Below are 72,089 nucleotides of genomic sequence, written 5' to 3' on the forward strand. Positions count from 1 at the left end.
TTGAAGGGATAATTTGTGCTGCTGGACCTGCTCGCATGTGCAGGCATTACACTAAACAGAAAATCTGTTCTCAAACTGTGGAGCATAAAACTGAGCTGATGTGTTCCTCTTGCTGACTGTGTTGTTATGCCAGATGCTTAAGTACCTGATTCTTACTACTGTCCATGTTTCTGTATCCCTCCTGCAACCCTCCAGCAATCCTCTGGGGCTTTTCCTGTGTCTGCTGTATCACCTTCGGTGCTCCCCCAGGCGTTGGTTGCCTCTGTCTAGGTCAATAAACTACGACAACACATTACAGATGCCTCACCTGCCCAGGGTCACTACTGGTGGTGGTGATTTTATGTGTCATTTCCATTAACACAATATGTATCTACTGGAGTCACATGCTTAATTTCATGCAGTAACAGCTATGCGTTCATCTATTTTATACTAATTTGTAATTTTGTAATTGTGCTTGAATTTACTGGAAAGATACGCTAAACTAACTCACTTATTTGTTTCCTTACATTCTTAAAATAATCCTCTCTTGTGGGTATGAATCATTTCTTATTTTTGGTGTTGGCTTGGCCTCTGTCTTCTACATGTGGCAGGATCTGCTAGGTCCAGATGTAGCAAAACCTGGATTAACGACAGGCCCAGATAACATGAAATATGGACTTAAGAAATGAAAGCAGTGAAAAGTCACCAGCTGCCACCTATACTTATACTTTGGTCCTGTCTGCTTATCCATGTGGTTGTTTAATCTAGCAAGTCTTTTAAACTATCTGATACTTTTTTATGGTAGATTCAAATGTTTACAGAGCGTATTGTGGGAGTTTGGACAACCATTTTTGACCTACATGTCACGTCACACTTCAACTCTTGAGTAAAATGCACTAATTGCCGTATTTTTTGCACAATAAATACCTTTATTTGGCTTTAAACCCTTCACCACACCAAACAGAAGTAAAATAAACATAAAGCGGCCCAACGGGGTTCTAATCGCGTTCTTTGATTGTCTTTAAAGTCTTTTGAAAGGCCCGTCAGTCCTCTGCTCACCAGCGAAGTCTCTCTCGAGTGTGAGCTGAGGCTGCGTATACCTGTCCCAGCTGGCTGCTTATTCAGTCCGGATGCCTATCATTTTCATGCATAAGGCGCATCAGATTATATGGCACATTATAAGAGACTATTAGGAACTTCCAATTCAGAAGGGCTCGCCGCTGGGTGGTGGTGGGCGGCAGTGGTGGTGGGTGGGGGTTTGCTAACTAAGTAAACAAACTAAGTAAACAAAACTGTATTAAAAAACTTTCTTATAGTCAAACAAACACTGGGTGTATGTCTCTCCTGAAATCTGTTTATTTCGGTGTGTGAAGTGCTTTTGTTAATTTACGGTAAGCTTAGATTCCTGAATTTCTCCAGCACTAAGGCTGGAGCATTAGCGACTAACTGCTAAAAATAAGATGCACTGGATTAAAAGAAGCACTGACGATTTTTGGGAAAATTAAAGGATTTTAAGTGCGCCTGATACAAATACAAGACGGCAAGCTTCTTTAACATATTTGCATTGCACTAAAATGCATTTTTTAATGGGCACATATGCAGCTGAAACAGGTAAAATAGTACATCCCAAATTTTGAACAATAAGGGTCCTATTTTTTTCTTACATTGCTTCTATACTTTAAGTAGTTTTAAAACTAGTGCTTTTACTCTTACTTGAGGAAAAGCTTGAGTTGATATTTCAGCTTATACAGAAGTATTTTAAACTGTAGTATCTGTACTTCTACCTGAGTAATGAATGTCAATACCTTAGACACGTCTGTTTATTTAGTCTTAAGATATGGCGTTCCATGATCATCTATTTTAGCTCAATTAGCCAATTGCCAATATGGCAATTCAGTGCTAAAAGTGCTTATCCAGTAAATGAGGTCTACACAGTGTTATTTTTATGGTTGGTGGTGTTGTTGGCTATGCTGTGTTAGCTGTGCTAATAGTTTCTCACTCTATGGGCTGAAAGATGCACTCTTGAGAGGGGAGTCCAGTCAGTGATGTAAAAAGCCTTTAATTCTTATTCCTTGATGAGATGTGCTACTTTGACACATTCCTCAAACATATGTGTTTAAGTCAGAATCAGCAAAAAAAGCAGTCAAACAAGGAACCTTCTGTGACAGAAGATCCTGTATCTGTATATAGATCTTTTTAGCTTGCAGGATGGGCTTGAATTAGAGAAACATTACGCAATAAGCGATCACATATTTTGGCTGAAAATCTACTGATACCAAAAACGAAGTCAATCAATATTTCTATCTCTAGTGGGAACATTCTAAACACTTTTCCACAGTCATCCCTTCTCCTCCTTCACTTACTTTAAGTGTTTTATAAAATCACCAACAGACACAAGTAGAATTGTCTTTTATTTAGAAGCTGAAGAGAATGACATGGTTTTGAGCACTTTCAGAAACATGATTTCATAATTCATACTGTCATCTCCTCATGTATATAACCCGACTGCATGAACAATCTCTGATGCAGGGCTAAATAAGTGGTACATAATAATAATAATAATAATAATAATAATAATAATAATAATAATAATAATAATAATAATAATAATAATAATAATAATAATAGGCACCTCAGATAATATGATAAGCAGATAGGAAAGTTAAGAAAAAATAAAGACAGGGTCAGAAAAAGAGGGAAAATGAAAGAGAACAAAGAATACAAAATGGAAAAGAGTATGACATAAAAAAGAGCATTTGATTTCTCCAACAGCAAATCTGAAAGCATAAGCTATGCATTATACCATCACGTACAGAGCAGACTGTCAGATAAAAATGAGCACAAAACCAAACAAGTATATATTATAGTAGCTCTATAAGAATATCAAACAGTTCAGTTAATAATATGCAACACTTCTCTCTCTCAGTAACTCTCTGCAAATATATTTTATGAATACATATAGTTAACTACGCTACTACCTATCCTATTATCATTTTTATTCTGTGTAATTATATTATATACTTTCCAGCAGGAGCCAGTCCTGGTCTTGATTAATAATCATTCATATTCTTGCTCTGTAATTTACACTATGAACTACTACAGTCATGAAAATAATATTCATATTACCTATAAATGCTTCTGAAATTTCAAACAAGTGCATCTGATCTGAAACACTATTCACTTATTTCTTAGTTTGTTCATAGAAGTACAGTGAATACAATGCAGTGAATTTAGAACTTATTACATACAACAGGGTCTAAAGGTCTGAACTCACTGAGCTATTTTTTTTTTAAATATTAATTAGGATTTAAAAAATAAAGAAATAAAGAAAGACAAATTTACAATGATGTACTTATTATTATTAGATACTATAACTTGTAGATTCCAACTTGAGCATGCTGCTGTTTAAGCAAAAGGTGTAAATATTAAATAGTAAGAAATTTGATTAAAGTCAACATTTTAAATTGTTGTACTGATAATACAATTATAAAAATGGTATATTAAATCAGAAAGAAATGCTAAATTGAAACATCTGTATCTAGTGCTCAGACTTTTGGATCCCTCTGTAGGTTAACTCCCTATATGGACAAAATTGCTGGTAGTAACCACGTATTGGCCACCAGGGGGCAATCATTGAGCCATGTATAATATTTTCTCTGTGTTTAACAGCAGAGGAATCACAAACGAGAGCAGATGTTATTGTTATTGCATTGTGCATTTTTAAAAATCCTCTTTTCTGTGATGTTCCTCCAGATGTTCCTATCATCCTATGTGCCCAGCTCCATATTCATATCTATGTAATCATACAGTATCTAACAGTTGTACTACTTACAACTATTAGATGTACTTTTATCATAATAAGACACAATAATATGTTCAGTTTATTAATACTGGTGGTAGTAGAATAGCACTATAAGTCACAGTAATATGAGTAAGAAATGGGACGTATATTAATAGCAGAACAGCAAAAGTCATTGCATTACTAAATACTGCACGTGAATTTGTGCAAACTCAGCCACAACTGAAAGGAGAGCCTCTGCTACAGTTAAAAGGAAACGTTTTGAGGCATATCCTTCTCGGATAATTCAGCACTGAACGGCCGTTTAATAGAAAGGTGACGGCACAAGAAAACACCAAGCATACCGAACGCTGCAACACCAAGGAGCCGAGCACGATGAATCCAAATGGAGCGATTATCAGCCAGATTTTCTCAACGCACTCTTATTTACAGGCCTTTGTAGACCTGTTGCAAATTATAGCTAAAAGAATATGAATAGGAGCGAACTGGTGGATTCAGTGTGTGCGAAGACACAAAGAATAAAATAGAGGAGACCCGCATATGGCATTTAAATAGTTCTCCCCAACAGAAAGGGTCTGCTATTATACATTATTTACACTTTCAAAGGGCAGTTCAGTTAATTTATGTCCAAACTCTCTGCAGAATTAAATGGATAAGATGTAAACAAAGGCATTCAGAGTAATTCAATTAAAGTCAGAATTGTCTGGGTCAGTATCAATGTAATGTGTCTTGTGTGTCTGCAAAATAGTTTTGAAATTTCATGCAATTTTCACATTTTTCAATAGTATAGATTAAACATTATTATTATTATTATTATTACAAATATGTAGGAATTATTAGCCTTATCTTAACTTTAAAACTTAAAACTATATATATATATGTATATATATATATATATATATATATATATATATATATATATATATATATATATATATATACATATATATATATATATATATATATATATATACATATATATATACACATATTTTCTTGAACTTTAAAAATTTGTTTCTTGAATAATTTAGGCATTTCAATTATTTACCTATTAACTATTTCCATAAAAATATTATGCTATATAAACGTGTCCAAGAATTCCCTGTCCATACTGTCTTTACTTTTAAGAAAGTAAGCGTTAAAAACAGTGACAGCAGTGATATCACAACCTTTTTATTATTTTTTAAGGGACTGAAGACACTTTCTGCATGCTTAGCATTTAGATGTCCTTGAAACCGAACAAAGTCACCTTGAACAATTTAAAATGTGTGTTTCCATTTATCAAGTGCAAACTTTCCCTACATTTTAGTTTTGAATGGATATGAATAAACTTTGCAGTGGTTTTTATTAGTTTGTTTGTCAGACTAGTTTTTACTAGATTAGTTTTTCTTGTTAAAACTGTCTAATAAGTTGGAAAATAAAAAGTGATTTAGCAGGGACATTATGATTACTGTGTAGACTGAAGTCTAATCAACATTAAACAATAGTCAAAAGAACAATCTTTATTCTATACGAAGTTCGTAGACAGACCAAAAACCCATTATTCTGATACTGACCCACACATACTGTATCCAGGCGTTGGACAGGTTTATAATGTTTATGTGAATTATTTACAGATACACTGGCTGATCGCAGAGATGTTTTCTTTTTCTCTTTCTTTATGATAGATTTAAGATAAATTAGGCCTAAAATTGACACAAAAACTCAGAGGACATGTGTAGGTTCACTAGTGGTTTTATAAAGTGAGATATTTGGTGTTGTAGACCTCACTAATCACTGGATACTATTACTATTTAATTTCTATGATTGCACATTTAAAAGCCAACCACTCTGAATGACATTATACACATCCTTACTAAATCGGACTATACAGAAATTATTATTTTTTTGCTAAATCAGTGAAAATTTGAGACTTGAATGGATCTGAATGAGCTTTTCAGTAGGTTTAATCCGTGAGTTTGTTTGTCACTGTTTTTCTTTACATTGCTACATTCATCTACCAGCTTTCATTCAGTATAAACAAGAAATTAGTGCTATAAATAGTAATTCCTCATGAAACAATGACATAGATGGAAAAGTCTATTTCCCCAAAGATTCCAGGGAGGAGAGAAGGATGTTGCCAAAGAGTCTGACAAGAATTCCATTAGGTTTCATACATTTATGCAGAAGTCTAAATTCATACAGTGGTTTCTGATTTTTTTATTTTGTTTGTTTGTTTGTTTACAATGTTTCATTTGCTTTGCCCTTTATCTTGTCTCTCCCCCTGCAGTGTCATCGTCACTCTAACCTTGGCTCGTCTCCTCTGCCCCTTTGTCTAGCTTGGATAATGTGTTGAAATGTCAGCTGCAGTCAATCTGAGGCACAAAGTTAAAAATGAATCCCCCCTTCCATCTATGTCTCACTTCTTTTTTTGGTCTAACCCTCCTTGGTCATTCTTCATCGCTCCTTTAGCTTGTTTCATTAGCCTCTGCCTTTCTTGCTCATATTTGACACCCCCCTGAGCCCTTTAAGCTCTTGGCCTGCCTTTGCCCTTTCCCTAACCTCCCACCTCCTTTTTTTTCTGTGTACTTTGTACGGCGTGTGTGTGTGTCTGTGTGTAGATAAATGTGTGTGTGTGTTAGTGTGTGCATACGTATGTGTGCTGTGCTTCACTCCCTCTAGCATGGTGAGGCGCTCATCCTCATGTGTGTGTGGTAGTGAGGAGGTGGCACAGCCGAAGGGGGCGTGGCCATGGGGAGTGACTGAGGGGCGGGGCCTCCGGAGTGTGAGGAGTGCAGGGTATGGGGGTAAGAGGAGGAGGAGGAGGAGCTTGCAGGCTGCAGATGATAGCTGGCAGCGGAGGACGGCCCCGACGATGATGGAGCGTTGGACGGCAGGCTGCTTTTGGGCCCCGACAGTGGAGGCGTCTGGTTGAGCTGGATGGAGATGTCGCTGGACACTTCCGATACGCTGCGGCCGCGCTGAGGAGGAGGCCAAGACTCAGGGTGCAGGTACTGACCGCTGTAATCGCTGCACTCAGACAGACGGGGGCGATAGAGAGCTGGATGGGGCCGGTACATCTCCTCTTCAGCATAGCGCTTCATGAAGAGGTAGACCGACATAACGCCAGCACCCTGATGGAGAATAAATGGAGAAGAACAACATGGGTTTTGATATATAAAGCCAATAATGTCACCAAAATGTAACTAAATATGCACAGTTTTCTTCCTTTTGCATGCATGAGTGACATCACATTCTTAATACATATGGCAGGGGTCAGTAACAGGCGGCCAGCGAGCCAGATGTGGCCCACAAGCATGAAACATCTGGCCCGTAAGGTTGTTTGAACTAGTATGAACGATAATAAAAAAAAATTTTGTTTCCACTCGTTTTCGTTTTTCTGTCCTTTTGGGGCCCCTATCTCCTTATTAGGGGGTGTCCCAATTCACTAGCCAGGGTAGCAATAGTGTATTGGACCACGACCCTGACGACACTGGTTCGATCCCATGTGAGGAGCGGTGTGCTTATTTATTTATTTATTCTTGGGTTTATTTACTTTGAATTCAAATGTTCTGCAATTGGGTTCAACATCCCTCTGGGCTGGAGAGCAACTAGTCTGTAGCACCCTATCCCATTACACATTCTTTTTCAAAACATCATTTTTTTTGTGGCCTGCCACGTAATGGCTTGGAAAATATCTGTCTCGCAGCCAAACTTAATTGCCGACCCCTGACATATGGTTTAATATGGTTTTAGCCCACCCTTTGCACCTATAGGAGCTTTAACTCTTCTATGAATGCTTTCCACAAGTTTTAGGAATGTGTTTATGGGACTTTTTGGGGCCATACCCAAACTGTTCCTAAAAATTGGGAGCATGAAATTCTTGGTATGCTCAAGCATTAGGAATTTCTTTCACTGGGTTTATTAAGGGGCTGAGCCCAACTCCTGAAAAACAACTTCAGCCCATAACCACCCCTCCACCAAACTTTACACTTGGCACAATGCAGTCAAATAAGTACTGTTCTCCTGGCAACCACCAAACCTAGACTAATCCATCGGACTGACAGATGAAGAAGCGTGATTTGTTTAATTTCTTGTGGGAATGTCCAGTTGTTGTAAGGTTTTGGACTTTGTAATAGAGTTTGTTTCTGAACTGTTAGATATTAAACTACGATTATGTCCAGCTCTTTTGTGATTATGTGAGGATTTTGGATTTAATTTGAAGCTAATACAAAAGAAGATGCTGATGGCAGGCTCAACATCCCCTATAAAGCCTATTTTAAAGCAATACTATGAGTTTAATGTACTGTGGAGGAACATATGGCTACAGTATATTCTGAACATTTTGATTCTAGAACGGTCTATAGCCAAGCTTCGTAAGGCTACTTCAAAAACTGTTAGTAACTGGGCAGATTCTATTTGATTGTTGGTGAAGGATCATATTTGAATAGATGGATAAGGGATAGGTCTTTTGTTTTTCTCCAGTTGTCCTGTGATTTTGTATATGTACATGTTTGTAAGTAGTGAATATGTGTGTATTGCTTTGTGATTGTTTTAATTACTGTAAATCCAGTAAATTGCTATTCTCAAAAATGAAGCATGATTTGTTCAGTTTTTTGGTGAATGCAATAAAATCATTAGAGCAGTGCTCCTAGTCGAATCTAGTAGAAAGCACTGCACAGTAGAGACAATTACTCTTAATAAAAGCATTTTATTGTAGGGGAAATCATTAATTATCTCTGATAATTAATATGTTTTAAACATAAATACTTTCAAAAGCAGGCTATATAGTGGCTATATAGTATGTAAACTCAAGAATAATATATACAAAGGATCTCTACTTAACTTAAGCATAGAAGTTGTTAAGTTTAGTCCATATCTATTGTCCAGGATAATTAGTTTTAGAGAGACTATATGTCTATTTTTACAGGATGTATTGTCTTTTTAAGATGTCTAAAAATATTATGATTCTTGTGATGAGCGAATCTGAAAAAGGTGAAATGCAGATAAATGTGTACACTTTACTCAGCATCTCCTCCAGCTCCAAAGCTTGTGGCATGCACAAGATATCACCCTTAATACAATATTAATGGGGGATGAAACTGTCTATGAATGCTTATGCAGGTGCAAGTGGTCAGCTGGAGTTACCAACAGCTAATATAAAGCTGCAATGCGTCATTTTGGAGAGTTTTTCTGCTTCTCTTAACGTGTGCATTAATAAATGTAGCTCTTCTGTCTTTAATAATATGGTATTTTTTGTATATATATATATATATATATATATATATATATATATATATATATATATATATATATATATATATGACCTGACTCTTAATAAACTTGAAATATTAAAGGTGTAACTCATGAATCTGAATTCTAACAACTTGTATATGTTTTAAACTTGTGGGGTGGTGAAATGTTTTTGTTATGTTATGATTTTCTAATTTTAAAAACAGATTCATAAATTTGGTGGATTTCACCTCTGGTCTAAAGTTGTATTTCTTCATTTTAAATCAAAAAGTTTTAAATTACCTCACAAGGTCAAAATGCAAAATTTCCATTTATGAATCACACCATTAAATAATTTACCATATTCTTTACACTATTAGGTGGACCGGATTATAAGGCGCACTATCAATAAACGTCTTTTTTTCTGGTCTATTTTCATACATAAGGTGCACTGGAATATAGGGGTGTTCCTTACTAGAGGTTACCTAAGCTATGTTAAGTGAACAAAACTGTAATTCTTAAAAAAAAAAATTCTTTCAAAGTCAAATGAGTGCTAGATGTTAATCTACAGAGATTTCTCTCCTGAAAACCATTTATTTGGGTGAATAAAACGCTTTTGTTTTATTAACAGTGTTGTAGAAATGAAAGTGAAAGATGGGTCCACACCCACCCCTCATCCGGGGTACAACTCCCCTACGTGTTCGTTTGATAGAGAGTCACAGACAGGTGGAGTGAAGTTGAAAGCAAACCAAGTATTTATTACAAAGTACTGAAGTTCAGGAGAACCGATACATGAAAGACAGTCTAAGAGCCGTCCCAGCATAAGTTCTGACCCCCCTCTGATCTGACTCCATGTTTATACCCCAAATGACGTGAAACCTGCTGATGAGGCGTTGCTAAAATCATCTCATGTTAGCATGCGTAATTTCACGTGTTAGTGTTCAAGTTTCACAGGTCTGACCGGACCACTAGTATTTGGCCTTGATTGTGTCCAGCCGGACAGTGTGGTATTGTTTCAAGAATTGACTGGGTCCAGTCAGACAGTGTGATATTGTTCCAGTAATTAGACAGTGCCGCCCTCCCTATGTGCGCGCGTCCTCCTCCCGCTTTGGTAGGTGAAGGACTTTGCACGCACAGAGAGAGAAAGGCCGCACTGTTCGTCCCGAAGTCTCCTTTGTATCAATTCAGTTCGTACAGAGTGCACCAGCCGATGATTGATGGCCGTTAGTCAGAGACATGCAGTGAACGAAATGTTTCAAGCACGAGCTACGCAAGTCACACAATAGATTTCATATGTTATATGTTAATGTGTTAGTGGCGCGTGGTTAGTCCGCCATACAATAGATCCTATGTGTTAGTAAATGCCTTATGTATCATGTGGGTTAATTTGTCATAATAAAGTCTGTGTTAGTCACATGCCTGATCAAACAGTGTTTATCTATATGTGTAAATAATATGTATTGTGAGTATTGGTTAATCTTCTATATAAATGTGTATAAAATACACTGTGAGTAATAAAAATGATCAAATACAATGTGAGTATTGGTTAATGCATATAAAATACAAGGTTTCACACAATGATTATGTAATTATAGATACTAAGATAAGTAATCATAATTGAAAGATATTTGTCAATACACCCAAGGTAAAATAAACAGTAACTCTTCAACAGTAAGCTTAGTTTTTCAATATTTTGTCTAAGGGTGAGTTTTCAGTGAAGCTTCTCCAGGCTGGGTGCAGCAGCATTAGCATTAGCTGCTAACCACAGCGCTAGAGGGGCGTAAATGTTGCCCAATAGCGCTAGACTGAGGAACCCTAAGTTTTCTGGTAACCCAGGGCACTATCAGCTGGCAGTTTGTCACAAGTAGCTTGTTTTAACACGGCAAACATGCAAACAACATTCGAATATACTCGTCTCTAAATGGCTAAAAAGCTAGTGCTTCGGTTAGTGGCTAATGCTAATACTGCTGCAGCCAGCCTTAGTGCTGAAGAAACTTCACTGAAAACTTACACTTATTGTGCTGTACTTCAGTGTAGTGGCTTTACTGCTCCTTAATATCTGACTGGTAGAATTCATACATAAGGTGCTGGATTACAAGGTCAAGTTTTGGGATTTTTTTTTTTTTTTCCTGCTAATGTAACCAAATGTTTGGCTATGGTAACTAAACATATTATTTTTCTCAAAAGATACATGAATGTTATATGCAAAAAATACTTAAATTCATGAATACATGAAATTTAAATACATTTTGATAAGGCTGAACTGTGCAAGTTCAAAACTTGTGGCAGATACCGCCATCATTAAAATATGGATAAAGTGAACCCCGTGAATATGCATACGTTCAGTGGTAGTGTAGCACTTAGCCTTTTTTTTGCGGAGGAAATTAAGGCCAACTTTAATGCATATTGATGAAAGAGGTCCTGTGAGTTTAGCAGCTAGCGGCAAATGCAGGGAGCGTTGCTGCATTTTAATAAGGAGAGGCCAGTGATAAGAATGCATAGCGGTCCAGGATGAATGGTGTGAAGTTCACTGGAGTGTGGAGTTTACTCGGTGTGGTAAGTGTGGCTAACCTCTTTGAGCAGGAACGAGCTGGCAGCGAATGCGAAGGACCAGCCGTAGTGGTAGTGGAAAAACTGCTCCGGCTCCCTCGGCCTGTTCATCACCTCATCGTTTATACTGGAAATGTACAGCACCAGACCCACCACCAGGCTCAAACCTGGAAAAACAGAAGAGTAAGTACATAGTGAACAAACATGACCTGAAAACCGGATGCACTCTGTAGATTTAACTGTATACCCTAGCATGCTGACATGCACATGTCATGGGATAGGAACTACGTAGTGTGTCCCATGACTTTTGTCATAAGTAGTTGCTTTTATGTTTGCACATAGAATTCTATCCAGGTGCTGCTGGTCACGATCATTACAACATACTGCACTGTCCACTGTGTGTGCTAATACCTTCTATGATGTATTTCCCTATTTCCCTGAGGAAAGACTCAGTCCCTATCTTACACCCTATGCAAGGTGCATCATGATGCTCATTACTATCTTACACCCATAAACAGTCTATTTTCATGCTCTGCACCTTCAACGTTTAAATTGCGAAGACACTTATAAATATATTAACGCAGATGGGCGTGGTGGTCTGAAAGAAAGTTGTGTTCAGGTCAATTTCTGCCGTATTGCTATCTTGGCAATGGAAAACACAGGTGCGCCACTGACTGATTTGAACCCTGACAACAGTAAACCCTCAAACATTCATTTCTATTTTGGCAATGCAGGTGTGCTGCCTAAACAGGATCCATGCTTACCATTTAGGTGTCCCAATCACAAATGATTTTAATACCATTTTGATTTTGATTAGGGGTAATGCAAAAATATTGACAATGCAATATCTTATTGTTTTTCTTTGTGATACATTATTGACATGTGGCATCAAAAATCTACATTTTTATTGCAATGTAAACTCCCTAAACTCCCTCACCCCTCAATTTGATCTACTACAGTTACTGCTTCATTACTCCACATGGTGGCACTAATCAAATAAATAGGATAAACCTGCGGAGAAGAATATTGGTTGTCAAATTCTGTGAAACTGACACCAATAAAAATCCATAATTTCTGTATTTTATCCTCCTCAGTAACACAGATGCCATGAAGTATCACAGAGAATTATCTTTTTATGTATAAGTATCACTGAATCACAGTATGGTTATTATGGGCAACATATTGTGATAGTATCGTGATAGTAATGTCGTGATAATTTTGTATTGTGATAAAATCATATCTTGATAATAAAGTATTGTGATAATAATGTATTGTGATAATATTGTATTGTGCTAAAATCCTATCATGATAATAAAATATTGTAATAAAAAAGTATTGTAAAAATATATTGTATTGTGCTAAAATCGTATTGTGATAAAAAAAATATTGTGATAATAAAATAATGTGATAATCTCATATCATGATTAAATCGTATTGTGATAATTAAGTACTGTGATAATAAAGTATTGTAATAATATTGTATCGCAAACATTTTATATCGTGATAAAAACGCTTTGTGATAATATTGTATCTTGATAATATCATATTGTGATAATATTTTATTGTGATAATATCATATTGTGATAATACTGTATTGTGATTATATCGTAGTGTGATAATATCGTATTGTGAAAATATCATATCTTGATAATATCGTATTGTGTTAATATCGTCTTGAAATAGTATTGTATTGTAATAATATTAAATTGTGAAAATACTTTAATATCGTATTGTGATAAATGATGTTATGTAATAACAAAAGTTTGGGAGAAGGACCACGCCCGAACTCTACGTTCTAACTCCACCCCGTATCAATCAACCGTCCTATAAATACCTCCCCTAACTAACTATCTCTCGTGACGAAAGTTCGCATCAGTCGAATCTGCCGCACCCGCCTGCTAGCATTAGCTTGTTCTCCGTCGTGGACCTTTAACTCACCGCCTCCGACGAGGACCTCTTCCCTCCTAGCCAGCCTGTCTCCACTCCTGCTCCACCTCGCCGGGCTCGTCGTCTGAATTCCGTAATCTCCATTCCGGCTACTCCTGGTTCTACTCCGGCTACTGCTTATTCTTCCTCCCGGGTCGGTCGTCCTCACCAGTGCACCCCCGGATCTCGGCACTCCCGCCGCTCTTCTCCCCCTTCCCCTACTCCTTCTGTGCGGGCTCGCCGCTCCGGACGCCCGTCTTCCTCGGCCGGCCTTGCCGGCCCTGGGCCCCTCTCTCATAGTCCCAGCCTCCTCGCATGTCCGATTGGACTGTTGTTAAGCTGCAGCGGGTTTTTGAAGGACCGCGGCGTCCCTTTCCCCCGTTCTGCTCCAAAAGCGGAACTTTTCACTGAACCTCTGAACAGCGCACATGAGCCGCACCGGCGTCGCGGCCTGATGACGTCACCCGCTCAACTCGCCGCCGCTGCAGCTCTTGCGCCCCTGGCGCGGCACCAACTTCGCCTCAGCGCCTCGTCTCTCTCGTCTCTCTTCCCCTCAGTCGTCCAACTCCCCCTCCCTCTGTCGTCCAACTCCCCCTCCCTCTGTCGTCCAACTCCCCCTCCCTCAGTCGTCCAACTCCCCCTCCCTCAGTCGTCCAAAACCCCTCGCCGCTGCTGCAGCTCTCGCACCCCTGGCGCGGCACCAACTTCGCCTCAGCGCCTCGTTTCTCTCGTCTCTCTTGTTTCCCTCTTCCCCTCAGTCGTTCAAACCCCCTCTCTCAGTCATCCTCCTTCTCCATTTCTGCGTTCCTCCTGCTGTTCTCCAACAGTGTTGCCAACTTGCCAACTTAGTTTTTGTTTGTTATTGAGAGTTTAAATGAACACACATGCTCTTCAGTTTCTCCTCAGCGAGCAGCAGGTGCTGCCGCGAGCCCCGCCCACGACACTCACAGCGCAGTCTCAGTCAGACCACACACTCACACCGCTCTTCAAACACGCTGCAACGAACTGCGCATACCTAAAGCCGCCGCTGACTGTCAAAAAAAATAAAATAAAAAAAACTTAATCATGTAATTTACGTTAAAATGGAGTTATTTTCAGAAGTCTCTGCCTATTTATAAAAGCAACAGCATAGTTCATTTGTTAGAGTTCATTTGTAACATTTCTAACATTTAAGGGGTTTTAATCACAAATTGCAGCCAATGGCTACTTTCCTTACTGAGCAGTTGGCAACACTATTCTCCAACCCGTCCCTTCCAGCCAGCCTTTCTCCTTCCTTTACTCCGTCAATTCTCTCCCCGCCTCCTCTCTCGCCGTTTCTCACCGGGCTGCAGCACCCGCTCAGCTCCTTGCTGGAGCTTCATGACCTTCATTCTCCATCTACAGCGCCGCCCCCTCTCAGCTCGCGCTGCGGTTCATCTCCAACACTGGAACCCTGCTACATTCCAAGACGCCCCGGATCTGGAACTTCATTGACGTGTGTTTGCGGGACGAAGCTCCCCATCCCGCGATGGGCCTGGCTGTCTAAGGCTGACGTGGTTTCGGCTTTCAAAATCCTCCCTCTCCATCCTGACTCCTGGCGCCTTTTCAGAGTCCGTTTTTCAGTTCACCTTGCTTTTGGGTGCAAAGTAACCCCAAGCTTCGACTCCTTTGCTAAGGCGCTCTGCTGGATTTGCTTAACACGTAACTTCGTCATCGGTCCTCCTTCCTCGCCCCTCTCGATGGGTCTTGAAGCCATGACCAGCGCTTTCACTCGCCTCCGTGCCCCGCCGTCGGAGAACTCCGTTGGTCCCTCCACATCTCTCGAGTTTCTTGGGATCTTTCTGGACTCCGCCTCCTTTCAAGTCTCCCCGCCCGTACCTAGCACCGTCTTTCCCCCCTCGGCCACTTTATTCACAACCCAAAATAGAACCCAGGGTCGTTCTTTCATTTCCCGCCTCCTCCGCTTGGCTTTTTCGTCCGAGCCCTCCACCATTCGTTATGCTCAACTGATACTGCACGTCAGAGCTCCATTTCTGGCTGTACCTCCTCTGCAATCGAACGGGTTTTTCTTCTACGCCATCGCAGCTTCCAGCTCTTTTGACATTAAGCTATTCACAGATGCCGCTCCTTCCTCTGGTCGCTTCTGCTTGGCCGGAGAACTTCATCTGCGCAGCCGCGCGATTCTTCTGCGCTCTCTGGACTTATATGCGGTCCTCGTCGCTGCCCTCCTTTGGGGACATGAATGGTCAATCTATTCTACTCCACTCTGATCAATCTCGCCGCAGTCCACATCAAAAAAAAAAAAAAAAAAAGTTGCTCCAAATCGCTAGAAATCTTGCCTTTTATCCGTCGTCTCACTTGGCACTCCATTAAGCATCAGTTCACCACTAAAGCTGTTCACACCTCAGGTCCATTTAATTCTATCGCTGATAGAATTTAATTCTATTCTTTTTCGATTTCAGTTACAGAAATTCAGATCCTTGGCTCCGCATGCAAATGCAACCCAACCTCGGTACCTTCATTTTCACAAACTACATTTCACCTAACCCCCGTGTAAACGAACTGATCTTCCAAGCTCAACAAACCATCCTTTCAGCCGTCCTTCTACTTAGATTCCTCAGATGCTCAGAATTTACTTCCCTTAAAATCTCCCACAACTCCTTCTCAGCCCCTAATTTCAGATCTCATCATCCTTGACTCAGATACCCTTACCTTCAAGAATGAAGCAAACGGACCAAATTGGCAAAAAACACGATCCTCTATCTATTCAAACTTGACTCACCCCTCAGCCCGTACGAACCACTCGTCCACCACTTAATCTCCGCCTCTTTCAACAAACATCACCTTTAGATCCTCTGTTCACAACGGAATCTAGTAGTATAATCTCAAAGCACTGGTTCCAACACATCTCCGTCGCATCCTTTCTGCCAGTAGTTACTCACCAGATCAATTCTCCGCCCACTCAGTTTACATCGTGCAGCATCCAATGCCTCCAGACAAGGAATCTCCGAGCACACGATCAAGCTCCCCGGCCGGTGGTCTTCCCAAGCTTATAACCTATACATCCGTTCCCAACCAGATGGTTTGAGACAGGCTCATTCCAAACTAGCTTCCACACAAGCTCCAATTTTGGGGATATAACTGCACGCTTCTTCAAGCACGCAGTTCAGAACTCCAGCCCAAATTTCCCTGAGTTCCCTCCCCTTTTTCCTTCTTCTTTCTCTACTTCTTTAGGCGTGGTCCGCACTTAGCAAAATGATGTTATGTAATAACAAAAGTTTGGGAGAAGGACCACGCCCAAACTCTACGTTCTAACTCCACCCCGTATCAATCAACCGTCCTATAAATACCTCCCCTAACTAACTATCTCTCGTGACGAAAGTTCGCAACCCTCCTCCCCAACAACCCCCTTTTTCTACTCTTCCACTTCTCATTAAATAAAAAGGGGGGGATATAACTGCACGCTTCTTCAAGCAAGCAGTTCAGAACTCCAGCCCAAATTTCCCTGAGTTCCCTCCCCTTTTTCCTTATTCTTTCTCTACTTCTTTAGGCGTGGTCCGCACTTAGCAAACATTGTATTGTGATAATATTGTATCTTGATAACATTGTGATAATATCGTATTGTGATAATACTTTAATATCATATTGTGATAGTATTGTTTTGCGATTATATCATAATGTGATAATACCGTATTGTGATAATATCGTATTTTGTGATAATACTTTATACTTTAATATTGTATTGTGATAATATTGTATTGTGATAATAAAATATTGTGATAATATCATATCTTGATAATATTGTATTGTGATAATCAAGTGTCGTGATAATATCATATTGTGATAGTATCGTATCGTTTTAATATCCTATTGTGAGATGCCCTGAGATACCCAGTGCTAATTAGACACTGGTTTGGCACTGGTTTAGACACTGGAAATTCAAAGACAGTTTAGAGGATAAAAATAAAATAGAATATGGTATTTAGTATTTTGTAACTTCTCCTTGTGTCCTTGACTGCTGCACAACTCATATTTATAATAATTTTTATTACGTAATCGAAAGGAACCCCAGTAAGCTCTGACTGCCAGGGGACGTTCTTTGATGCCCGGGTTCAGGCCAGCCTGACCTGATTTATATTGTCCCAAGGAAGTCTTGGTTACATTAAATATGTAAAGGTCAAAAGATCTGTTAAAACTTTCACTTAGATAATATTAGAGGACTGGACACATTCTGAGCAGAGCAGAGTCACTAACATGGTAGTGTGTGTGTGTGTGTGTTTGAGAGAGAGAGAGAAAGAGAGACACTAATAGCAGTATATCAGGCACAGTGTGGTCGGGGTTTTTTTGGGACACACGTCAGCATCACTACTAGGTTGAGAGAGTAGGTCCACCAGCCCAAAATATCCATCTTACAGCAACTCTGTGGCCCCAACTGACCACTGATGAGGGGTTAGCCCGTCTGTTGATGCAGAATCTGCATGAACTAATAAGCTACAAGCTGTTTGCTAGTAAGCTGTAAGCACTGAGTGTATGTGTCTGTTAATATTTAAGTACACAGTAAAATCGACAGTGTTAAAATCACAGTGTAAACATGTTTTAACTCTCTGGGAGTTTTTCTAACAAACCTTAGAGATAAACAATCCACAGGGTTGGTGTTATTATATTCAAAGTTAAAATTCAACTCTAACAGGCTCCGCCTCTTGATTCTGCTGTGTGTGTGTGTGTGTGTGGTTTAGCTTAGTTGTGGTGGTTCTCTTGATGGAGTGTTATTCACCCTCTTGGTGTTGGATTGGATGGTGGATAAGGGTCTTCATCCAAGATTGTGTTATGGGAGAACCACTGCTTTTTTGGCAGTTTTTGATGGTATCTCCTGTTCTAAATAAAGCTTAGATTTATTCTGTGGTATAGATCACATTTTATAATGTTTTATAGATAGTCTGGTATATAGTTTTTTGGGTGAAAGTCAGAAAATACACAAAAATAAATCAAATAAAAAATGTAATCAACAATTGTTGTTTTACCCTGTTTTACAACCCTACAGTGTTGAATTAACTCTAAAAATAAACACTGTTAAGAGTTACATAGGGTTAATATATGATTCCATACGGTGTTGAATTTAACTCTTGTGGTAGAATTATTTTAACATAATAGGACAGTGTTAAATTAAACTCTTACAGAGTTAATTTGACACTGTCAATTTTGCTGTGCAATAGAACACAAGAGGGAGTGTGTTATTGCGAATAACATCACATCTGTAATTTGGTCGTAGGCACGAACCGAAGGGTAGATAACACACGACCTTGAGACTTATATTGCTTTTATACAACTTTTTTTTTTGACAAAATGAATAAAGAAAATAAAATTGATAATTAATAAGCTTTTATATGGACTTTGCCTACCACCAAAAAGAAGTTCCACAACAAGTGAACTGTAACAGAACTGTAACTACAGAACGGCATATGGTTTAAATGTTAAGACCATGAAATAATGCTGAAATTCTTCTTTCCTGCTCCACGCAGTCATCTTCATGTGAAAGCTGTGCATTTGTGAGCATTTCTGCGTGTGTGCTGAATGTTGATTAGCTAGCTGTGCCTGAAGGACTGTAGTTAAGTTAGCCTAGCTCGCTTTAGCTCAGCATTAGTTTAGCTTAGCTTAGCCTGACTCGTTACCAATGTGTCATGCTGCAAATAATAGGATTTTTTTTACAAAGATTCCATGTTTTTTCAGCTATGTAAGGAGAAAATATAAAAAATATTAAGTGAAATTAGCATGTTTTCATTCTAGCTTCTGGATCATTTAAAAACCCTATCCAGATCAATATCTCCATCCAGATAAAGTGAATTTTATTGTGTTGGATGACGAGCTTAAACATATACCATTTCGACAACCTATTGGTTTATACGATCCATCAAGCCCAACTAAGCTTCTTTAATATATTTGTATTTTACTAAAATGTGTTATTTTTTTATAGGCAGCCTAGTGTATCACAAATTTATCAACATTAACATTTTTATATAAAATTATAGTCATTAAGACTTTTAGAAAAATGTGGGAATAATAATAATAATAATAATAATAATAATAATAATAATAATAATAATAATAATAATAATAATAATAATATTAATAATAATGCACTTATGCTCCAGCTAATGTTGTTAATGACAGTTTTAAAAGCAGTACTTTTACACTTTTACTTGAGTAAAAAGTTTGAGTTGATACTTTAACTCCTTCAGAAGTATTTTAAACCCTAGGATCTGTATTTCTACCTGAGTAATGAATTTCAATACTTTTCACACCTTTGATGAATAATTGAAAAGCATAAATGATTAAATTATTAAATTTGTATATATATATATATATATATATATATATATATATATATATATATATATATATATATATATATATATGAAACTCTATAGAATGTACAAAAAATAATTACAGTGTACGTTAACATTCCTATATGTGTGTTTATATTTTCATTCATGGTAAATCTTGAGCAAAATTAAATTTATATTACATTTCATAAAACTGTCACACAAAAGGTATGATATCCTGAAATTGATTCAGGAATGAGATGTTTAATGTATTTAAAACATAATTATAATCAATACAGTTTTTTATTAAATACTCTAAACTTCCAAAATAAACCAGGCTATGGTGTGTGGTAGCCTACTGCACTTTCTCCACCACTCCCCATAACTAACTAGCTTATGATTTAGCAATACTGTTTCCCTCCATTGTCGACAAAACGCCTTGGCAGTAATTACGGGTGACAGGGCGAGGGAGGGCTAAATCAGAACAGCGGAACAGCGAGCATGTCATATCATGATCCATTTGCATTAAAAGAGTGTTCAAATGTTGCCTTTGTTATGATGGGGGAAAGGCTCTGCAGTAATTGCGGAGCGAGAGTGAGAGCGAGAGGGCGGGAGAGAGAGAGAGAGAAGGAGGGAGGAAGAAGGAAGGAAAAGCCTCTGGCATAACCAAACACATTAACACAGTCTGTCGCAGCCAGCTGTCTACATCAGGAATACCAACAAGCCGTGCTTTTACATATTTCCATTTCACATCGCGAGACGCGCAGCGCTCAATTGCGCTGTTCCGGCACTCGTGTTGCGTCGTGAACTTTCCCTGATGCAAAACAATAATAGCTTCTGTTCTCCTGTCAAAAGCAATGAAGTCGCATTCAGCGAAGTGTTCAATAACCACGCCGAAAATGTGCACCCCCCCCCGTATAAATCAACCGGCAGTAATCAAATGACGGATAGAAGGTGCTGCATAAAGTGCCTCTCATATTTCTGCATTTACTGTTCATTTGTTGCAGCTGCTGTACACTTTCACTCCACAACGTACAGCAAGATAAAGGCCAACTGGTCCATCTTGGTCCAAATGCCCTAAAAAATACAGTTACTACCTTTAAAAATGTGAACATTTAATATTAATAAGGTCCTGCAACCAGTGAGCCTAACCTTACTTACACACTGCAGAACCTGAATTAAAAACACAAGTAGTATGCAATGGTCAGCCACATCGCGAGACATACCCACATACCCCAACGTTTAGCATGAACAGAGTGTGAACATTTTTTCATATTTTGTATCCATTATTAAGTGTTTACAAATCATATAGTTGCCTTAGAAAGCAGCATATTTATTATACTAATTCATGTAACAATACAGTATGTACACTACTATCAATTGTTTGAATATGTTATTATATTTTAGATTCTTCACACTAAACACTTCTTGCTTAGATATCAGCACATATTTGCAAATGTTTTCTCTGCATTTTCTCAGTTTTATGAGGTATAGGCTTTCAGTTAACAGCTGTGGTGAACTTGAATTTTAATGTGTTTGAGAGCATCAGTTGTAAAGTTGCGAAGAGGTAGAGCTGGTTTACAGTGAATAGCCCTATCTGAGTAACGTTGTAATTGGTATGATGGCAAGAACTACTCAATTAAGTAAACAAAAAAACATACTTTAAGAAAAAGGGGTGTCGCAATGCTCGTTGCTATCTTACACCTCATTTACACCTGCGTTGCTAAAATAGAAAACACGCTTGTGAATATACAGTATCTACACTGATGGGTGGAGTGGCCTGGAAGTGAGGTGTGTTCAGGTACATTTCTGGTGTATTGTTATCTTGGCAGCCGAAAACACAGCGCTGCTGACTGATTTGGACATGTATTACTATCTTGGCAGCACAGTTCACAAACCCAACATTTACATTAACAACAAACAGAAAACAGAATAAAATAACATTCCTGTTTCCGTAAATGACCTGCTTACGCATCTTTACAGAGGGAACACGCAGGTCAGTTTCCTCTACTAAGAAGCGCAGAAGCCATGCAGCATTATAATAGCAATCTGCCAAAGTCAGAGTGCACCTGGCTTTGAAAGGGAATGGCAAGTAACACACTGGGGGAATAAACTGAATGGTTTATTTTACTGTACGCCCAAAAAACTTTCATGATTAATTAAGAGAATTAGTGCATGTCTTTTTCACGTTTCGAGCCATGCAAGCTGTACTTTTCCCGTTGTTACAATAGCAAAGACACACTGATGCCCCTAAACTTGCCTATAGATTGCTAAAATATGGCCCCAAGAGTTACCTATCTTGCACAGGATAAATTAATTCAGCATGAGTTCATGTGGCCTCAAGAACAGTGTGTGCATCCTAGTCTTACATTACTAAGCTCAAGGCAGGTGAGCAGAGGCTTTATGATGTATAACACTGTATTTATGCTCAATATGATGTTAACTAGGAAAAATTTAGTGAAGCAATGTAACACTATTGACAGTTAGTTAATTGCTGAGTTAGACAGAAGGCAGTACATGTGTTTTACAGACGTAATATTGTTATTCTCTGCTCGACTGCTGTTCTGCAGAGCTGTTAGAGCGTTAAACACGCTGCTGTAAAGCCGCAGCCGGCACTACCTGCTCTGATATGACCGTATTACAGAGCTGCACTGTTGCCTGGCAAAAGCAGCACTGCAGCAGCTGCCCAAACGTTCCGGACCAGCTGCAGCCAAACTGAAAACAACAACAGGAAGTCCTCGCGGGACATGTTGACCTCGCTCCAAGCGGAAGGAGGTGGGGGAAAGCCAGGAATGCTGGGGGGCTCGCTAAATCTCCAACACTCCCAGTGCTGCCTGCGGCTTGCTGTGGGGCCTGACGGCAGCTTTGCAACTTCTGCAGTAATGGAACGGATGCTGTGCAGCTTATTTGCATTAAAGGGAAATTGTATCCATTATGTCCAAATCCAAAGCACATTATGGCATTTAACCATTAAGTGTTTATTAGCTAAAGTGTGAATGCTTTATATTGTGAGTGTGGTTAAAGCAAACTGATCACCAATTAATGCGTAAACAGTTAAATCCTTAGTGATAAAATATCATTGAAGGAGGTCTCCTTTGAATATTGAACTACTGAAACAGTGCTATGATATTTACCAAACATTTTAAAATATGATTAAATTTAAAATATGTATAAAACTACAGCATAGATGTTTTAAATGGCATGTAGCATAAATTTATCACACAATTCTGTGTTTCACCTTGTTAGTTAACTTCACTTCAACTCATTACTACTAATTTTACACTTACTTTTGGAATGTATGGCCTAAAGATCTCATTTACATAACATTTTACCTCATTATTTTTGTAAAAATTATATTTATATTATATATTATAAAATTATATATTGAATTATTTTGCCTGCAGTAAACTTAGTGTCATATACATTGAGGAATTTTCGTAAATAGATGTGATCAATTTTTTTACGTTAATTGTTAATGTAAATCCGCCGAGCTGATGTGACCCAGGCATTGCACACATTTTGACAAATCATGGACAATATTGACTTCATCCACTGTATGGCTGTGCTTGGCTCCCGGCATGTTCTGCAGCCACCCTTCTTCTTTGTTTGGGATTATTATTTTAGGGGTTATTTGTGTGTATGTATTTATGTGTCGTATTTGTTTATTTAGATACATGGGATTTCCTTGTTATGGTTGCATTTGTGAAGCTTTATTCATCTTCTTGGTGTTGGGTTGGATGTTGCAAAAGGGTCTCCACCAGACAACTGCCTGTCTGTCTTGGACTCTCTCTCTCTAAAGACTACACTTCCCAGTATGCACCTGCGCTCCACCCTCCGGACAAGCCGGATCCCATGACACTTCAGCGTTCTGGCTCACCTGACTGTTCAAATTGCCATTTCCTGTTTCCCCTTGTATAAATACCCCTCTGTTTTTGTTTCCTGTGGCCGAGTATTGCACCTTCATCACTAGCTCTTTTATCCGGCATTTATTTTGTTGTTTTGCTACTTTGTTACCAACCTTATTTTTGTATTCCGACTTCTCCTAAGCCTTGCCCTTCTATCTAGTTCTAGACATCCTGTGTGTCACTTCCATTGCTGCTAATTCTGGTATGTTGTTGAATCTAGCTGCCATATTTACCATGCCTGTCCCACATAACTCAACTGCAAATTTAACCATTTTGTTATTAAACTTTATGTTAAGTACCTGCTTATGTCTACATCTCACCTGGCCTTCTCTCCTCTTCTAAAAAAAAAAAAGTTTTGTTTTTTCTGTTTTAACAACAAAAAAAAAGAGACAGCAACAGGGCTGACATTACCTCCTTTAGCTTTATTTACGTGTGGTTATTTGCCGTAGGGAAATCTGGAGTGGATTTTTAGTGGTATGAGTATTTTCCTATCGATCAAGTGGAATAGATTCTTTCACACTGCAATAGAAACAGAGCTGGATGAAATAATATTTGATGACATGTCCACATCAGACTTAATATTAGTGATGCCTATGCACCTTGATCATTCTTTATTACATTTATTAATGTTTTGTACAGTAAATATATAAAAAAAGCTAAATATTTTTTATTTTAGAACAAAAAATTCAAAAGATATACTTTTTAAATTCCAAATGATCTTCTCTTATTCACATTAATAATATTTCATGTTAGTTAACCTTTGCACACATTCTGATTATACAAGCCAGAGGAGGCTCAGCTACAAAGAGCTTTGTTCAGAATCACAGCGTGACTTTTAGATTTAGAGCCAAGAGTGCTCAATCTGAGCTCTCCATGCTTCTGCCCAATAGAACATACGTTTCATTATGAGCAGACTCTTCAGTGAGCCCATCACGGAGGCCCTTTACTCTGAAAAGTGGCTTTATTGAATGAGAACGGAATAGCAAAGACTTAAATGGCTGAATAAAGAGGCCATGACTCATCTCCTTCCCTCATCTGATCCAAAGCCTGGATTTTTCTTTGCACTAAATAAGAAAAACTCAACATTAAGCAACTTTAGTTCTGTGAATCTGAGCCTACCCTTATAATAACCCTCAGCATCCTCAAATGCCTGCTCTTATTACCGACCTATTACAACCATCACAGTCAGCAGAAAAGAAAAGATCTTCAGGGGTCCTTCAGGAGCTATCTGTTCACTCATTGCAGGTGAATAAATATTGAGCGCTTATTGTCCAGTGAATCACCATAAAGTGAATTCAAGAACACGCTTCATTAAAATGCAGAGGTCTTGGTGGACTAGAGCCTCCCAGATGACTCTGGCCTGATTTAGATACAGTTTTATGAGAGAAAGCAATGAGAAAATGAGAAAGCTAGTAGTTCAATCCACCAATCACAATGCAAAAAAACTGATTTTTGGGCAATAAATCTTATTTCTCTCTCGATGATAAGATTTTTTGTATTACTAAGCATTGTGTAAGTGTTAGATAATTTTGTTTATTTTCGGAATACTTAGCTTAATCAGTATTAATTCGAATTTACGCCTTATTTACAAGTCATTTGAACTCAAAATAATCACAAATGCTACGTTCACATTACCAGGCTGAAGTGATGTGGCTCAGATCTAGGGTTGTCACGATACCAAAATTTTGACTTCGATACCGATACCAACTGTAGTATCACGATTCTCGATACCAAAACGATACTTGGAAGAAAAAAAAACAATAAAAATATCTGAACATAAAATGTTTATTTTTGACTGAACTGGATTGAACACTGAACAATCGGTGCAAACGTTTTTATTCTAAAATGAAACATTTGTACAAAAAACAAGTTTCGTTATTATAACCTTAACTATAACATAATTATCTAAACACTTCCTAAAAACTAAAACTAAAACCAGAGGTAATGGTAGCCTGACTATGTGAACCTGACGGGCGGGCAGAAGTTAAGTTCTGAATAAGGAAAATAAAGAGACAGAAGAACATTACAATGTTATGTTCATTTTAACACTCACTGCTCCGTTTTATTAATCCGTTTTTAATAAGCCCATCTTCAGTGTAACGAGCAAGCAGGCTACGTGCCTGACCACAGATTTGCGATGGAAACGCGAAAACGTGAACATCTTAAGTTCATGTTTCACAGCCAATGGGATAATGGAGAAATAGAGAAAACCACGGGTCCAAAACAAAACTCCTGCACACTCCTCTCCGTGTTAACGTGATATACTAGCAGTCGCTAGTAAATCTTAGTAAAGCTACAGACAGAGTGTATCTTGACTAACTCCACTAACCTGTCGACTTCTCAGCTCTTTGTAGAGATCAGGGTGCTTGTCTGCTAAATGAGCGAAATATGATCAGAATTATGTTAAATAACACTGTAACATAGAAGCATAGAACTATTATTTAATTAAAATGATTTTTAAGAACAGCTAAACACAGTGCTGCAGGTCAAACGCGGAGGCGTTCACGTGCGAGAGAGAGACACAGAGAAAGAGTGAGAGAGTGAGAGAGAGAGAGATTTGCGTGTTCTGATGTGAGCTACTCACAGGTAAAGGTTCTCTTTGATCTCCTCGTGCTTATATTCTAGTCCCATACATAATTCTGCAGCTCCCTCAGTGTTTTCTGTCGTATTTTGCGGCTAGCGCGAGCGCTTACAACTAACACCGCGGAGCGCGAGGTGCCGCCGCCCTTGTGCCGAATCCGCTACTGAATCCGACTCCCGCTTCGCGGACAGAATCGGCACAACACCCCCCGCTGTACAACTGCGGGAGTGAAAACAGCGCTAATAAATAAAGTAGTTTAGTTTCACTTTCAGTTTTCGTTATTTTATTTAAAAATAAAAATATCAATAAAAAACAGATGCCTACATCTCAGACTATTTTCCCACACTTCACTCCTCGCGCCCGTTTTGTCCACAAGTCGCGGACGAGAGACATCTGTTATTTTAGCCGTCGCCATTCTACACTCGCTGCTGCTCTGCTGGCTTGCGCGTGAATCGATTCATTTGTTCAGAACACTAAGTTTGAATCCTGCCACACTGACTGCTGCGGTGTGAATCAGTTTTCTTATGAACTGAATCAAATCGCGCCTACTAATTTGACTCATTTGAAGCTAGTGACAGGGCTATATACAGTATCGAAAGCATCGAACGCTAAAGAACCGAATCGTTTGTGATGACGTAGTATCGAAAAAGAATCGAACCTTCGGTACACCGTGCAACTCTACTCAGATCTGATTCTTTCATGGCTTTGTAAACCTGTCAAATCCGTTTTTTTCAAATCAGATTTGAGTCCCTTTTATATGTGGTCCTAAATCAGATATGCGACATGAAAGAGAACGGACAAAACGGAATTCACCTATATTTTTGCTTTTACACATGCGCTATGTGCTTCTCTCTCATAACCACACATCTCTTGGTGCAGCTGTGCAGCTATAGCTGCAAAAAAAAACAGCAAAAGCAACCTGCCTGGCCTTTTTTCTCCTCCTCGACCTGAGCAAGTACTTCAGACCAGCTGTTTACACATACGAGCTACTAACTCATTCATAAAACAACGAGTCGTCTCTCAAATATGACGATTGCTTTTGTTTAGGAAATCTTACTAAGAAAAATTAGCTTACACTTTTAGAAGATATTTTTTCTGCTTAATATAAGCATATATGTCTTAATTTTCATATAATTTTTCTAGTTTTTGCCTATTGAATTTTTTATAGGGCAATAATACATATACATATGATACAGTATATACTGTATAATATGGGGTGCAACTTTTTGTCCATTTTACAGCCCAACATTATGTAAATATTGCATTATCCTAGTGTCCCTAACTGTCAACCAGTGTCTCTAACTTTACTGAACACACAGTTATTTAGTGCACAGTTCCAACAAGACAATACTTGTCCACACACTGCAGAGCTCGCCTTGAAGACACAAATAGCATGCTATGGCCAGCCACATCACGAGACATATCCCCAATTGAAAATGTGTCTGATACTATTAGAAACACTATAAACACTCCACCCCTACCACAATATTTAGCAGGAAGTGAGTGTGAATATTTTGCATTATTTATCATATTTATTTTTTCAATTTTTATACATTGACAGTAATTTGGGCACAATTACAGAATTCGTATAAAATGTTCTGCAATTCTCTACAAGAAAAATATATGGAATTATTTAGTAAACAACAAAGTCCTAAACAAATTAGAATATGCTTTATATTTTAGATTATTCAAAGTAGTAAGTCTTGCTTAGATGGCAGCTGTATACAATTTGGCTGGATTTTCTCAGTCAGCTTTATGAGGTAGAGTCACCTGGAATAGCTGTCAGTTAACAGCTGTGCTGAACTTATTAAGAGTTAATTACTTGAATTTATTTTCTCTTAATGTGTTTGAGAGCATCAGTTGTAAAGTTGTGAAGAGGTAGAGCTGGCATACAGTGAATAGCTCTATTTGAATAATGGTCTAATCCATCAACCTGAGTCAATCCTGAAAAAAGTCCAAAACTTTTGAAAGTATCCTTAAGTGTAGTCACAAAAAACATCAAAAACGCTATGATGAAACTGGCTCTCATCAGGACCACCCCAAGAAAGGAAGAGCAAGAGTTACCAGCTTCAGTAACCACAAGTTTACAGCACCCCAGATAAGAGCAACCTAAGAATTTAGATTTATTTATCACTTTTAAGTTACTACATGATTCCATATGTGTTCCTTCACAGTCTGTATGGCTTCAGGATTCATATACAATGTAGCAATAGAATAAAAGATTTAATCACCTGACAGAATGAAGAATATTCCAGAGACGAAGGCCAGGATGGTGCGCTGTGGCCGGATGTGGCCGATGTTGCTGATGACGAAGGCCGTGAAGACGAAGAGGAGGGAGACCATGGGGAAAGGGGTCGCTGTCCTCACCATTTCTGAGGGGAGGAGAGGGCAGAGAGAAATCAAAATGAAATCATGCTGCATTTAAACAAGCGCAGCAGAAAGCAGGCAGAGCTGATGAATAAAAGCTGCGGCTGAATAATAATAATAATAATAATAACAGTGGCTACTGCGCTCCCTTTAATATCCTCATTCCATTTCCACCACGCAGCTTTCTCAATCATTCTTTTATTACAACACTGCTTACAGTGTGTGAATGACTAATACGGCTCCCAGTCTCAGGGGTATTATTCAGAGAGCAGAGCAGCACACATACTTTTTTAAATATGTGAAGTATTCCTTCTTTGGAAGGAGCTTTAATATTAAACAGTACACTCAGCCTTTTAAGTAGAAATCATCTTTTACAGAGGCACAATTGTTTGAGCGTATTCTCTATTCTTCGTGCTGTATAATGAAGAATTTAGCCACTTATATTTGACAAAGAATACACCAGAAAAAAATTGCTGCATTGTGTGATTATGTGATTCAAATATTAACGGCATGCCCACAGTGATTAAAATACACTCCTCATCAGAAAATCGTTGCATTCAGAAGGAAAGGATGGATTGCAGCGCTATACGAATAGAAGACAAAGGTTAGCAAGAACAATAAATGATTAAAAATATAATATATAGAGTGATATGAGTATTTTTTAACTACACATACAGTGAAGGAAAGTAATTATTTAATCCCTTGTTAATTTTGCAAGTTTGCCCATTGATAAAGACATGAACAGTCTATAATTTTAAGGGTAGGTTTGTTTTAACATTGAGAGATAGAATATCAAAAATAAAATCCGGAAAATCACATTGTATAAATTATATACTTTTATTTGCATTTTGCAGAGAGAAATAAGTATTTGACCCCCTACCAACCATTAAGAGTTTTGGCTCCTACAGACCAGTTATACACTCCTAATCAACTTAATTGTCACCTGTATCACCATAAAAGACTCCTGTCCACAATTAATCAGTCAGACTCTAACCTCTACAACAGGGGTCGGCAATTAGTTTTGGCCGCGGGCCAAGATATTTTCCAAGCCATTGTGTTGCAGGCCACAAAAAAAAGTTTTTGGAAAATGAAGCAGGTAAACCCAGGAAAAAAAAAGAAAAAAAGAAATAAATAAACACACCACTCCTCACACGGGGTTCGAACCTGAGTCGTCAGGATCGTGATCCTTTAAACTGAGTGAACTGAGTTACATGTGGTAAAAAACGCCTTATAATGAGAAAGGGAGCCCAAGAACGGACGGAAAAACGAGAACGGGTGGAAACTAAAGTTCGCCAGAGAAGCGTTTTATTAATCATTTTTTTTATTATCATTTATTATAGTTTAAACAATCTCACGGGCCAGATGTTTCACGCTTGAGTTCCACATCTGGCCTGCGGGCCGCCTATTGTCGACCTATGCTCTACAACATGGGTTCTAAAGATGTCAGGGACAAGATCATAGACCTGCACAAAGCTGGAATAGGCTACAAAACCATAAGTAAGACGCTGGGTGAGAAGAAGACAACTGTTGATGCAATAGTAAGAAAATGAAAGAAATACAAAATGACTGTCAATCAATTTTGCATGTGGGATATCCTTGATCATGAGGAAGGTGAGAGATCAGCCTAAAACTACACGGGGGGCACTTGTTAATTATCTCAAGGCACCTGGGACCACAGGCACCAAGAAAACCATTGATAACACATTACGCCGTAATGGCTTAAAATCATGCAGTGCCCACAAGATTCCACCTGCTCAAGCAGGCACAAGTGCAGGCCCATCTAAAGTTTGCCAGTAAACACCTGGATGATTCTGAGAGTGTTAAAAATAGAGCTCTTTGGCATTAACTCAACTCGCTGTGTTTAGAGGAAGAGAAATGCTGACAATGACCCAAAGAACACCATACCCACTGTTAAGTATTTTTTTCTGCTTAGGGCACAGGACTTCTTTACTGCATCAGTGGGAGAAAGAGTGGAGCTGTGTAGCGTAAAATCCTCAGTAACAACCTCCTTTCCTCCGCCAGGACATTAAAAAATGGGTCGGGGTTGGGTTTTCCAGCACGACAATGACCCAAAACATACAGACAATGCAACAAAGGAGTGGCCCAAAAAGAAGCACACTAAGGTCATGGATTGGCCTAGCCAGTCTCCAGACCTTAATCCCATAGAAAACGTATGAATGGAGCTTAAGCTCCAAGTTGCCAAGTGACAGCTTTAAAATCTGGACCAAAATTCCTCCTGACATGTGTGCAAATCCTCATCATCAACTACAAAAAACCTTTGTCTGCCATGCTTGCCAACAAGGGTGTTGCCACCAAGTATTAAGCCTTGTTTGCCAGAGGGATCAAATACTTATTTTTCTCTGCAAAATGCAAATAAATTTATATAATTTATACAATGTGATTTTCTGGATTTTATTTTTGATATTTTATCTCTCACTGTTAAAATTCACCTACCCTTAAAATTATAGGCTGTTCATGTCTTTGTCTTTCTTGCCCATCCTTTCAACTCATCCAGCTGGACACTACAATATCTTTTTACTAAGGAAAATGAAAAAAAAAAAAAAAAAACGCACAGTGACATGGATAAGTAACTTTAATCTGATTACTGGATTGGAAGCAGTAATGGGTTAGAGTACTTGTTACTGAAAAAAAAATTGACAGATTAGTGTAATGCGCTAACGCATGTGTAATGCAACATGCAAAGATCTCAGCATCGAGTTGTAGAGGTTCCTAATGGAGTCCTGTGAGCTCAAATATTCTCATGCAGCTCCTACAGATTTGTTGAGCAATAGTATCTGTGTTTTCAAGCCAAACTTTTGAGATGGCAGCAGTATGTGGATGAGCATTTTCATGTTCTAACAGCACACCAGAACATACATTTAAAAAGAGGGCCACTGGTTGCAGGACCTCAGTAATGTAACATTGGGCTGTCAAAATGCTTATATTGATCTGGCATCATAATAAATTAAAAACATGTGACCAAACATTTTGGTGCTGACTACAGTGCCTCCACAAGCAGATTCACTGGTCATCTTCACCAAGACAAAAGCAGGTCCCGTCACTGAAGATGTTTTGCATGTTGCATTTCACATATTTCAATAGCACTGCAGTAGCTGCATGTATTTCTGGGTGCAACTATTTTTTTTTTATCATGAGTGTATTACATCAATATTTTTATTGATATAAGCAAGTAATTATTGCAATGTTATTTACTGAATTTATGAAATAATTAACATATTTACATCAAAATTTCTATATTTTATTTCATAAAATGAATTCAAATGAATGTCTCAACATTTATATGTATGACAATCTGGGCTAAAATGCAACTTTTTTTATGTATTTCTTGTTTTACATCTGCAATTTTTACAGCAGTTGGACAGACATTTCAGATGAATATCTTCAAGAAGATTCACATTGAAGACCAATTTTGGAAATTCATGCACATTTGTCATCATAAGTGCTTATTGATTTCTGAGTTTGCAGCAATTCTGTCTCTTTGTGGCGGTACTGTAAAAATGTTCTGTAGCATGTGATGTGAATAGCTCACAATGAGGGCTAGTCAAAATAAAGAACAGCTTCCACATGACAGGGTTATATGTTACCCTTCTAAAGTCATTTTAAAATCATTTAGAACACCCCTATTTTCAGTTAGTAGTGCTAACTAAGGTTACCAGTAGCTGCAGTGCTAAATGGCCCAGAAAAGTTCATTTTACATTTTTTTTTAAATCTTAGCAATGAATTTATTTTCTGCCATTCACCTGCCAGACCTCTAATTCTTCTCTTCACTTCTGAAACTGAGACTTAGTACAATGTTAAACTGAGCTAAGGGCTGGCGTTGCCATGTGGGTCAGTCAGACATGATTCCTTCCTTGATCTGTAATTTCTCTAAAGTAAAGACTTATACTTTTAACTTCTACTTTTATCTATGTTTCTGTATGTTTTTCTAGTTATTATGGTGATAGTGTGAATGTGCTCTTTGTAAGTGTGTTAATGTGGCATTAGAGAGTGCAGGAACAAGATCTGTTCCAATACTGCTTTACTAGAAACAAAGTCTTTATAAATGGATAATATTTTTAAATCATTTTTTAAAGTACAGTTTATTTCCCTTGCTACAATACAATAAAATAATTTGCTTTCCTTAAAGGCCCAGGCAGTTTACTGCAAAAAAATGTACACTGGATTTTCTACCATTTACACTTAATGGCTGGACCTGTTGAGCTTAAATGGCAAAAACAAAGGGAAAACATGGGGGTGATCTAAAGTTTTGACTGGTAATGTGAATTAGTAGTGAAAGCAATACATTTTTGTTATACAAACACTATTATTTCTCAAACCTTTTTTATTATTATTTTTGTGTAGGATAGGGCGGCATTGTCATCCCGATGTGCGCATGCACAATAGTCACATCGCGAGACCTGCGATGTTACCCAAGTCAGTAAAAACAAACATGTGTTGCAGTGTTTTGATTCTTGACACAAGAAGGAGATACACAGCGTTCTGAGTGGGCAGCGCCGTCTCTGGCTGTTGGCTCTGGGGTTGGCGTGGTGATGTGACGGATCCTGCATTGTGTAAGATTTAAGCAATAGAACACTCGAGCTTGTGTGTTATTGCGCAATAACAAGTGTTCCTCGAGTGTTCTATTGCTTTTATACAACAGTTTTAGTTTTTTTTTTTTTACAAAATGAATACAGAAAATAAATCAAAGAACCTTAAGAAATTTTAGAATGAATATGCTTTAATATGTACTGTGCCTTCCGCCAAAAAGTAGTTCCACAACAAGTGAACTGTAACAGAACTGAAACTGAAACTGAAACTACAAACGGCATATAGTTTATACAGACTAACACCACGAACGTTAGCTTGAAATCAAAATTGGGAATAAGCGAAGATGGTAACTTAAACGTTAGGACCATGAAATAACACTAAAACTCTCCTCTCCTGCGCAGAGGAGTCGTCTTCAGGTGAAAGCTGTGCGTTTTTGAAGCGTTTTTGCTTGTTTTGCTAGGTGTTATTGGTTAGCTAGCCGGCTGGACTGTGGTTAGGTTAGCGTAGCTTGCTTTAGCTCAGCATTAGCCTAGCTTAGCTTAGCCTAGCCTGGCTGGTTACCGTTCTGGCTGTCAGACGGCATTAGCCGAGGTGATTTTCTTTCTCTTTTTCCACAAAAGACGAGCCAGCGCTGCGGGCGAATGTGCCGTGGCTGAGAGCTAGCCTGTGCTAAGCTAATGCTGCTGCTGGTGCTGCTGGAGGTGATGATTCAAAACTATCCTGTGTGTTACTGGGCAACACGTCGGCGGAGTGATACAAGTTTAGTGTGAGAAGGCTGTGCTGTTATCACAAATATCCCCACCGCTAGAACACTTCTCAACCAATCGGATTGTGAGGTTGGAACTAACTGTTGTATAGCAATTTTTTCAAACTCATGCAGCCCTAGTGTAGGAAAGCTTTTCCCTGAGTTAGTTAACCCAGCCTAAGGGGAGAGGTCTGCCGAGATATCTGCACTGCTTTGTCTCCTGCTTCAGACTAAACTGTTATAAATGGTTGATGCAGGAAACAGTGAAAGCTGGTTGTGTGTGTGTTTATATTCTCAGTAATGGATGTATTTTGAGGTGGTGGTGCTCTGCTGTCCAGTGCAGTGGCTCTTACTCAGTATATTCGCTGTGTTCTCTGTCGTGATCTCGATTTCTGGCTCAGTGAAATATTCTGACGCCACACATCTCCCCTTCTCTGGCCCTGAGAGAGAAAGAGACACCGCAGTCAGAGAGGGAAAGAGAGAGAGGGAGAGAGAGAGAGGGGCACCAAAAAAGCAAACGAGGGATGAGAAGAGGGAATGAGATGGACAAAGATTGACAGTGACAGAAAGACACTGAGACAGACAGTGAGAGAGACAGACACGGTTTAACTTGGGACAGAGAGATAAGAGATGAGTACTAATAAGCATTTAGGTACATATGTAAACCTATATATATACTTTTTTAACTGCAATATTATTATAAATTATATTATAAATAAATGAATATTATAAATTATTCATACCACCCCAAATCAAAGAAGGTAAAAATTGCAAATAAAATGTTAATGCAAGTGTTTCTAATGTTTTTTTTTTTCACTTTATTTATTAATCTACATTTATTCCTGTATTTCAGGCCTGCAACACCTTCCAAAAAAAGTTAGGATGGAACATCAAGTGGTTCGAAAATTGTTATGAATTAAAAAAAAAAGCGAACTAAAAGCTGCAAAAACTTGCAACTAACTCACATGACTGGGTATAAAAGAGCATTTAAGAGAGGCACTATTACTTTATACAGGCGTGATTCTGTATGGTGAGTGGTTTTTGGAAATGTTTCTGAGGCCAGTCCAGTTTTTAATGCAGTGCTACCTGAGGGGGAGAAAAAGTTTTTCACAGATTGGTGAAAATGCTGTGGTGACATTGATAAAAGTTGTTGGTAATAGAAATACTAAATGTAAAAAAAAAAACATTTTTCAAAATTTTAAGAATACTCTTAAGTTCAAGGTTCAGGATACTTAGCCTTAAGAACATTTTGAGAAATGCACCCTGGGTCAGCCAATCAAAAGAGCTCATTCATATGATCAGTTTTAAAAGCACCACATGATTAACCATAGAAAGCTAACGCTGGGTGATTTTTTCATGTGATTTTATTGTGTTGCTGCTGTTTGAGTTGTATGGGACTTTGGGGAGCTTCAGGGCTCATTGATGTCATTAATGTTATGGTTGATTCCCTCCTCCCATCTATGTTTTTTTTTTTAAAGAGTCATGCAATCTGACGTTAGTGATAGAGAGTAACATATTTTATGAGTATAATTTACCTGATTTTAGAGTTTGTGTGTTTAAATCAGGACTAGGTGAACCAAAGACCAAGTTCAGGAGCATATTTTTTTTTTGGTAGGACATTACCTGTTAATAATTACCTGATTTTCCAATAATTTTTTCTGCTTTTTTTATTGGGTTTTCCATTGTACATGTTTTATTTTATGTGATGTTGTATGTTGTAAAATTAAAGAAAGGTTCCAAAACTGGATGATGGTGTTACTAATTTTAACGTTAGTGTTCTAGGGTTAATCCTTCTGCTTTTTTATTATAAGTTAATTGCATAATACTGACCATATGCTTATAAAACATCCCTTTAAAAAACGTATAACTGTAACAGACACTTTTCTCACAGTCCCTCACACAGAGGGGAAAGAAGCAGCCAACACTGACAACAGTGGGAGAGCACTAAAACAAGGTGACATCATCCTCACGCTTCTCCTTGTTCAGCCATTCCCTGCCAAATGGCGTGGCACCGGTTCAGTCCACCTCAGCACTTCCTGCCCGTGTTGTGAAAACAAACCAGCGTGCAACACAAAGAACTCATGTAGGCAGCATTTTAAAATTTGACCATTCATATGGAAATGAGCCATCTTCCTCCTCAGCAGAGCAAGACAAAGGGACGTTTTATAATTTGCTTTAATGAGATGGTGTAATGTAAAATAAACCAAGAGGTTTATTAGAAAAAAGGGCAGACAATAGAACGGCAGGGCAGGACAGAGTTACTGGAATGATCTTTATACTGTATGATGCATGGGCAAAAGTAAAAGGATAAAAAATGATAACAAATAAATTTAGTAATAGCTTAGTAATAGGTTTATTTATCTCTTAAAGGAGCAAGGCACAAGGTAAGGCCAATATAAACAGGAAAGCACTCGATATGCTTCAGACGACAGGGAGATTCCTTCACGATTCTTATAAAAGGAAATACAGGTGAAGATGATTAATACTCAGGTGAAGATGATTAGTAATTAGGTGAGGATGATTGGTTGGTGGAAAAGAGTATCTGTAAAAGTGTGTTGCTCAAACTTGCCGAAATTATGAATCAGTTTTAAATTAAGAAGCTAATGAATTTGTCATGTCATGGGATCACCTTCCCAACACAAATCACATGGGATATGGCAGGTGACAAAGACATAAGTTGAAATTGAACTGTGTAGACATACAGAATTGAATATTACTCAGGAGGAATAGTGTGATAAAAAAGAGTGATGTCACAGATACAGTATGTTATATTTTATTATTAGAGATAGAATATCAGCAGTATTATTGTGTCCGTATCAAAAAACTGCAAGAATAAAAAAAGAATTTAATAAAACTAAAAAAATTGAAAAGCTCCTAATTATTTAAGCACGTCAGTTTACTATAGCTTAGTAACCACAAAACTCTTTGCAGTAAGATAAAGGTAGTGAACCTGACTGTATGCTGAAATGTGTCCTGTTAAATCACTTAAAATGTGTATTAATCCTCTGAAGCCAAGGCTTAATTTTAGTTTAATTGTAAGACATTGTTTGGAGGCTATACTTTATTTTGTACCTGCTGTGAAGCTAATACATTATTTTATTTATTATTATTTTATTATTTTTTTATCCAGATTAACTTTTTATTTATTATTTTGTCTCTGACTGGGGAAGCAAGGGGTGCTTTCTAAGTGCTAGTCTGCTATGAGAAAGTCAATATTATTATTCACTACTTAATTGCTAAACCAATTTATGTTGTTTGATATAAATATACAACATTCAGGCCTTTTTATATAAGTGAATAAGCTTTTGTATATACTCATCTCAGTGGTACCAAACATGGTAGAAATTCATAGTAATGTTATAGTTACATTTACATGGCTGCTACATTAAAAAAATTAAAAATAAAAATAAATTGTTGTTGCACCCAGAAGGAATTAAATGACAGGAATGAAACTTGGTGGGTAGTTGAGTCAGGCTGTCATGGAATGATTCAGAATAGAAATGATCTTGCAATTAGTGTCCTTACTTTTCTAAACGCACACTCTTGTGCACTATTACAACAGGACAATACTCGTCCACAGACTGCTACCATCTTAAGAGATTGCTTTAAAGACACAAATGCACACTTGCCATGGCCTGCCATATTGCTAGACCTGTCCCCAATTAAAAATGTGTGGGATGCTATTTGTAGCACTATTTACATTCCACTGCTATTGTGGAATGTTCAGGGACCCTGTAACTGAGAACTTTCAAGCTGCATGGAAGCTGGGATGGATTATAGTAGGACAACATTAGGAACCGCTACAACATCTGGCTCCATATCAGTCTGCATTTTTTACATTTATTGTTCCTGGTCACTTTAATCTTTTTTTTTAGAAATATCAGTGCAATCCAACACTTCTTTCTAGGTGCAACAGTGTTTGTGTGTTTGTATGAATTTTTCTATAGAGCTGTCAACGTTATTCATTAACACACACGACTAATTTTAAATGCATTTTTTTTTTACACAATTAATTACGCCACCCAATTTGACCCCAACCCCATTTGTGATGAGAACATGATCTGGTCTAGATCCGAACCAGCTATCAAATATACTTCCTTGCAATTGAGGTAAACTAATCTATTAGCCAAATAATATACTGCTATGAACAAACAATGTCTCTGCTGCTCCAAACTTATCGACTGATCTGGACCAGAGAAAACGCTCTTTTATACTCAAATTAAGTTCTTAAGAAAAAAAAAGTGCGATTAATTGCAATTAATCACGGAATATTGTCGTGATTAATCTGATTACAATTTTTAATCAATTGACACCACTATTTTTTTATGATGTGTATTATAAAACAGTATATATAATAAAATATTTTTTACATTTTATCTGGCTTTTGAAATCTTAAAGACATACTATAATTACTCCTGTTTCAGTTTATTCTCCCTAACTGTGTGTAGGGTCATGCATCGTAATAACTCATACATGCACATACATGATTTAGTACATTAATGTTGTTATTTATCTCTAATTACTTCGAATAAACCTTTGATTGGGTGTAATAACTCAACAGGTCCAAATGAAGCCCCCTTTTTAAAAATGATTCAGTTTTTAATCATATGACTTTAATGGCAATGAGTCAAATATGTAAGTACTGTAGTTATGATTGTGATGAATGTCCAACATATTAAACATGTAAATTATGAACAGCGTGAGCAGCAGAGTGGTACTTGAGGTACTTGAGATGTGGGTGAGGCAGCATACCAGCCACGAAGCAGACCCTCCAGAGGCCGGAGTGCAGAGCCATCTTCACCTCCATGGTCTGGTTCTGCTGCAGCACGATTCCCTCCTCCATCAGTAGCCAGTAGTCCGTCGACACGGCAACGCCCACCAGGAGCAGACCGCACGCCCCGAACACGGACGAGAGGAGCGTCAGGGCCCGAGTGCTGAACGAGCTCATCTATATACACACAGAAAAAGAACAGAGCAATGAAGAGCATGATAATCAGAACCTGCAGCTGCTTTAAACTCTTATAGTCAATGATAACAAAAGAATTAATAATGGCATGAACAAAACCTGCAAGGGTTTTATAGTGATTAAATATCTCTCCAGGAGCTCTAAAAGCAAACCTCTTAACCTTTTCAAGAGATTTTAAGAGTGTATTAAACTGTGATTTTATTTGTACTTGGATTAATATAAAAATAATGTGCCTTTTGTTTCCACACATACAGTGGATTGAAAAAGTATTTGCCCCCCTACAGATTTCTTTTGTTTTTGCTCTTTTGTCATACTGATATTTTTCCGATTATCAATAAAATTTTAATATCAGAAAAATATAACCTGAGTAAATATAAAAAAAGCACTTTTCAAATGCTGATTTAATTTATTGATGAAAATAAACTTTTTTTGGCTCTTTCTTACAGAATTGTTCTATTTCAGACACATTTTTAGGGTTTTCGAGCACGAACAGCCTGTTTAAGATAATGCTACAACATCTCAAAAAGACTTTGACTAGATCTTTTTTTAAGCCATTCAGAGGTGAACTTGTTTGTGTGATTTGGATCATTGTCCTGCTGCAGAACCCAAGTACACCTGAGCTTGAGGTCATGAACAGATGGCCAGATATACTCCTTCAGGATTGTCTGGTAAACAGCAGAATACCTGGTCACATCTATTACAGCAAAGCAGCCCCAGACCATCACACTACCACCACCATGTTTTACGTTCAGTATGATGTTCTTTTTCTAAAATTACATGTAAGTTTTACACCAGATGTAATGGGACAGGCACCTTTTAAAAAGTTCCACTTTTGTCACGTCAGTTCAAAGAATATTTACCTAAAGTCCTGGGGATCTTCAAGATGTCTGTTGCTAAATGTGAGATGGGCCATTGTGTTTTTTTGGTCAGCAGTGTTTTGGCCTTGGAACTCTTCCATTAATACCATTTTCTCCCAGTCTCTTTCTTATTGTTGAATCATTAAAACCACACTTAACTGAGGCAATTGAGACCTACAGTTCTTTAAATGTTGTTCTGTTTTTTGTGACCTCCTGGATGAGTGGCCCATGCCCTTTTGGAATAATTTTGCTTGGCCGGCCAATTTTGATCCGGCAGTAATCAGGCCTGGTTGTGGTTAGAACGCAGTTTTCCAAAAAGTTTGATCGATCACAGTTAATTCATGGGTTTCACAAAGGGCTAAATTAGTTTGAATAGTTTTGTTTGAACTTTGTTTGATAATCTGAAAAATGAAAGTATGACAAAAATGCAAAACCAAAACAAAATATGTAAATCTGTATTTTTTTATGCCACTGTAATTAGCATAGTTAGTTTAACTACATACAAACACTGTGTAATGTGTAATCCCTCACTTTTTAGTACTTTTTGTGTACATTTTATACATTTTCTTTTATGTTGTTTTTATGTCCACAGTTCTGAATGGGTAAGTTAATAAATTATTTTAAATGGTTAAATAAAATATTTTTTTTAACTGTTATTACATATCTTTTAAGCTAGTTTTAAATATGTTTTAATGACTTAGACATTTAAATGTCTAAAAAAAGTTTTTATTTACCTTTGACATCAGTGAAAACACTTGCTGTGTGTTCAGCCTTTAATAATACCAGTAACAATAAAAGGAACAATTAGTAATAGATGTGAGCCAATGTGTGAAATGGCCTTAGGAATCCAATTCCCAAACACCTGTACAAGGCACTTTATAATGCAGTTGATAGCAACAGTGTTTATGAATATATCTATTCTGAAAGTAAGGTGTGTTCAGGTAAATTTCTGGTGTATCTTGATGATGGAAAACACAGGTGCGCTCTTGACTGAAAACATCTTAGACAGATGTCAACAGTCAGAGGTTCATTGCTATCTTGGCAGCAATTGTCAACACAGGTGATCGGCCAATGCGGTACGTACACCCCAGCTTATGTGTTACGCACAAATGGACAAATGGACATGCATCAATGCACACGCAGCAATGCACAAACCCATAGCGCATGCCTGTTGGTCGCCAGCTACACACTAAGAACTTAAAAGAGTACAAAAGCTTGCTGTTGGGGCTGTACCTTACATCAAGGTCCTTTTTTGTACCCATGTTTTTGTGTACCAGTAAAGATTATAAACATTATTATGAACAAAATATGTGTCAAGAACTTGATGATGTCTAATTAAAAAATATATTGTTTATTAATACAGCGATACAGAATACTGAGTGTACCTTTTGGCTGCTTAAATGGTACAAATCTGTACTTCTGTCCCTGTAAAAAACAATATTATACAATAGGATACAATTCTGAAACGTTTAACTGTAAATTCAAGCCACTACTTATATTTTACCTTTGTTTTTTAGTGTGTATGCAAACTTTCACATCCAGAATAAACAAAATTAACTAGTGTGAACAAGCAAGTCAGTTTCCTTTGCTGAGAAGAGAAAAAGCGCTGCGCCATTGAAATAGCAATGCGCCAAAGTCAGAGCGCACCTGACTCTTAAAGGGAATGTGAGGCAAGTGACACTCTGATTGGTTTATTTCACAGTACGCCTAAAACACACACATAATTAATTAAGAGAATTAGTACATGCCTTTTCCCGTTGTTATGATAGCATTGACACACTGATACAGCCCTAAAATCAAGACTGGCTATAAAGAAGTTTCTGAAAGTCATTTACAAGAGAACGTTTGGCAAGAATACAACTCAGCTACTGTATGACTCACTGATAAGGGAGCTCAAGAAAGGAAAAAAAGAAAAAAAGTGTCCTTGACAGTTGTGCGTTATTAAAAGGATTATGATAGTAAATATAAAAATAGGCGAAGGGATAATCATGCAGCGGAAATGAGGCACACTTTTCCATACACTAAAAATTCACTAATGGTCAGAAACTGTTTTAAAATGATTAAATCCCCTAAGCATGCTGTAGTTGAAGTTGTGTGCTGTAATAAATGTGCAGAGAGTTTCCCATTAGCATTTGATTAATAATATCATCCCTACTGCTTATGCAAATTACCTACAGTAGTATGGATCTATCTGAATATAATATTTGTTAGGGTAGTATTACTACAACAGTGCGTACAGGACTGTGTACCAGCAGATACACAAATAGCACAGCAGTAGCAGTTAGCCTGAATGATGACACAGAGAGAGTGATGAAGAGACAGAGAGAAAGATAGATAGACAGACAGACAGACAGAAAGAGAGAGAGGCAAGGTCAGGCCTCCAGTGTCAGTGCATGTTCCACATTCACACTCTGAAGTGCCAGGGTGAAGAGCTGGCTGACAGGCATGGAGAAAACTACTATTCCCATGATTCATTGATAAGCACACTGTAGACACAGAAGAGCCAGGAACCTGTGGAAACCTGTTACAACCTTTGAAGAAGACTAGGTAAATTATCCTGACTGCCCAACATCACGTAAATAAAGTCTTGCAATCAATCTGAATGTATTTCTGAATGTAGACCAAGTTCACTGTTCCAATACAGTAAGACAATGCTTGTCCACATACTGCTGTTCTACAGTATCTCCAGTAAAAAGAAATAGTGTGATTCTACCAAACACACTATCCCCCACTGTAAAATTGGCAGGAATTTTCGAGTTGCTTGGGATGGATTATTGCAGGACACCATTAGGAACCTCTACAAATCCAAGCTAAGATGTCCATCATGTTGCACATGCTTTAGATATCCATTACACACTACTTCTGTATGTGTACTTTAATAAGCACATGTAAAAACAAAACCTCTTGATCATTTTTAACACTCATGTTATGTTAATTTGTCAGAAACAGCAATGGTGTTCCCGGGTCAATTTGATCCGGTGCATGTTAAATTATCCTATTAATATCCAAAATAATAATTACCCAAAATAATAAATATTAAAACAAAAATCCTAACAAGCAGTGTGAATATTGTATTACTAACTACATTGCTAATTATTCTATCAATATTTAGTGCAATGTTGTTCATTACCTCTAACAGGTAATGGTTCAATCAGGATAATCACTCGTTTTAAAAAAAAAGGCATTTTCAAACTTTTTTTTATGTTTCACTACTTTACTACTTTTAAAAGACCAACATATTAGACATAATAGCTTTACATTACATTAAAACCTAACTTTGAATTTTGTTTTAGTTTTTTTTTTTATTGCAGGGGGTTATATGTTGATTACACTAATAATATATAAAAGGCAAGCAGAAAAAGTTTTATACTGAAAAAATACTTTTTCCCTGTGATGCATCCAGAACTGTGAGAGTGTTTATTGTGATTAAGTTCACAAAGGCATTTGTGAATGTCCATGGTGATATATAGAGATGGTGCTTGCAAAAAATAAAGGGCCTCAACAATTTTAACAGTGGATGTTTCTCTCTGTTTCAGTAAGGGAACTTCTTTCACTCTCTGAAGGCAAACACAGACAGAATGAGGAAGAGCTTCTTCCTACAGGCTCTTCAGAACCTGAATCAGGACAGTCACTAGGACCAGTGTTTTAAAGCTTTAGTACTTATTGCACAGTATTATGTTCAAACTTCTTTAAATGTCTCACCACTTTACTACTTTTAAAAGATCAACATATAAGAGAATCATATTAGACATAATAGCTTTACATAACATTAAAACATAACTTTAAATTTTGTTTTAGTTTTTGTTTATTGCAGGCATCAAGGCAAGGAGAAAAAGTTTTATACTGAATTTATACTTTAAACTATTTTTCCTAGATCTTCAAACTTTTAAACGGGTCAATTTGACCTGTAACATAACAGGAGGGTTGATAATTTATTATTTCTGGTCACGTTTATCTTCCTTCTGAATAGCATTTTATTTCCCCAAATATCTATGTACTATTTGTATGTGGCTGATATTATTGAGCTAATGTAGTATCTTTTTAAATTGAAACTGATCTCTCTGTTCTCTCTTTTCAGCAACTAAAATTTTAGTTGTCAGGTATTTTTTAAAAGACAATAAAAAAAAAAACGAAACACTTTATGCACCTTAAATACACAAAATCAGTAAATACAGCTAATGATTGAGAACCAGCTGGATGCTCTTGTCCTTGTTCCCTGCCCTTTCTGCTCTGTCTCCATGTGTTTTTTCCCATTTTTCTTGTTTTTCTGGTCATGTGCTTCCTAGCACATGTCTCCGTTTTTTTTTTTTTTGCCTGTCTCTGCCTAAGTGTTCCCACCTGTTTATGTGTAACTCCGTCCCCTTGTTACCTGCTCCAGGTGTTTCCTGTTTCCTGTTCCGTGTGTATTTATAGCCTCTTTGTTTCTAGCGTGGTTGTCTGTTCTTGTGCACGTTCCACATCAGTCAGGTTGTTTCTTTGTTTCTTTGTGTTCAATCAGAGTGTAAGCCATGTATCTATATTGTTAGTTTTGTTTTATTTCTTGTCTAATAAATTTAACTTGCATAAAAATGTCATGTTATTGTTCTTGTTTTTTACATTTTAAAATGTTTAAGACATACACAAGAATAATATGACAAGTGTGTAGCTTTACACTACTGACCATATAGCAAGAACGTTGACATTATTAGTAGAGCTGAAAGTGACCACACAGTTATAAGTGTACAGTGAGAACATTAGCCGTAGAGCGTTTAGGGATGTAGGGAATCTTTGTGGGTGCATTGGGTTCAGCATTAAGGAGGTGATGAAATTTCTGAGCAGCGGATGGATGTTTCTCTCTGTTTCAGTTGAAGAAGTGCTTTCACTCTCTGAAGGCAAACACAGATAGGATGAGGAAGAGCTTCTTCCCACAGGCTCTTCAGAACCTGAATCAGGACAGTCACTAGGATCTGTACTTCAAAACTTCAGAACTTTAGTAAAAATCGATAGATTGTGTTTAATTCTTCTTATTGCACAGTATTATGTTGCATGTTACTCATTTTATTTTGCAAATTTTTGCATGCTGCACTGTTTGTCTAAATACTGTATTTCAATTGCATTCTATCTCATTACACATGGTGTAATTTTTTTGGGATTTTATGGTCAGCACATTTTTAATATTTTTATTTTTATATTTTTACGTTTTTCGCAGTACTGGATATGACATTGTATATAGCAAATAAACTTGAAAATTGGAATCAGAATGTTGGCTTATGGATCTCTCAGTCCTCCGGTCCAGGTTTTCATTCTAGCCAAGCACAAGCAAACCATGTATTAATATCCAATTGTTTAAAAACTGCGGTCTGGATGGTAAAATGTCATGTTTGGGATTCATTAAAGGAGAAATCTGGTGTAAATTTTACTTGAGGTGTAGTGAAACATGATAACGAGTAAAACTGTTTTTTTTAATAGCTCACCTCCGGTCACCCTCAGCATTTCAAAATACAGCACTTTTAGTCAATGCTCACAACAGGCATACAATGCTAGTGATAGGGGCATAGCATTACCTATGCAAAGAAATGGCTATTTTAACATCATTAACAAGCTGCTGGTGCCCAAACAGCTACCTGAGAGTACTGTGTGGATAAAGACTATATAGTCTTTTTTAATAATCTACCTGTGCATTTTCTGTGCAAGTTCTCAGTGCCTCGTTTTAAATATCAGGGCCCTCAGAATTCTACCAATAAAGTGTGGAGCTACTTTAGACTAGGTCTTTGCATGGGTAGCGCTATGCCCCTATCACTACCTTTGTAAGCATGTTGGGAGCATCAGTTAAAAGTGCTAAAATGTAATATAATGTAATGTAATGTAACCATTGTCATTGAAACAGAGTTACAGAGTGAGGTTAATGGTTAAAAACCTCCCCCTCTTCCAGACTCTCACCTCTGGTAAAAGGCTTTGGACCATCAAAGTCAGCACAAGACGACACGCTAACAGCTTCTTCCCCAGAGCTGTAGAACTCCTTAACTACAGTGGACACTTCTGAGTCTCCAACCTCAACCTCACTCACTGAACTGTACTGACTGCATTTACAATTCGCTCACTTGCACAGCTGTACAGATGTTCTTCTGTAATGTAAACATCATCTGCATTCTTTCTGCTTTCTTTAAACAATATTTAACATAAACCTAACTCAAGAATGTTCGGATACAATAATATTTATATGTGTACAGTTTAGATTTTTTATTTTATTTTACTTTAATTTATCTCTTAGCTTCTATTGCTCTTCAGTGCTCTTTATTCCTTTAGTACTTTTAACCATATTCTTATTCTATTTATTGTTTATTGTACCTTCTTTCGTAGAGAAACGTTTGTCAATAGTCTGTGTAACTGTTACATTCGTTGTATGTATTTCCTTTTATGTGTACCATACTTGAAAAATAAAGTGATTCTGATTCTAATTCTGATGTAGTAATTCTGATTCTGAGTTCAGCAACCTAGCTGATGTTTAGCTAGCTAACTTTATGGCATCTGAAAAAATGTAGGGCATTAGAAAAATCTGAGACAAAATTTGAAACATTTCCCCTAACCCTACAGCCTAATTTGGTGTGAACACCAAAGGGTTTAATTGAGATTGTGCCCAAGTGAACAAGGGCATTATGAGGAAAACATCTTGTAAATGGGTCTTTATAGAGCCCGAGACAACACCAGTAGTTGTCCCTCTCTTGTTATATTTTCACGACTGAGTCAAAGGATCTTTTTTTCATGGTTCACTGAATCCCCTAAATGCCACTGTTGGCAGAGGGTGAGATTAAAGCACTGTGAATACCGACTGCAAACACGCTTTGGTCTAAAAACTACAGCACCCGTAGTGCACCAGAGACTCCACAGATGGTGCGTCCAATCGGGTGGGGAGCGAGGGCCTGGAGGGGGGTGTAGTTTTCTGTTGAGAAGGCAATATGTTCCCCTGTCAGCAGGTTAGGCCAACTGGCAGGAGGAGAGCTCGAGATGGTGAGATGGAAAAGAAATGACAGAAAACTCATCATCAAAAAGAGGTGAAGGAATGCACCTCGTATCTAGGATGGAAATGAATGATGCAGAGAAACGTCACACTGAATCTGTGCGCCTGTGAGTGTGTGTGTGTGTGTGTGTGTGTGTGTGTGTGTGTGTGTGCAGAGATTGTAGGGAGGGGGTGTGGGGAAAGACCTTGGCCCAAAAATATTTAAGAGGACAGTCTCTCTCTCTCTCTCTCTCTCTCTCTCATGCACACGTGCACACACACACACACACACACTCACACACAGAGTGAAACAGTGTGTGCGCAAGAGATAGAGGCAGAGAGAGAGGAAGAGAGAAAGAAAGAAGCACGAGCACATGCAATCACATGTGCACACATTCAGTCCTTCGCAGAACACACAGACCCTCCATTCATGAGAATGAGCTGAACGCTTAGCGCTAAAGCTATTTCATTTACTGTTACAAAAACCTCATTTATACATAGAGCAAATAAATATATCAACCTTCCACACCACTTTCCCTCTGCCTTACCCTTACTACACCTCCTTTTTTCCTCTCTCTCTCTCTTGCTCTCTCTCTCTCTCTCTCTCACACACACACACACACACACACACACACTCACACACACACAGTGCATCGTTTTTTTATAGCACCCAACACAGTTATCTTCATTTTTTAGGTTGAGCAAGTAAATACTTTGGAAAAAGCTTTGGAATGCTGAGGGGGATTTATTTTTTTATTTATGTTTGTGTATTTCTTATTACTCGAAAACATATAGGGCTGTGTATTGGCAATAACTTGACGATACCATCGTCACATATCACAACGATCAGTGATTATGCTTTAATATATTGAGATGGATTGAGGTACTTAACCCTTGTGTGGTGTTCGGGTCTGTGGGACGCGTTTTCATTTTTCATCAAATGATACAAACAAAAATATTTTTTCTAACTCAAACTCATTGGCATTGGCTCATTTTTTTGTGAAAAACCTATATCAAAACACATTTTTGATAAACACACACTGTACACCCCCCCCCCTCCCCCAACACACACATTTATATTACATACAGTATGTTTGGCCAAGGGCTAATAAACATTGCTTCATTTGTAAATTTGAAACTAAACAAATTTTCTACTCATATCTTGAGTTGAATTCATTTTCTTTTACATTTTATTAAAAAACTAATAAAAAAAGAGTAGCACTTTTTAAAAGAAATGTAAATGAAATGTATAAGAAAGGTGAAGGGCAAATACTTCTTCAGTGTTGTACTGTTCATTATTATCATTCTGAACAGATTTTGTTCATTCATATTATTTACATATTTATTTATTTTGTGAGGGTTGGGTACATAAATAAACACACGTATTATGATAAGAGGGTGAAAGGTGGTAAAAGCATCAAGTGTAGGAAAAGACTTCCATTTACAACATTAAAAAAATGTCATTCCAAAGAGCTGTTGAGTGCATACATACTGAAATGTATAGTAGTGCTGAAGAGCTTCTTCCCACTGGTTATTCACAACCTAAATTAGAACAGTAACTAAGACTACCTCACAATTTTATAGATTTCCAAGAATGATGTTCCAGGAAACTGTCCAGAGCTAAAGTGCCAAACTCTATGGTGATGCTAAATGTATGATTTCACAACTCTAATAAACAAGCTTCTCTTTTTCACAGGACATTTAGAACCCGAATGTGAACAATAAGTAGGACTCCCTAAACACATGAATCTGAATAAAACTCATTTGCACTGCCACATTTGCATTATAATAAGAGGGGTTAAATGTAGTATATATGGGCCCATTAAAACTGAGTTTATCATTAAGAATGTCATTCCAGGGAGCTGAGCTCTGTGGTGATGCCTAATGTGGAAAATATTTTAACTACTCCACTCTACATTTTAGAGTGTTTTAGAAAGTTGAGCTTTACCATTAAGAATGCCGTTCCAAGGAGCTATCCAGTGCTGCAATAGTGCTGAACATTTTAAGAGACCTAAAGAGCTTCTTTCCACAGGTCATCCAGAACCTAAATCAGAACTAGAACTATCTCACAAAGTGGAAAATCTGAACTGAGCTCACTTGCATACACCAGGTTGCCTAAAACAGCTGGTTGGGTAAGGTAAGGTGTTGGAATGGAGATTATCTATATATGTGTGGAGAGAGGGGTCCTAAAAACTACCACTAATATACATTTCATTCCAGGGAGCTTTGCAGTGCTGATGTACTGCTGAACTCTATGCTGAATGAGGGGGAATATTTAAAGCTTTCCACTCTACATTTTAAGAAACTGAAAGAGCTTCTTTCCACAGGTTATTCAGAACCTAAATCAGAACAGTAACTGGGACTACCTCACCAGAGCGAATCTAAACCAAGTCCATTGGCGTACATCAGATCCCCTAAAGCATCTTTTCTCATAAAAAGGTGTTGGAATGGACATTATCTACTTATATATGGAGGGAGTGGTCCTAAAACTACCACACAGACATTATAATAAAGAGAGAGCTTTAAAGGCTGAGCTTTGCCATTTAGAATGTCATCACACGGAGCTGTCCAGTGCTGAAGTAGTGCTGAACTCTGTAGTGATGCTGAATGAGGGGGAATATTTAAAGCTCTCCACTCTACATTTATAGAAACTGAAAGAGTTTCTTTCCACAGGTCATTCAGAACCTAAATCAGAACAGTAACTATAGGACTATCTCACACAGAGTGAGAATCTGAATAGAGCTCATCTGCATATACCAGGTCACCTTAAAAAGCTGGTTTGATAATAAGGTGTTGAAAAGGAGTTTATCTATATATGTGTGGGGAGGAGTCCTTAAACTACCACACAGACATTATAATAAAGAGGAATATGAGCTTTTCCATTAGTAATGTCATGATAGGGAGCTGTCCAGTGCTGAAGCTGTGCTGAACTCTATGGTGATGCTGAATGTGGGGAATATTTAAAGATCTGAACTCTACATTTCTAGAAACTGAAAGATCTTCTTTCCACAGGTCATTCAGAACCTAAATCAGAACAGTAACACAGAGTGAAAATCTGACGGAGCTCATCTGCATATACCAAGTCCCATAAAACATAGTTTTGGTAATAAGGTGTTGGAAATGACATTATCTATATATATGTACGTAGGGGAAGGGCTCCTAAAACTACCACACAGACATTTTAATAAAGAAGAACCTTTAAAGGCTGAGCTGAACCAGTCATTCCAGGGAGCTGTTCAGTGCTGAAGTAGTGCTGAACTCTATAGTGATGCTGAATGAGGGAATATTTAAAGATCTTCACTCTACATTTCTAGAAACTGAAAGAGCTTCTTTCCACAGGTCATTTAGAACCTAAACCAGAACAGTAACTATGACTATGTCACACAGAGTGAAAATCTGAATAGAGCTCATCTGCATATACCAAGTCCCATAAAACATAGTTTAATAATAAGGTGTTGGGAGAAACATTAGCATATGTGCGGGGAGGGGCCCTAAAACTACCACACAGACATTATAATAAAGAAGGACCTTTAAAGGCTGAGCTTTACCATTAAGAATGTAATTCGCGGGAGCTGTCCAGTGCTGAAGTAGTGCAGAACTCTATAGTGATGCTGAATGGGGGCATATTTTAAGATCTTCACTCTACATTTTAATGAACTTACAGAGTTAAAACACACACACAGACACATGCGACCACACACACATACACACACACACACACGTCCGCACTTCGCTACCGCAGCACTGGCAGCCCCCCTATAATGAGAGCCTGGGTGAAAGAGAACAGTATCAGCTGGAAACATGCTGACTTTACCTCAGTCACATGCTAAGAACACAGCAGTGCCCCCCAGCATCCCATACAACACACACACACACACACACACCACCAGCTCCAGCCCAGAGACCACCGGCCGAGACCACCGCGCCACGACTCCACAGTAATTCTATTAGAGTGAGATACAGAGAGAGAAAGAGAGAGAGAGATACCTTTAAAGCGTTCCCCGTCATATTGGCGTCATTCTCCGTGACCATCCTGCCTGTGTTGTATAGAGCTGCTCTCAGTAAGTGTAGTTCCGCTCACACACACCGCACACACTCCACTAACACACTCACGATACACACACAGCCGCGCGGCGCCTCAGCAGCAGCAGCAGCAGCACTGTGCTCCATGATCTCCTGCAACTCCGGCTCTGCTCTGGAACTCGCGAGCGAGCGTGCCGACGAAAGCAGGAGGCGCGCGCGTACGCACACACACGCGCGCGCGCGCACACACTCACACACACGCGCACACCCTCTGAGGCGCAGAGAGAAAGCTCCCGAGCTCAGGAAACCTTGGACGATTTTGCTCTTCGCCTCTCTCTCTCTCTCTCTCTCTCTCTCTCTCTCTCTCTCTTTCTAAATTTCTTTCTTCCCCTTTCTCTCTCTCTCTTCATTTCTTTATCTATATCTCTTTCTTTTTCTTTCTCTTAATTGATCTCTCTCTCTCTCTCCCTCTCTTAATTTCTTCATCTCTTTCTCTCTTTTTTCTGTCTCTCTCTCTCTCTCTCTCTCTCTCTCTCTCTCTCTCTCTCTCTGTATCTCTCTTTGTGTGACCCTCTAAATGTTTTACCTCTCTCTTATTTTTTTATTTTTAATTTCTCAACCTCTCTCTGTCTCTTTGCGGGTAATTCTTTCTTATTTTTTACTCTCATTCTCTCTCTTAATTTCCTTCTTTCTCTCTTTTTTACTCTCTCTTTTCTCTCTGTATCTTAATTTTTACTCTCTCATTTTCACTTTATGATTTCTCTCTCTTCTCTCTCTCTTTCTCTGTTAATTTCTTTATCTCTCTTTCTCTGTCTCTCTTAACTTAATCTATTTCACTCTTTATATGTGTCTTCCTATTACCTATTACTGTATCTTTCTCACTCTCTTTGCAAATCTTTATGTGCATCTCTCTCTGTCTCTCTCTCTCTCTCAGCTCTCTCTCTTATTTCTTTCTCTCTCAATATATATGTGTATGTCTTTCTTTCTCTCTCTCTATGTCTATGTATGCTTACTTTATCTGTCTCTTCTGAGGTTTTCCTTTCTGTATCTCTCTCACTTTTTGTCTTTCTTTTCTTAGGTGTTCTGTCTCTCTCTGTATTGCTCCCTCTTCTTCTCCTTCATGTCACTCACTCCTTTCAGCACTGCAGAGACAGAAACAGATAAATGGACAGTGTATGAGAGAAGTGCATGAAGTAAGAGAGGGAGAGAGAGAGAGAGAGGGAGAGAGAGAAATCATAGAGTGAAAATGAGAAAGAGAGGTAAAATTAAGATACAGAGAGAAACAAGAGAGTAAAAAAGAGAAAAAGAAGGAAATTAAGAGAGAGAAAGAGAGTAAAAATGAGTTACAAACATAGGAAGAGAGAGAGAAAGAGAGAGAGATAAAGAAAGACAGGGTCATAGTGTAGTTTACATGGTAGACTGTTTAAGGTCAATTAGGTCAATCTAAGAGCATGGGGTCCATCCCAGCCATATGATTCTTTCTCTCTCTCTCTCTCTCTCTCTCTCTCTCTCTCTCTCTCTCTCTCTTACATGTCCTTAGCGTCCCTTTGTGTGATGTACAGGTTCAGTTGGTTCAGGTGAGGGAGAAACACAAAGAGAGAGAATAAGAGAGAGGTATAAAATGAGAGAGAGAGAGACAGAAAGAGAAAGAGACTGGCAAGGATCAGCACAGTGAGCACTGTGGCACTGATTACCTTTAAATGGTGTGTCATGATTTAAAGGGAAAAAAATAAAGAATTGAGAAAAAGGAGGATGAGAGAGAAAAAGGGAACATGAGATAAAGAAAGAAAAACAAGAACAGAATGAGAAAAAAAGAATGAGAAAGAGAGAGAAAGAGAAAGAGAGAGAAAGAGAATGAGAGAGAGAGAGAGAGAGAGAGGGTGATGGTCGATCTCACTGCAGTGAAGATATGAGTGCTTACTTTGCTGTGGCAGTGAAGAAAGTAACGCTGGACTGCAGCACATATACATGTGTTTATAACACTGCAGCATGAGTGTGTGTGTGTGTGTGTGTGTGTGTGTGTCTAAAATAGAAGGAGAGGGAGATTCAAGGTGCTGCACTTCATAGCCTCAGGCTCCTCAGTCCACATCTGCACAACAGCACATAAACACTAAGCAGTAAGGAAACCCACACACACACACACACAGACACACACACTTGGTGTCTGATGTGTTCAAAATACTGCATCAGAGAATCCTCCGTAGCACACCGAAAGACAAGATCAATAAAGGCTTAAAAATGTATTGGTGTATGTTAATAATTCATCTTTTGCTGAGGCCCTGCAGCTCTGTTTCTCTTCACCATCTGAATAACTGAGAAACAAAGATAAACACAGGAGCGCCAAACATTCATAACACTACGCTTTACAGCAATAATCAATAAAGTGGGAATGAGGAAAAAAAGAAAAATTAAGATGAGACAGAAAGAATGAAAGAAAACAGTAGTTAGATAAAGGTGAAATATATTACTTTTTTTTATAAAAACTTCATAAAACCATACATTTTTTACCAACGTCTTTGTAATGCATGCAGGTAATGTATGTTGCTCTAAGACCTGAGTGCACTTTTTAACCTCATGGATGTCAACCCACTTCTACATCTCTGCAACTACACATCTTTAGCATGACAAAAAGCTGTGGTGTAGTTTGGTGTAGTCTGTTCTCTTGGTTTGTTTTTCTCCCCATGTGCTCCCTTTTTCTTTGGTCTTGTCTCCACCTTAGCCCCACCTTATCATCTGTAATCTGTAATTGTATGCTCTGTGTTTCATGTATTCAGGTCTGTTGGTGTTTTAGTGCTACTTGTTAGTTCTAGTTTCTGTTTCCTTAGTTAAGTTTATTCTGTCTAGTCTCTCAACCTTGTTTATTTGTTTTGCATATACCTGTTTTTGCTTTCTGTTTTTTGCTTTAGGTTATCTTTTATGTTTGATTAAAGTTATATCTGCATTTAAGTCTGTCTCCCTCAGTCTGTAACAATGTTTAAATGTAATGTTGACCTACAAAGATAAAAAATGGACCTGCCTCTTACTGCCATATGGTAATTTTCTAAATATATAGTGGTCTGAAAATGTATTTCCCCCTTACAGATTAGGTTAGGTATTAGGTTTGGGGGACAAACTCTTTTTCACACATGGCTAGATTGATTTGGATAGTTTTTTCCTTAAATAAATGAAATTGTCATAAAAAAAAGAATTAATATATTTAATCAGGTTATCTCTGATATTAAAGTTTGTCTGATAATCTGAAATTTGTAAGTATGACAAAACAGCAAAACCAACAAACACTGTAGGGGGCAAATCCTTTTTCACACCACTGTATGTGTAATGGTTGGAGTATGGATGTTGCATTTTGCTTGATGCAACATCCTTCAAGATCAATGCCAGACAAGAATCTACATGTTTCTATGTTTTTGGCACTAAACAAATGCTGGCTGAAGATCATCATTTTATTGAGCACATAACTGAACACTAATCCCACAGTAATTAAAAGGCTTTTTGCAAAGGTAATTGCAATTATGCAATGAATTATTTTAACATCTTGGTATAAATCAGGTTTGCATTATTGTATTGTATGGTGTTGTACTGTGTTCACACCAGCTATGGACACCTAGTGTTTAAGAGCATCATCTAAATATCCCAATGCCTAAATGCATTTGTATATACTGTGTAAAATATAAATAAATCAGAATGCAATGATTTGAATAGCTCATATATCATATTTTATGAACAATAGAACACATATTAGATGTTATAAATGAGGCGTTTACTATTTGATAATAAACTTTAACACGTTTAGAACTGATGGCAGCAATGCATTAGAAAAAAAGTTGGGACAGGGCAACAAAAGGCTGGAAAAGTAGGCATTTATTATATATTATATTAGATTATATTTAATATCTGCCTAAAATTGTGAACCAATTTCAGATTTTTTTTGTGAAACCTTAATATAAGCCAAAGCATCAGAGAATCTGAAAAAAAAAATCCTGTTCACACCTAATTTTTGGGGCAGGGAAGACACTTGGTTCCCTGCAGTTTTTATCGTACAAAAACAATATCATGCTATGTTAAATGGAGACCAGTTAAGCACTAGGACCAAGCAAAAAACAACCAGTCGTGCTGAAAACTGTTTCCCTCTAGACCGCCCACAATGAATGGGCTCTGCTGTTTTTTTTTTTGCTAACTTGTGATTAGCTGTCTTCTCTGTCACTCAACCTGGTTGTAAAAAGCACCTGGACTTTGCTAGTTGGCCAGCAGTCCGTGTTCATCTGCCTCTGTAAGCTGTTAACATGTTGGCTGTTTGTTCTGCCTGGGTCACATCAGCTCTCAGGCCCATTGCAACAAGGCAAGCAAACCAATTAATTGCAAAGGGCCCGAGCTAGCCTGGGCCCCCAGACAACTACTGGTTATGAACTGACGGGTTAAGTACAACACTGTTATCAGAATTCCCTCAAGGGGGCTTCTCCCACTAGTTAGCCAGACATCCAGGTTCGTGATTCCTGCAGCTAGCAAAATATGAAACTTCAGAAACCACAAAGCAGAGTCATCCATCAGGAAGCCAAAAAAAAAAGAAAGAAGAGAAAGGAAGAGCAAGAGTAAAAAAGTGTTAATTAACAATGGGTACATTGGCTCTAAGTGTCTTGTACAAATGGTGTAATTTACTGGTATGGTTGTTAATAGTGACCTCCACCATTACTGTTATTAAATGGTTACACATACAGCTCTGGAAAAAATATAAGAGAATACGTATTTATATAATTATAAGTTTCATTGATTTTACCAAACTGTAAACCTTTGGAATATAATCAAGAGGAAGAAGGATTATCAGAAGCCACCAAACCAAGCTGAACTGATTGATTTTTTACACCAGAAGTGGCAAAAAAATGATCCAAAAGCAGTGTGTAAGACTGGTGGAGGAGAACACGCCAACATGCATGAAAACTCAGAATCAGAATTCAGAATCAGAATCACTTTATTTCGCCAAGTATGTTACATAAACTGTGATTAAAAACCAGGGTTATTCAACCAAATATTGATTTCTGAACTCTTAAATCTTTCTTTTTTGTCATTACAGCCATTTCCAATTTTCTGCAAAAAAAAAAAAAAAACGTTTATAAAATAAAACCCCAATGTTCATTTTACTCAAACATTTGCCTATAAATAGCAAAACCAGAGAAACTGATTCAGAAACTGAAGTGGTCTCTTATTTTTTTCCAGAGATGAATGTGTTTTGTAATTTGTTTTTCATATATACCAGTCTGTGATAATCCAACCATTTATATGTCTTTTGAGTTTAACTATAGGTAAAATAATCAGAATTTCAGCTTATTCACTGTATGTTTCAGGATAGCACCACTGATTTCTAAAATAAGTATTTTTAATGATGGTTTTGCAAAGACCCATATTGCAGTTGAGACAATTTTTTGTAACTTTTCACCTAATGCTAAGTTTGACTCAAATTAAGCAACAAACCTGTTAAGAAAAAGGTAGCCTGCGGCTTTTCACTCATATACAGCATATTTATTATATATACTATACTAAAAACACTTAACAGAAAGCTACTTTGAGTACTTTGAGTAAAATTGTATAAATAATAAACTTTCTGCAGCAGATAAACAGGAACCTACTGGCACCATACCTAGTGGTTGGTATGGGCATGAGGGGTATGAATCCTGTGGAGCAGTGAAAATTAAAGATTGTGAAAGTTCTACCAGGAGACTCCAGGTCACGTTGCTTCATATCTCAACCAATCATCAGCTTTCACCTGCTGTTAAGAGCAGGAGTTTTTTTCTGGTAGAACTGTGTTTGATGGAATCGTAGTGCTCCATCCAATACCTTCTTAACAGCCCTTATTAACAGTCTTGTCACTAAATGCAATCAGTTCCTCACAGCAATGCTTTAAAATCTAGTAGAAATCCTTCTTTGGACAGTACTATCAGCTACTTCAACAAAAGCAGGATAATCTCTTTTTCAGGAAGCAATAAATGAGCAGAGGTCCCAGTGCTTTTGTCCATATAGTGTATTTCTGTCACAGCTCCAGTCTAACTATTACAACCTTTGACATTATTACGGCCTTAATATTGTTTCTCCTTCCAGTTCTATTAGGAAACCTTCAGAAAGAGTGATAATTCAGGCTTCTACCATCTACTCTTCTTCCTCCAGGACCTGAGACCTTTTACAAAACATTTTAGGCCACTTTACAGGTTATTTTTAAGTCATTCAGTCAAGCATATCTCTTGATAGTAAGAGAAAGCATTCCTCCAAACCCTTATTATGTCGTTTTAAACTATATTTTTCATCACGTCTCAAATGACCTCAGGATAATTAGGCCCGAGTCCAACAACTTTAAAGAGAGTGTCTTACTGCACCACTGGTGGACATGATGATTTCTGAGCTACTGGTGTAAATGTATAATTGTAAATAAATTCTGAAGTCATTCAGACTATGAAGGAAGGCATAGTGAATCATGTAGTAACTTAAAAGTGTTAAACAAACCAAAAATATTTAGTGAAGCATCTAGGTGTTCTTATCTGGGGCGCTTAACATGCAGTTTCTGAGGTTTGGTCTTCTTTTCCACACTGTAAAAAGTGAAGCATGGAGCTGTTCATTCAAGCTAATAAATATGATTGAACACATAGTACAATTATTGACTTTATTGTGAAACTCAACCTTTTTGAATTTTGATGTGTCAATTTTGATTCAGACTAAATTAATTACAATTCTGAAGGAAATAAACCAAATGTTTTGGTTCCACTGAAATCATACTCGAAGAAAAGAGATAAGGATGTAATATTTTTTATTTGAATCAAACATGAATTGCGCATGCGCACTGTGGAGCACGGGAGAAGTTGTAGAGAAGTGCTTCAGAGCACTGAGGGAGAGAGGGAGAAAGTGCCTGAACGCGCTCGCGAGAGAGAGAATGAGAGAGGGAGAAAGTGCCTGAACGCGCTCGCGAGATAGCAACGCATGCTTATGGTATTGTGGCGTCGGGACTGGAGGGGGGGCGGAAGGAATTATGGGAGCTCACCCTGTTGGGGGAAGTGGGTGTTTTTCTGCGTGTTTATGTTACTGTTTATCCCAGAGTTTCATGTCATGTTTTATTATCACTGTTCTAGTATTATTCATGTAGTTATCAGTTATGTGGTTGTTTTGTGCCTCACCCTTTGTGTGTTTTCTGTGTGTGGGAGTGGGGTTAGCTGCGCTGGAGCTGTAGTTAGTTTTACTTTCAAAAGTGGAATCCCATGTAAATCCAGCTCTTAGTGTTCTCCTCAGAGCAAAATAAAAAGAGCAAGAGAGCACTGAAACGAATCTCGCTGGTAATCCGTCCTCTTCCACGCCACAGTAACTTCTGGAACTTCTGAATATGCTGCCATGTTTTTTTTTTTTTAAGTTCGGTTCAATTTAAATGTATTAGTTTGGTTCCGAAACTGAAATGTAAAGAATTTAACTTGGATCAAGGTGAATAATTAATATTGGGTCGAGTGAAGTAATATGGTTTATGTCAAAATAAAATAATCAGGTTGTAACAATTGACTTTATTTAGATTGAGTGAAGTCAAATAGTTTAGATGCAACAAATGGACATCAATTTTTTTATTTTGAGCAGGGCTACACTTTTTACAGTGCAGGGGCGGTCCTGATGAGAGCCAGTTTCATCCTAATGTATTTGATGGTCAAATTTTGGTCAAAACTTGTAATTACAGAGCTATTTTAGGTGGAACAGTTTAATTCTGTTAGCAAAAAAAGTAGCTTATCTTTATCCACGTCTCTGCCAGCAATTTGCATGAACACAAACCAGAAGATAGCATTAGGTGTTTTAAGTGGAAGAACATGCCTGAAGCACCTCCCCTTTCCAATCTATCATCCTACAAATCTTCTGGACTTCTCTTATGTGTCACAATGAGTTTTCACAACCTTCCATCACTCCATTTCCTTCCTTTAACTCCTTTATTACCTCTCCCTCCTGACTCTACTTGAAGAAGTGGAGGACACACTTTCTACGACAAGCTGCATCCCAAGGTTCTCTTTGTTTTCTCCTGTTTTGCCTTTTTCTCTTCTCAAATAGCCATAAATGAATGGTTTCAAATCAGAAAACCTAATATTAAGGTAACGTTTAGTGACTTTTGCACTAAGACCCATTTTTGCAACTGAGGTCAATTTTTTATAACCTTCAATATAATGCTAGGCTCTTATAAAATCAAAATAAGCAACGAAACCTGAAGTTAGCCTGAGGCTTTTTACTCATATTCAGCACACTATACTCAACGTTAAAATGTTTTTAATTACCTTTTCTAATGAAAGTATTCAGTAGAAAGCTACTTTGAGTACTTAGTAATATTGCAAAAAGTATAGGACTCTGTTATCTCTCCCTCCTGACTCTACTTAAATACAGTACGTGGAGAGACACGCTTTCTATGACAAGCTGAAGCTGCCTGAACTCCAGCCCAGTGTTCTCTGAGTTTTCTCTTGTTTCTTCTTTCTCTTCTCGAATAGCCATGAACTGATGGTATGTTTTGAACCAGAAAATGTACTATTAAGGTTACTTTTAGTGGATTTTTAATACAGTTAAAATGGCAGCTGAGAATTTTGGGTAACGCTTTATAATACAGTCTGCGTTTTAGAGGGTAAGTACTGTGTACTTCAGAGTAAGAACAGTAAAACACTGTGCACTACATAATACAGCCCAGTGCCCCCTGTTGTTTCTGAGTACTTACTGAGTAAATACTGTGTACTTAGAGAGTAAGAACAGTAAAAATCAGGTGAGGTGTAGGTTTATTAACTGTTAATATAAAACCTTGTGGTTTCTGTGGGTTAATTAATACATTTTCTTTTAAATCTCAGCATTCTTATAATTATTATATTATTGCTCCACCCTTGACAGTTTTAAAAGCATAAATCAAATTCTCATCTTCTTTTTCAAACTCGTAAAATTCTTATAATAATAATGAAAGCCTTCAGAACTGCCATGAACGAAGGGCAAAACGATTATATATTATTTTAGATGAAAATTGCACCACAAGTTTAGTGAAACTGCAGGATCTCCTGTGCTTTATTTGTACCTACATTTAAGTACGAGTAGGACTCCATAAGTATTTTGAATAATACTGATTCATAGAGAACAGTTACACCGTAAGTGTTGGGAAAGTACAAAGTAAGTTTTGGAAAGTTACCTCTTGTTACACTCTTGTTCCTGGTTGTATTCTATTTATACGTACAGTTAAAGTACCTGTAGGACCCGGTAAGTATTTTAAATGTACTGGTTCACCCATAGAAGCTACACTGTAATGTAGTAAAGAGAAATTACCCTCTAAAAGCAGGTTGTATTATAAAGCGTTACAGAATTTTGCGCTAAGACAGCTTTAAGACAGTGTGACTATCACCTAAAAATACCTCAGTACATCTTTGGAATGCTTATTTTTACAATAGCATTTAAAGTAAAGACACAAACCTACATGAAACAGCACGACATCAGCCAATCAAAGGCTATCACTCATTTTTTCAGCTCAAATTCAGGCTCTAACTCACCTTATGTACTACTGTGGATGGAAGGTTAGTAGTTAGTTCAGTTTTTTAATTGTTGGAGGGAATCGAACTACTTTGATACTGCCAATAATTACTGATTTTTTTTGTTATTAGGGTTAATCTGATTTTGGGTACAAATTGTTTGGTTGGATGTTTGGTTTGGTTTTTCCTCCTGAATTTTGATTGTCTGTCCATTAAAATATAAATTCCATTTCTGTACAAAGTAACTAAAATCCAAACAATCCATAAAACTCCTTGAGAGATCTACAGTTAGAAATGTTAAAAACAGTAATGTTTTAGATAAACACCACTATGTCGTCCACCACTATTATTTAGACAGTATATTCTGCTGTTGGTTGAATTTTTATTTGAGTTTTCTATAGTCTTCTATAGTCTTCTATAGTGTGTTATTTTGCACTAGTCATAATTTAAGTGAGACCTAAATATTTGCTCCATCCCAACTCATAAAGCACTCCCAGGGGGATCCAAGGACTGGCTTTAAAACACTGTCCTAAATATTACTTTAGATGATGATTCTAACAATTCAGAGGCAGAACGCAAAAGCAAGTGAATTTTATTTTCCATTTAAAAAAAACAAAAAAACAACAAAGAACAAAAACTGAGATAATGAAACAAACAATAAAACTACGACTAAAAAACAAAGGACTATAAAACAAACAAAGGAGTAACAAGGTTAAACAAAGAAGCAAAAATAAACAAACAACAAAACAAATAAAAATAAAGACAACAAACAAGAAACTTACACAAACACAACAAAACAGACTCAAACTAAAAACAATCAAAAGTTAATGCAGGGTAACACGACAGGGACAAACAAAGAAACTAAAGCTCAAACACAGAGACTCGGGGTCAAAAGCAAAAGGCAGGCAGAGAATAAAGGAACACATGGGTCATTTCTCAATCTGCATTCTTGTCTGTACTGTACTTGTATTCTTGTGGACTCTGGAAACGTCATCAGTCGCAGTCCAATTACTGTTCCAATTAGAAATTACAATTACCCAGATGAGTTCTTGCTCCTCCCTCATTATCAAGGATGCATGGAAGGTACATTTTAAGGCTTTCTTAAAGCCCGATATCCCAAAATGCAACTCGCAGCAGTATCGGCAGAGGAGAAGGTACCTACCTGTAAGTTACATGTTTTATAAAATAGTACTGCTAAGTGATTAAATAAATTTTAAAGTTATTTTTAGGTGAGAATGTAGGGTTTTAGACTTTAGATATGTGCTTTATTTGTTGAGGAAGCAGCTACCAGAAAATGCTCTTCTATGTTTTCGGAACAGTGCTTTCCGCTCCCCTGAGAGGTTGATGTTATCAAGTACACAGATGTTCCAATTACAGAATAAAAGTCCTGAATCCTCCCATCTTTAGGTGTATGCACTCGCGAGACGAACTTATCAAGTCCTTTCTTGCCAAATATAGGAGTCCAAACTTGTGTACTCTGTATTGAGAAACAGCCATGGGGTATATATGCAGACTGGGAAACAGGAAACATCTGGGGAAGGAAACAAGTGGACGGGGTAACAAACACTAAAGACTAGGGCAGGGCTGGGGAAAGACAACAACAAAACAGGGCCATGTGCTCAAGGAGCATGGCTATAAACGCATGACAGGAGAACAGAACACAAGAGCACACGGGACCAAAAAAAAAGAAAGAAAAACACAAGACAGACACAATGTTGACATTGAAAATGAGATTATGAAGAACATTGTGAGAACTTTGACAACACGACAGCTTCTTATAAGGTAAAAAGTCTAAAACCAACTTGTAATAACAGAAACCGACATCACACAAGAAGCTTTATTAAGGGAAGGGAATCAATTTAAAATAATCTGCTTTTATTCTCTGTAGTCCCTTGTTGGATTATTTCACATTGACTCTCATCTCTCCTGCTCTTTAGAAGCTCTTATTCCAGCATGGTCTCTTGTAAAAGGTAAAGGAGAAGCCTCTTTTCTTGCCAAATGGGACAGAATCATGCTCCATGGAGAAAACTGAGAAGCTCCCTCACAACAGAACAGTCAAGCTGTCAGGGAAACTACTTGTTTGAGAGATTTCCTCAGCAGGCTGTAGAGGAAAACGCTTGCCTTTCAAATCCTTGAAAACTGCAACAAAAGTCAATTTTGAAACTAATCGATTATGGGATGTTAGACTTGCTGCTTATGTGGTCGCATAGAGCAGGGGTCCTCAAACTTTTAAACTAAAGGGCCAGCTCACTGTTCTTCAGTCTTCTGGGGGGCCGGACTAAAAATAAACATTAAAAACTATTTATCATGTGATACTGGTTGCATAATATATGCGATATGTGTAATTCACAATGCAGACATTTTAATGATTTATTAAGTAATAATTTCCATTATCCTACCTCATACAGTGCTTTTCCATAAGTTAATGTGAACTGTGAGCCTGCTTCTGGCTGACAAGACTGTCAATGTCAGGTTCCATGTTTGTTACTGTCAGTCGTAACAAGTGATGCAAATGTTCATCAGAGAGTCTGGATCTCGTTGGACACTTGAGCTGTTTCATCCTGGAAAAAGTCTGCTCACAGATGTAGGTGCTCCCAAAAATTGTTGTCATTTTGAGTGCGTGTTTTTTTAGATTTGGGTACGTCTCACCGGGAAGAGAGGCATAGAAATCAACCAAATTGCTGGACTTGAATGCGTCTTTAAGGTTGTCAAAATTTTGTAGTTCAGCCAGTTCCAGCTGGTAAATTGGATCGATGCAGTCAATGTCTGCAGCAAAGGGATTCTGGAAAAGACGAATGTCTTTGGCGTGGGCATGAAGCTCTTGAAATCTCACCTGAAATTCGCATTGCAAAATTTCCAAGGCCTCCTCACATTTTTCAGTCGGGAATCCAAGTGAAGGCACCTCAGCTGCTCGTTTCTGTGTAGTGGGAAAATGGCAGAAATTTTTCTCCTTCACATGTTTAAGGAGGAGACCCAGTTTTACTTCAAAAGCCTTTACATACGAATGCATGTCACTGACGAGTCTTCCCTTGCCTTGGAGCTGCACATTAAGACTGTTGAGTAGGTCGGTTACATCTGTTAAGAAAGCAAGGTGCCATTTCCATTCTTCATCGGTGAGTTCTGGCACAGCTTTGTTTTTGGACAGCATAAACGCGTTGATCTCGGGGAGCAGGTCGTTGAAACGTTTCAAAACTCACCCTCGACTCAACCAGCAGACCTCAGTGTGGTACAGCACATCTTCGTAATCAGCATTTAGCTCAGACAAAAAATCCTGAAACTGCCTGTGGTTAAGAGCATGAGCTCTGATGAAATTAACACAGGACACCACAATTTTCATGACAGAATCCCACTTAACTGCTTTGCAACAGAGTGCTTGTTGATGGATCAAGCAGTGTATGGCGATCGGACGAGGATGGCCGCGTTCACTCATTTCTGTGTTGATACGCGCTATCACTCCTTTCATAGAACCCACCATGCTCGGCGCACCATCCGTGGTAACACTCACTAATTTGGCCCAGTCCAGATCTAAATCCGCCACCGTTTGGTGAACTTTCCTGTAGATGTCCTCTCCTGTTGTCGTTCCCTTGATGCTTTGTAGTCCAGCAAGCTCCTCTGTGACTTCGAACTTATCATTAGTTCCGCGGATGAAAATCAACAGTTGCGCCGTGTCACGCACATCGTTGCTTTTGTCAAGAGCCAGTGAAAAGGAGCAAAGTCTTTTTGTCTGAGTTTGCAGTTGAAGGTGCAAATTGTCGCCCATTTCTTCTACTCTCCGTGTAACTGTGGGTGCGGATAGACTCACCGCGCTGAACAGGTCCGCCTTTTCTGGGCACATCTCCTTGACAGCCGCCATCAGGCACTGTTTTACAAACTCTCCGTCGGTGAACGGCTTTCCACTGCTAGCTATTAGCTTGGCCACTTGAAAGCTAGCTCGAACTGATGATATATTTAGGTGTTTTTGCTTTATAAAAGAATTTTGCTGAGTCTCCAACACATGTTTCAGTTTTGCTATTTTGTCTGTCCTCACCTGGTTTATGTCTCATACAACTCTGTAAAAAAAATATGAGACCACTTAAAATGATGAGTTTCTTTTATCTTACCAAATAGAAAACCTCTGGAATATAATCAAGAGGAAGATGGATGATCACAAACCATCAAACCAAGCTGAACTGCTTGATATTATGTACCAGGAGTGGCATAAAGTTATCCAAAAGCAGTGTGTAAGACTGGTGGAGAAGAACATGCAAGAAAGATGCATGAAAACTATGATTTAAAACCTCACTGTAAAACCCGATAAGTTGACTAAACTCAAAACTTTTGTTGTAACTGATTACCTAATAAATTTTAAATTTTAAGTTAAGTACAATGAACTTAACAAATACATATACCTATATATTTAAAAATAATATTTTCCTGAACTTGTATTTAGTCTTCTTGTTGGTTTCATTCAGCTATTTTTTTAAATACTCATAGAAAAGTAGATGGACACACCCAGTATGCAAATAGATTGTGACAGAAGCCAATGGAAAAGAAGCTGTTAATGGTAACAGACTAAACTCAGTTATTATAAGTTGATTCAATTTAAAGATCTCGGTTTGAATGAAAATGTGCCCATGAATGTTCAACTAACTCAAAATAGTTGAGTATTGTTTAGAAATCTCCAATTTTATGTAAACCAGACTTAATTTATTTGAGTTCAAACTACTTCTGGGTTTACAGTGCAGGGTTATTCCACCAAATATTGATTTCTGAACCTTTAAAACTTTTTTATTTAAGGTCTGAAAGCTCTGCATCTTTTTTGTTATTTCAGCCATTTCTCATTTTCATTAAATAAATGCTGTAAATGATAATATTATTATTTGGAATTTGGGAGAAATGTTATTTGTAGTTTATAGAATAAAACAACAATGTTCCTTTTACTCAAACATAAACTTATAAATAGCAAAATCAGAGAAACTGATTCAGAAACTGAAGTACCAGCCAAAAGTTTGGACCCATCTCTTCACATTTTATTTGTAATGTTTTTTATTTACATTGTACATTTAATATTGAAGACTACATTAAAGCTAAACAATAACACATGCCAAATTATGCTGTAAACAAAAACAGAATATGTTTTATACTTTAGATTCTTCTACCACATTTATCTTTGAGGACAGATCTGCACACTCTTGGTATTTAATCTCAGTGTCTTCATGAGGTAGGTTTTCTCAGCATCTTGAAGGAGTTCCTAGAGGTGCTGAACAACAGTTGCTGCTTTTAGAATTAATGATTAATCAATCATATTTTGCGCCTGCAGATAAATTGCTTTTTACACCGTTATCCAGCCTCAAAGTAGCTCCACACTTCATTGGTAGAATCCGGAGAGCCCTGACATTTAAAACGAGGCATTCAGAACTTTAAAACTGCACAAGAAGTTTATTAAAAGCCACTGTTTACATTCCATAGCGTAGGTAAATCTCTGGGCACTGCCATCTTAAATTTAAGTCACAATAAGTCAACCGTTGAGCATGAGTATTAAATCTTTTTGAGCAGTGTTTATTATGTAATTTGTTGTTGGTTCTTTCCATTTTAATATCAACATTAACCAGATATTTTCAGCAACAGCTGGAATTCATGCGTTTCCAAGGAACTAATTTTACAATCTGCTCAACTATCCTACCGATTTGTTCCCGCTTCACAGTTGAACTTATTGTTGACTTATCTCCGGCACCCGGAGATTTAACCAGAGTTTTAAATTTCTAAACGCCTTGTTTTAAATACCAGAGCTTTCCAGATTCTACCAATGAAGTGTGGAGCTACTTTGAGGCTGAATAACCATGAAAAAAGCGATTTATCTGCAGGCGCAAATATGCCCCATATCACCCAGTCTAAAAGCCTGTTTGGGGCAAAGTGCACAAAATACTGGATCTCAGAAAGCTGCTGGGGAATGAAGATGGGCTATTCAATAAATGTAAGTACTTTTTATCACATTTTAATTTCACACAGGAGTTCTCCTTTAAATAAATGTATTATTTTGTCTATATAAATTAAATCAAATGTGTGCATTGTGTAGTTATGCACTGCAGTTATAAGAATGGGGACTTGACACATTTTTAAGCTTCCAGTGATGAAATGAACGTCACGCACTGAAAGCATTTATGAAGCATGAACTTACCCTTCATAAAGACACTGAATGTAAATTACATGGCAAGTGTGTTTTATTGCATCATTATTTGGTATGTGCTGCACGTGAGCATGTGTGTATATCCGACCTGAATTCCTACACTTTAATGACTGCACTGAGGGACCCTCTCCACCCTGAGGAGCTTACCCGCTCCATCGACCCACCACTCTAATGTAGAAGAAGATCCACCAGAGAGAGGGAAGACTAGACCCCTTCCCCCCTTCTTTCTCTCCTCTGTCTATTTTTAGAGCGGTTGTAGGGAAACCCAATACATGTTTGATAAAAATAGCACATAATGGTGTCATCTGCAGAGCTGAAAGCTGTGTATGAAGTGAAGGACAAACACAGCACCTGCATTCAGAGCATGTTCTACTCAAACATGCTTTAAAACGTCCTACAAATGTTCTGTTTTTGGGCTGATGCCATAGAAGAACCAGTAGTATTTGTTTTATGGTAACACTTTACAACAAGGGAACATTAATTAACAGTATTTAAGTACTTATAACAGAATCTCTCAATTAATTATTATAATAACTTGTATAGATTAGAAATTAAATTTCCACAGTTACCTAAAAACTCTCACACTGCAGGGGATGTAAGTCAGTTTTTATTCATATAGATAGTCTAGACCAGGGGTATTTAATTAGAATTCAGTTCGGTCCAGTTAGAGAAAAATACGCCAGGCCAGGGTCCGGGCCGTCACCATTTTTAACTTGTGTTATGATTCAGTATTATATACTATATACTGAAGAAGCCTAGTACTTCTGTCAGTGTTTTATGTCATCAACAACTGAAAGAAAAAGCAAATTACACATACTAGTAGATTTCAACAATATTTATTGTTTTAAATAGACCTGTCACAATAATTACATTATCAACCTATCATAAAATAAATGGAAACACCCTGAAATTATCGAGTCTATTAATGTGAATCTGTATGTTAACTTTGTTTAAAAATGCTATATTTATTCTATTTGATTTTATTTATATTAGATTTAGGCCTGTCATGATGATAATTACATGAATGATAAATCACACAATATATGAAGAAATGTTTGCTGAACTTGGCCAAAATGTATTTAATATTATTACTGTATTAGACTTTATTATGTTGTGGGTAAAACTGATGGGGGAAGTTGCCAATGCTTTTTGTCCGCTGGGGGTTGCTGTAGTGTTGAGGTAGGGTTGTTTTGGGAGTAGAGAGAGAGAGCGTCCCTGAGAGCGAGGTTTTTTTTTTGTTCTAGCTGAGGAGTTCTGATCAGGTGGAGTAAAGTGGAATATTTTGCACTCTTCTCTCGGTTGTTTCTCCTTAATTCCTCCAAGTAACACCGCGAGGTTACATTACTGTTAATATGTTTTATAAAGGTAGTATTTAAATTTATTTTTCTGGTGCACACCATCTGTATTCTCATCTTTTCTTGCTTTATTCTTTACGTAAACCGTAAAGACAATAAACGTTCCGCCGCTTTATATAAACGCTGTCAGAATTAAATTCTTCTCAGTAGTTTATCGGTTTGGGTCCAGATTGGACACTGTCTGGGTCCGGATCCGGACCGCGGTCCGCCTATTAGTGACCCCTGGTCTAGACTATACTATTTATATAGTATTTCTTTCACAAGAACCCCAAGTCCAAATCCAAAAAATACCAATCAAAAATAAATTAGAAACTCAAGTGTCCAAGATCCATAAAAATCAGGGGTGGGTCTCCCAAAAATGATTAGTCTTAGCAAATAACAAACGAACAAACAAACTAACGCATGACGTGGAAAAAGAACAAGCCAGTTCTGCCAGTTTCCCAAAGAGCTTCGCTAAGCAAAAATGAACTAAATAGTTCAAAGATTTTCTTTGTTGACTTCTACCCCCAAAAAGAGCACTAAGATATGCAGTATTTATTCACAAACAGAGCCTTCAGTCGAATCACACACATCGATTCAGCACTTTTTCAGAATTTACTCACTTTTACGACAGAATATGTAGAAATGTTGTGTTAACAACATCATTACACATATTCTGAATTTCAAATTAAAAACGGATATACTTAGACCTTGTAAAATACTTACTTATTTGCAATTACACTTATATAGTGTCTTTATGCCACTCAAAGCACTTTGTTTGGACTGTGGGAGAAAACCTACACAGAAATGGAAAATGGAAGCTCCACCCTGAGAGGGACTTGAACCCAGGACCCCAACACTGGGAGGCACCCTTAAACATACAAATAAAAAAAATAATAATAAAATAAAAGCACCAGTTTGAACCAGCCTCTTCTCATTCAATATGTTTTACATTTTACATTTACATTTTTACATTTAAAGCTATACAGGAGAACATGTATTAGATCTCACACTCAATCTCATGATCTCATGATAATTCATGTAGCCTTGCAATGAGCACTCAGCCTCACTCACTAGATAACACCTTATAACACAACTTACATACAGGTGTGGATATTCTCTGCTTGTCCACTAAGTTAAGACTTTGTGATCAATTTATGCACTGCTATCCCATGGTATTTTGACATATCCGTGTTTTTAGTAAGAAAGTAAGCTTTATTTTTATAGAGCACTCCTTACACAGTCTACACTGACCAAAGTGCTGTACATAAAAAGTCTACATACAACCAAAACACAGGTAAAATAAATCATTTAAGTGACATAATAAAATAAGTAGCAAGACAAGATCAATAAAAGTGCTAAAACACAAATAAGCTAAAATGCGTAACAAGAAATATAAAAAAATCAACCATTTGATCATTTTGATCATCAGTCATTTATGTTCCAAAAGCAAGTTTGTATAAGTGAGTTTTTAGACCTGATTTAAAAACCGATACAGAGGTAGTTTGGTGAATAGCAGACGGCAGACTATTCCAAAGTCTTGGAGCTTACACCGAAAACGCACAATCACCGTTCAGTTTTAGGCGAAGTCTGGGAACAGCCAACAAATTCTGTGATGATGATGATCTCAGAGAGCGCTGTGAGACTGTGGAGGTGAGCAAATCTGCGATATAAGAAGGTGACAGACCATTTAATGCTTTAAAAACAACTAAAAGCACTTTAAACTGTATTCTGTATTGGACTTGTAGCCAATAAAGTGAGGTGAGAACTGAAGTTTTATGATCTTTTTTTTTTTTTCAATAATCTGCATGCAGCATTCTGGATTAATAATAACGTATCTATTCATATAGAGATGAAAGCATGGATAACTTTCTCAAGGTCAGACAAACTGAGATAAGGCTTCAGATTTTTTTTTTTTTTTTTTTTTTTTTACCACAGAGATTTGTTTGAGGTCTGTGTCAAAAACAACACCCATATTCCTTACTGAATGCTTGACATATAATGACATGTGACCAAGGTTATTCTAAACGTTACAGAGATGAGGAGTAGCAAAGATAATAAGCTCTGTTTTGCTTTCATTCCTATGCAGGAAATTGACAGCCATCCACTCCTTGATGTCCTTAAGACAATTCTTAAATTACATAAAGGAGCCATAGTCATTGGCTCTAATAGGAAGATACAACTGAATGTCATCAGCATAAAAAAGAATGTTGGGCCCTAGTATGAACCCATGTGGAACACCACACCTCACATCAGCTGAGGAGGAATAGCAGGTACCCATATTTACTAAAAAAAAGTCCTTTACTTTTTTTTAAAGTAGGATTTAAACCACTATAGGGCCACACCCTTTAGCCCCACCCACTCTTTTAAGTATGTTATGATTGACTGTGTAAAAAGCAGAGCTTAGATCCAATACATAATGATGCTGCCATTTTATGAATCGACATATAGTAAGTAAGGGGTCATTTTGTCACCTTAGGAAGTGCAGATTAAGTGTTGGACATAGCCTTGAACCTAGACTGAAATGTGTCAAAACACTATTGTAGCTTAAAAACTGTAAAAGCTGAGAGTACACAACCTTTTCAAGTAATTTAGCTAAAAATGGCAATTTGGAGATGTACTGGTTCTGCTTTTTAAGCAAGGAGTAACTACTGCATGTTTAAAAACAGCAGGAACCAGACCAGTGACTAAAGTAATATTGATGATATTTAAGACAAATTGTCCTAAGATGTCATACAGTGCATACAGCTCTGGAAAAAAATAAGAGGCCACGTAAAAATGATGAGTTTCTTTGATTTTACCAAATTGAAAACCTCTGAAATATAATCAAGAGGAAGATGGACGATCACAACCATCAAACCAAGCTGAACTGCTTGATTTTTTGCACCAGGAGTGGCATAAAGTTATCAAAAAGCAGTGAGTAAGACTAGTGGAGGAGAACATGCCAAGATGCATGAAAACTGTGATTAAAAACCAGGGTTATTCCAGCAAATACTGATTTCTGAACTCTTAAAACTTTATGAATATGAACTTGTTTTCTTTGCATTATTTGAGGTCCGAAAGCTCTGCATCTTTTTTGTTATTTCAGCCATTTCTCATTTTCTGCAAATAAATGCTCTAAATGACAATATTTTTTTATTTGGAATTTGGGAGAAATTGTGTCTGTAGTTTATAGAATAAAACAACAATGTTTATTTTACTCAAACGTATACCTATAAATAGCAAAATCAGAGAAAAACTGATTCAGAAACTGAAGTTGTCTCTTAATTTTTTACAGCGCTATGTACTGTATAATAAAGTATAATATTTAGTGTGTGTGTGTGTCTATAATACGAATATATACATACACACACATGCTAAGAGAAAGCTGAACTATTTGCAGATTGAACTGAGCTGTTTGATCGATAATTTGAATACTGTGGCTTTACATGCAAAGTCTTCAGAGAGTTCTTATCAGCGAGGGAGTCGATAAACAGGGGTGAGGAATCCTGGATTCAGCAAAAAAGAGGGAAAAACAAGTGAGGGAGGGAGAGAGGGAGGAGATAAAGAGAGAAAATGAGAAAGAGAGAGTGACAGACAGACAGACGACACGGAATGGGGGAGGGATGTTAGGAGTCTGGAGAAGAGAGAAGAATAAAAAGTAAATGGATTGAGCTTCAGTGGTTTGTTTTTCATAATGAGAATGATGAAAACGAGTGCAGGGGTCAGTGCTAGGCCCCAGTCATTTATACTGTACTGTACTTTGTATGCTTTATATGCTTCATATGGGATGGAACACAAAAACTGCCTCCTTTTCCTGTGCTGAATAAAAACTAAAGAAACGATGTGAGGATTGACAAAGTCAAGGATTAACAAATGGAAAGAAGAAAGGAAAAGAATAAGTCATTAAACAACAAGCAAAACAATGAGTAATAGAGGGTGGAGTGATGGAGGAGTGGAGAAAGTGGAGGAAGAGTCAGATACTGCAGTATATGGATGAAACCTCTGCAGCAAAAACCTTGAGATCAGCAGCTCAATTATTAACACTTCGTAACACAAACACAGCAGTAAAACACATATAACAGCACATAAACCACTGTTATACCAGCGTGTCTTAATGCATTATTACCTGCAGTTTTATTCTCTGTGAAAATCTGCATTGCACCTCTACCAGCCTCTCCTGCTGCATCACACACACAAGATGTTTTCTGGCAAAATTGAGCCTTAATGTTTTTTTTGCTCAGAAGTGGTTTTCATTTTGGTTCTTGCAGTGGAGTCATGAACGCTGACCTTAAATTAAACAAGTGAGGCCTGCAGTTCTTTGGATGTTGTTGAGGGTCTTTGTTACCTCATGGATGAGTTGTCGCTGTGCTCTTGGGGTAAT

General features: G+C 37.7%; 1 protein-coding gene across 1 annotated transcript; it reads right to left on the minus strand.

The window, feature by feature from the left end:
- Positions 1–2,377: 2,377 nt before the first annotated feature.
- cacng7a (calcium channel, voltage-dependent, gamma subunit 7a) lies at positions 2,378–50,929 on the minus strand. The gene is made up of 6 exons (XM_007258232.4): positions 50,697–50,929; positions 38,663–38,858; positions 34,264–34,350; positions 28,482–28,622; positions 11,561–11,706; positions 2,378–6,891 (listed from the first exon to the last, which is right to left on the minus strand). The coding sequence occupies exons 1-6, from the start codon at positions 50,739–50,741 to the stop codon at positions 6,436–6,438; spliced, it is 1,071 nt and encodes a 356-aa protein (XP_007258294.1). The 5' UTR covers positions 50,742–50,929; the 3' UTR covers positions 2,378–6,435.
- Between the last annotated feature and the right edge of the window lie 21,160 nt (positions 50,930–72,089).

The sequence above is a fragment of the Astyanax mexicanus genome, chromosome 3, assembly GCF_023375975.1.
Source record: "Astyanax mexicanus isolate ESR-SI-001 chromosome 3, AstMex3_surface, whole genome shotgun sequence".
In the NCBI taxonomy this organism is placed as follows: Eukaryota; Metazoa; Chordata; class Actinopteri; order Characiformes; family Acestrorhamphidae; genus Astyanax; species Astyanax mexicanus.

Excerpts from the sequence above, each read along its gene's own strand:
- cacng7a (XM_007258232.4), bottom strand. The coding sequence starts at position 50,741 with ATGGTCACGGAGAATGACGCCAATATGACGGGGAACGCTTTAAAG. Across the intron at positions 28,623-34,263 it reads GAACACAGCGAATATACTGA|AAATGGTGAGGACAGCGACC; the intron begins GTAAGAGCCACT and ends TCCTCCCCTCAG. Across the intron at positions 6,892-11,560 it reads GCTCGTTCCTGCTCAAAGAG|GGTGCTGGCGTTATGTCGGT; the intron begins GTTAGCCACACT and ends ATTCTCCATCAG.